The sequence below is a fragment of the Scardinius erythrophthalmus genome, assembly GCF_964197995.2.
Source record: "Scardinius erythrophthalmus genome assembly, chromosome: 20".
Taxonomy (NCBI): Eukaryota; Metazoa; Chordata; class Actinopteri; order Cypriniformes; family Leuciscidae; genus Scardinius; species Scardinius erythrophthalmus.
In genome coordinates, this window is record NC_138240.1 from 35,513,562 (window position 1) to 35,585,650 (window position 72,089).

The following is a 72,089-nucleotide window of genomic DNA, read 5'->3' on the forward strand; positions in this document are numbered from 1 at the left end:
CTCCCATAAATATTATGGGTGCAACATCACCCCATGACACATGACGGCATACAGCGGAAGTTAGGAGACCCGGAACACAACTGATTAGCTGAAGTTGCTCACAGGCATGCAGAAGATATGGTTAGGCAATGCAGCCTCTCGTTCCCTTCTCAGGGAACCAGGGTTACAGTTGTTACCGAGATTATTCCCTTTTAAGGGGATTCCTTTTCTAAATCCTAATGTGAATCCCTCGGAGCACAGTTTAAGACATAAACACTTGAGACCCTGGTGTAGAGTCTAAATCCAGGCTATAGAATCAGATGAATGTGTGCGGAGAGGACCAGCCCGCCGCAGCGAACACCTCTTGGAGAAAAACTCCTGACAGTCAAACCTTAGATGTTGCCATATTTCTAGAGTGGATCTTTACAACCAGAGGCTAAGAAAGGTCAGACACCTCTTATGCCACAGAGATAGCCTCAACATTTGCTTATTCTTTGCTTGGAAGCCAAGGAACACCACTTGGGTAAACCAAAGCATACCAGCAATTGCTCAGGCTTCTGCCAATGAGAAAACCGGTGGATGTGACACTCAAGAGCCCTCACTGGACAAAACGAGTTTAGTGTCTAGTGTTAACAGGAGAGAAGGATAAAAGTCCTGCAAGATTTCTGATGCAATGTTGTGCAATGTTAGTTGGAACTTTCAGCACATAGCCCATCTAGGGTGAAGAATTGCTTTAACCCTACCAGGAGCAAACTCTAGGCAGGAGGAGGCAAATGAAAGGGCCTGCAGATATCCCACCCCCTTGAGGAAAATAATAGCTAGCAAGAAAGCCATCTTGAGAGTGAGAAACTTCTCCGTAAACAGACTCAATGGGCTTGAAGGGTGCCAGGGACCATCTCTCCAGAACCACGGCCAAATTCCAGGCTGGAACTTTAGCATGTATAGCAGGCCTCGACCTCAAAGTGCAAGGAAACAAAGGAAAGGAAATGAGAGAGCCGTTTTCGTTTAGAAACGGAGAATTAAAACGAATACGATCTCCGTCCACACCAGCGTTTTAGCTGCGTAATAGAATTGATCTCCGTCCACATTAAAACGACTGAAAACGCGGATCACGTGACTATTCACCAACACTGGGCATGCGCGTGCTGGTGTAAACATAGAGACTTTCAGACATAGACTGTAAAAAAATGCTTTCAAACACCAAAATGTCATTTATTAATATGTATTTGTGTCAAAATTACATATTTTCCTATTCTATTTTGCCTGGAAACGCTTCCAACACGTATTGCATGAAAAATAGGCGTCGGTTCTATTTATAACATATGCACGCGTTTACCGCGCGAGCCGCGCCTAAGACGCGGCAGTTTATTACTGTAAGAAACTGTTCCAGCGGGTGAAGTTTACTGAATATTACCTGTGTACTCCATGACTGATGACACCCAATCATAGAGCCGAGCGTGAGCCTCTGCGTCATCGTTTCTAAAGTCCTCCGTTTTGACCCGTCCACACTAAAACGCCCTCCGGAGATTCAAAACGAAAAACGGGTCGGCAGCGTTTCTAAACTTCTCCGTTTTGGGTCTCCGTTTTTGCCGTTTTAGTGTGGACGGGAGGTGCAAACGTAGCAAAAGGTCTCCGTTTCTAAACTAAAACGCAGTAGTGTGGACGGGGCCTTAGAGTAGATAAACCCTGTCCAGGTGAATTCTCTCTAGAACTGGCGCAGAGCAATCGGGGGAAATGTATATAGACATGGCCTTGGCCACATCTGCAACATGGCATTCAATCCCAGTGGAGCTGGATGCGTGAGGGAAAACCAAAGTGGACATTGCGTCATCTTCTCTGATGCGAACAAGTCCACTTCCGCCTTGTCGAACTTCTTCCATATCAACTCCACAGTCTCTAGCCTCTCAATGCTGCAACGAACCCAAGTACACACTTAAGCAATGCGCTCGCTGGAAACTGCACCCAAAAACACACGGGGATAGCAGACTGATTTCCTGAAGGCACTGCAGAGAAGCAGACTTTGGACTGGTGTGGACCACTTCCCCACAGAGGGGTCTGCCCTTAGAGGCCTGAGCCTTCTGGCAGCAGGATCTCTTACCCGAAGCCTTCCTAGAGAGAATGATGGTCCTCAGATCCTTCTTCTCCTGATAAGGGTTTGGGTGAGAGTGCTGCTCGACCCTCAGTCTGTTACATAAACAGAGCATATACAATTTATAGTTTCAGTCTGTCTCTTTTCACTCTGCAAATATCTTCCCAGATAGCAAGCCAGGCAATCACTGAAACAATGTTGATGCGTCAACGCTAATTGCATTGAATTAACATTACAAAGTGATGTTGGTTCAATATCACTTTGGTACCCGCAATTAATGTTGAAACAATGCTGAGATTTCAACAAAAAATATAAATAATAATATAATATAATTTAATCAACATTATGGAGTGACAAAGGTTCAATATCACTTTTGCACCCACAATTAATGTTAAAACAATGCGTTAGCCTCATAGCATAATTCCCTAAGTCCTTTTTTTTTAAATAGGACGTAGGCAATTATGCTATGAGGCTAACGAATGGTGAGAAAAAAAAAAAATGGTGCGGCCATTGAATCTACATTGTACTATGATTGATTCAACATCACTGCTGTTGAATCAACATTGAAACGATCAAAAATAATCAGTGGTAATATTTTTGAGTCAACTTTACATTATGATTGATTCCACATCACCGATGTTGAATCAATATTGAAATTAACAAAAATAATCAATGGTAATATCATTTGATCAATGTGATGTTGATTCTAAATTACCTTTGTCGAAACATTGAAAATACAACTGAAATGTAGTCACCATAAAACAATGTTGCCATCTGATTTACCAAATAAATGTGGAAACTAATCCTCAACAAACCGTCTCCATACCGGCGTGACTCCGATCTTAAACCAGATGGAACTGGATAATATTCTGATTGTTCCAATCCAATCTGACTTCTGACCTATAATGCTGCCTGAATCATAATCATACACTGTTCGCTCATTGGCCAGAGGAGAACTGAGCGACTCAGTTTGGTTTCTCTCAAAGGTTTTTTTTCTCCATTCTGTGGAGTTTTGGTTCCTGTCACTGTCGCCTTTTTCGAGCTTGGCTTGCTTAGTTGGGGACATTTAATATTCAACAATACTATTGATCTGCCTTCACTGACACCATTAAATGAGAACTGAACTGAGCTGGACGATGACATCACGGTTTTCTCCAGAGGGGCTATATATATAAATGAACTAAATTAATAATGTTTTTACAACAAAAATGAAACATCACTGAATTTACTTAAGATGGACTATAACGCTGTTTTCTTCTAGAAACAAACTATGTTGCCCTATTTTCTTGTTATCAAAGCTGCTTTGAAACAATCTGTATTGTAAAAAGCGCTATAAATAAAGGTGACTTGACTTGATTCTCTCTACCCGTTGCTCTGGTCTTCAAAAGCCGCTTGCACCCCCCTGCTGGTGAGCTTGACTAACAGCTGATGGAGATTATGAATTGGTAATCTACTGCTATTCCTCCAGTTCCAAGATGTGACTTGACGAATTTGAACCACTGAATTTGTAAAGCGCAATAAAGTTTGCCTGTCTAATATTATAGGTTGTATTTTTAAACAGAATTCATATTTTGGAAGTGAAATCTTGAATATGGATTATTGAATTTTTAATAATGTGTGTGAAATGTTTTGAATTGAAATATTCACATCTTAAATATTCAACCATGTTGAATTTCAGCCCAAAAAAATGCAAGCCCTAAAATACAATGCAAGCACGGTTAATGCAATGCATATATTTTTTTTATAGTGCAATTCAACAAGCTTTTTTGTTTAAAAGATTTTGGCATAATTTTACTCAATGTTTTTTATTATATCCTTATTGAAACAAATGCTATGGTTAGACAATAACAAGAACTATGTTTTTCAGAAGGCCAAGTACAACTTAGTGCTTGGTTTGGACCTTCTTGAATCATTGACTAAACAATTGTTTAGATTTCCCCATGTGTAAAATGTGTTCTGCTAATAATGATAGATAGATAGATAGATAGATAGATAGATAGATAGATAGATAGATAGATAGATAGATAGATAGATAGATAGATAGATAGATAGATAGATAGATAGATAGAAAAACAAACCTGGCTTTCAGATATTCCAAGAGATGACAGTAAATTAACATTTTCAGTATAAGAAAAAGTAGTTAGTTTGACTTCCCATGGCACTTTGATTTAGAAAATTCTGTCTGATAAGGTTTTAGGTGCATAAAATATAATGGCCTACATCATATCAATGTTACAAGTGACTATTCACTAGGCTATTACTTTATTGCAGTTATGTCATCAATGCTGGTGTGGATGATACCACAAAATAATATTTTGTAAAATAATAATAATAATAATAAATAAACAAATAAACACATAAATAAACCTCATGAGGGTGTGTGCACAAATAGTCGAATATTGGCTTTGTAATTATTATTCGAAAAAGAAAAATACTATTCGAATTTTACCACGTTGCTTTGCTGGCCGTAAATGCAGTGAATCCATGATAAATCCCAAACACTAACTCGCAGTTATAATTAAATGCACTGGGTGGCGCTGTAAGTGTATTGTATTTGATCACATAATGTCGTTGTCTGCCTTGCGAAGTTTGGAATTAATTCGATGAAAACGATCTTACTAAATTATCATACAAAATTGAATTACTTTTGATCAAATGAAGTAACGAAACCGAGTTATAATATCACCACCACAATGAGAAATCACATGAAATCCAAACACCATTGACCAGAGATGATATCTTATCAGATAGCAAAATTATTTTGAGACATACGTTTCCTTTAAGTTTCGTTGAGGGAGACGGGTTCAAGAAAAGAAGACACAAAGTGCTGTTAGAAACTTAACTTAGCACACTTGTGTCCAGTGTCCCTGCAGTGTCTCTTTCAGCGCATCGCGTTTTATCACCCGAGCAATTGAAATCATCTAGCTAGTCACGACTGTTTCCCGAAACCATAGTGTCGCTAATTGGTCGTTTAACCATGTTGGTTAATGATGTCATGCAGTGGTGGAGAAATAACTACTTTTAATTAGTCTGATTGAGATCTAATTAATGAAAAATGTTTTGCTACAAATTACAGACATGACATCTGAGGACTATTTCTCATTTTTATTTTGCTCTATTTCCAGATTCAATCAGGCTCGTTCTTACTTAGCCTACTAGAGCACGTTCACACATGCGCACTCTTCAAAATCGGTGCTTTAAATCTCTTGACAAACTAAAAGACGTAAATGACAGTATGTATTCTAAATAAAAGATATAGATTGTACTGAATGTCAGTTTGCTTATTTTGCTCAAGATAAGGATTTATTGAGTCCCCATGTCATGTAAACAAGAAACTCTTTTAACCACAGGTCGAGAGCTGTCGTTCCAAACACACGTTCAAACACAACTTTGAGATGTTGTTTGCAAATGTTCGTTGGAACGATCGTTTCAGGAAACGACTCGTTGAACTGCAGATAACGATGGAACTTGCGACCATAGTTGGCTAACGATGCTTTCTGGAAACATACCCCTGTTTGGGACTCGAGTGTGCACCTGGAGAAGAACAGGGGTTGATTGAGGTGATGTCTGTAGGGAGAGCAGTAGGGGAGGTGTGTCAATGTGATAGTTACCCACCAACATTATCATGTTCACGAGGTGAGAAAACATCTCGGTTACTAATGTAACCCTCGTTCCCTGAAGGAGGGAACGGGAGATGTAACATCGATGTGACGACGTAATTGGGATCACTTCAGGGAGCCCCATCATCTTCGAGTGTCTACAGAACAAGCCAATGAACATTGGCGTGCATTTATTTATTTATTTATTTATTTGCAAGGACAGTGCATATTACAGTAACATAACAGCTCAACTGTAAAATATGCCAGAGTTAGCCAAAAGGCTAGTTTTCATCTGTTGTCCCTGGCCAGATGTGCAGTAGACACCCTGGAAATAAGTAATAGGTAAAACAAGTTGATTATCACATGGCAAAATACAATAAACATTACATTTGCTGCAATAAGACACCAAAACAAACATGCAACAAAGAGTTCATGTGCTACAGAGCTTAAGTGGGAATGCAGCTGGAGGCGACAGGACATAAGAGCACAAGCAGCAGTTCATGAAACAACTAGAATCAGTATTAAAGGACACAGTCAATAACATTAGTCAGTTATAATACAAAGCTTAAAAGAGAGAGTAAACATTAAAATGCAACAGTATCGAAATTAGATAAGAAGAACATGCAAGATGACTCAAGAAAGCGGCGATGGAAGTTCAATGCTGGCATGTTTGATTGCTAAGGAGCCAATGTTTTAATGATGAGCGGAATACATTATAACTATTGATTTCTCTGATTGGTGTTGGAATGTTGTTCCATTCTTTTGAAGCTTTAATAGAGAAGGCTGACTGACTAAACGCAGTTTTCCTGAAAGGAATGACACAGTCTCCTCTGGATGTTCCTCTAGTGAGGCGACTGGTGTTGGACCTTAAACTCAGAAACTCACTAAGAGGTGGAGGAGCCAGGCCATGAATGATTTTATATTCTAAACAGATATTTGTGAACTTAATAAGATTTTCCCAACTTAATAAATTGTATTTTGACTGAATATTGCAGTGATGAAAATGACGTGGTTTCTTATCCAGAACTTTAAGTGTTTGTTTGTATAGGGACTGTATTGGTTTCAAAGTGGTGTGGTTGGCCTGGGACCAGCTGGTGAGGCAGTAAGTAAGTCATATGCGAAAAGATCAGTGAATGCATAAACATTTTGGCTGCTCGTGTGGACATTGAGTTTCTGATAAATCGAAAATTGGATAGATTACATTTGACTTTCTTGACAGTTTTGGTGATATGAGAATTAAAGTTGAGTTTGGAATCTATGAGAATACCGAGATACTTAAATTCTGTAACTATTTGAAGTTTTTCACCAGATATTACAACCTCCGGATTTACTGTTGAGTTGGTAGTTTTAGCAAAAAACATACCGACTGTCTTGGAGACATTTAACTGAAGGCTACACTGGTTTAGCCATTCACTGATCTTTACCATAGCGTTTGTAAGTTTAGTTGCCACTGCTGTTTTTGATGGCCCATGTATGTATAGAACTGTGTCGTCTGCATACAGTACATTTGAATATTTACTTCTGGGCACACACGTGGTAGGTCATTAATATATATGCAGAACAGAAGAGGGCCCAGGATTGACCCTTGGGGCACTCCAGTGGACAAGTAAAGGGGTTCAGACTGATAGCTGCCAATATGGACGGTTTGTGATCGGTGGTAAAGATAAGATGCTACCCACTTAAGAGCATTATCTGAAAAGTTGAGATGAGAAAGTTTGGAGAGTACAATTTTATGATTAACAGTGTCAAAAGCTTTCCTGAAATCTAAAAAGATGGCTCCAACAATGCTGTTCTTGTCAAGCAATGATTTAATGTTTTCAATGAAAAAGCAGTTAGCTGTCTCGGTAGAATGGTTTGGCCTAAATCCAAATTGAGGTGGATGGTGGGAAAAAACAGTGTTGTTCAGGTGATCTCTAATCTGTTGAGATACCCACTTTTCCAGAACCTTTGACATTACTGGCAAAATACTAATGGGTCTGTAATTGGAAATGATTTGTCTGTCTCCAGATTTAAATATTGGGGAAACAATGGCTGACTTCCATGCATTTGGAAATTCCCCCTCGGAGATAGACTGATTTATAATTTTTGTGATGGGGATAATTAATGATGAACCTAGATCTTTCAGCATTGTGGTATCCATTCCAAACACATCTTTAGCTTTTGATGTGTTAAGTGACCTGATTAAGGCTTCTATATTTCTTTCAGAGGCACTGGAAAACACAAGGCTGGGCTCTGACGACAAAACTGAACAATTACTTGTGTCTATCTGTGAAAAACAATAGTGCAATAGATGCAACAGAGTCAACAAAATAATTGTTAAATGCCGTAGCAACAACAGCTGGATCAGCGATACGTTTTCCATCTAATAAAAGTTCAACAGGTTTTCTTTCTCTGTGTTCCTGCCCCATCAATTTTTTTAATTGATCCCAAATCAACTTTGAATTGCCCCCTGCTTTGCTTATTATGCTCAGAAAAAAGTCAGCCCTTGACTTTCTCAACATAGATGTTACTTTGTTCCTCAGCATTGTAAAATGGTGTTTATCATGACATAGTTTTGATTTATTTGCCTTTTTTTTTGCAAGGTCACGTTCTTTCATCACTTTCAGGATTTCAGCATTAATCCATGGAAGACTATTCTTGGAGTTTCTATTTCTAAATTTCTGAGTAAACTCCTTAATGAAATATTGCAGTTTACTTGAGAGCATAGTACTTCCCTCATGTAAGTCTTTCCCTGCAAGCAAATTACTCCAATTAAACCTGTTTATTGTGTTGTTAGGTATTCTGGTTGATTCTTGCACCTTAGCAGTGGAAACACAAAATCTTTTGCTGGTTAATTTTCTTGCCACCAGAACTAGATTGTGGTCCGATAGGCCTGTGATCATGTTAAAGTATTTTGTGATTCTTTCTGGTTTGTTGCTGAATATTAAATCAATCTGAGTTCCAGTATTATGGGTTATTCTTGTTGGACCCTTAACTACCTGCGTTAGATCAAAGTTATCGCTTATTTGTTTGAGATTTTTCCTGGCTGATCTATCTTCCCAGTTAACATAAAAATCTCCCATTATTATTACTTCTTTTTCAAAGTTGCAATTTAAAAGCATGCTGCGGAAATTTTCATAAAAATCAATGAATTGCGTCATGCGCCCTGCCCCGCAGCGCGGGTATGAACAGGAAGTGGGCGCAGGCACACATTGTTTTTTGCTGAGGAGGCGAGATCATGACGGCCGTACAGCGATGACCAGCAACGGTGGCGACGGGACATTACGTCTCCCGTTCCCTCCTTCAGGGAACCAGGTTTACATTAGTAACCGAGACGTTCCATATCAGTCGACGTAACGTCAACCTGACGACGTAATTGGGATTCCAATGGAAAACGCCACAGTTGCTGCTACATCCAGCGCCCTACGCAAGACTCTCCCGGCTCAACTTGTAGACTATAAAACCTAGCGAATGTTTTAGGTGTCACCCAGCCCGCAGCTCTACAGATATCTGTCAGTGAGGCGCCGTTTGCCAGCGCCCAGATCCAGGCCGGGGTCTCAGGATCACGTGAGAGTTAGCGGGGCTGAATTCCAGGCACGATTCGTCGACCGAAAATGCATGCAGGTCCCCTATCCTCTTGATGGAGGCCAATGCAACCAGGAGGCTCAAAGAGTGGTCTCTGAAGTGCCGAAAGGACCAGAGACAAGTCCCAAGAGGGTATAGAGAGTGGTCGAGTCTCCTCGCCCCCCTCAGGAACCTGACGATCAGGTTGTGCTTTCCCAGCGACTTACCTTCAACTGCGTCGTGATGTGCGGCGATAGCGGCAACATACACTTTAAGGGGGGAGGGAGACAGCCTTCGCTCCAACGCATCTTGCAGAAAGGAAAGCACAGCTCTGATCGAGCAAGTTCGGGGGTTCTCCTGGTGAGAAGAACACCATTCATGGTGTCAACTACCGCCTGGGGTAGGTCACCTAGAACCCTTGCGTCCCATCCAGGGACCAGACATGGAGTTTGCAGAGGTCTGTACGCGGGTGCCATAGGGTGCCATAGGACCTGCTCTCTTAGAGGAATGGGCCAGGGAGGGGCTGTCGCAAGGAGCACTAGTTCCGGGAACCAGGTCCGGTTGGGCAAATACAGCGCAACAAACAAGACCTGCTCCTCGTCCTCCCTTACTTGGCACAGGCTCTGTGCGAGAAGGCTCACTGGGGGAAACGCATACCTGCGTAGGCCCTGGGGCCAGATGTGTGCCAGTGCGTCTGAGCCGAGGGTCCCCTCGGTCAGGTAGTAAAACAGCTGGCAGTGCGACGTGTCCAGGGCGGTAAACAGATCTACCTGTGCAGTCCCGAAGCGCCTCCAAATCAGCTGGACCACCTGGGGGTGGAGTCGGCATTCTCCTGGTAGCACCTGCTGCCGTGAGAGCTCGTTGTCAGCACGGTTGAGCAGGCCCAGATTATAAACGGCACGAAGTGACCTCAGGTTGCTTCTGACTCCAAAGGAGGGGATGGCGGGCGAGTTGTGACTTGCGGCGGGAGTGTATACCACCCTGACAGTTGATGTACGCAACGGTCGCAGTGCTGTCCATATGGACCAGTACATGCTTGCCTAGTAGTGACATTTTGAAGCAGCCCAGCACAAGATGTACTGCTAACAACTCAAGACAGTTGATGTTCCAATACAGTTGAGGCCCTGTCCACAGACCTGAAGCTGCATGCCCGTTGTACGTGGCCCCCCAGCCTGTGGCAGAGGCATCCGTGGTGACCACAGAATGCCTGGACACTTGTTTTAGGGGAACACCTGCCCACAGGAACGAACGGCCAACCACAAGCTGAGAGTTTGGTGACAGTGTGGGGTAACTTGGACCCGGCACGAGCCGCTCTGCCACGCCCATCTCGGGACTCAATCATGGAGCCAGTGTTGGAGCGGCCTCATAAGAAGCAATCCGAGCGGCGTTACTGCAGCTGCAGATGCCACATGGCCCAGGAGCCTCTAAAAAAGTGTCAGTGGTGCCGCTGTTCTGCGTCTGAGCGAGCTCACATTTCAACACTGCGTGCACACGGGCCTCTGTGAGGCGTGCTGTCATGTTGATCGGGTTCAACTTCATACCGAGAAAAGAGATCCTCTGCCCGGGGGTGAGTTTGCTCTTTTCCCAGTTGACCTGAAAGCCCTAGGTGGCTGAGGTGACTGAGCACTATGTCCCTGTGTTCGCACAACTGCTCTCTTGACTGGGACAGAATAAGCCAGTTGTGAAGGTAGTTGAGGATACAAACACCACGCTCGCACATGGGAGCAATGGCAGCCTCCGCGACTTTTGTGAAGACACGGGGCGACAGGGCCAGCCCGAAGGGTAAGACTTTGTACTGATATGCCTGCCCCTCGAACACAAATCGAATTAACGTTCTGTGACGAGGGAGTATTGAGACATGAAAGTACGCATCCTTCAGGTCGATCTCTGCAAACCAATCTTGGGGACGGATGCACTTGAAAATCTATTTCTGCGTAAGCATCTTGAATGGCAGCCTGTGAAGGGTTCAGGACACGCAGGTCCAAGATTGGTCGTAACCTGGGAAAGAGGGGCATCCAGGAACCGATATTTATCGGTGTCCCTCATATCTGCCAGGTTGAGCCACAGGTGGTGTTCCTGGACCACCAAGGTGGACATCGCCTGACTGACGGTTTCTTTCGTCGCCTGGAGGGCGAGGTCAGTTGCCGCACGGAGCTCCCGGAGGAGCTCTGGGTCAGAACCACCCTTGTGTATGTCCATGAGCGCCTGGGCCTGGTGGACCTGCAGGAGCACCATGGCATAAAGGGCGGAAGCAGCCTGTCCACAGGCTCTGTAAGCCTTCGCGTAAGACCGGACGAAAACTTACATGCCTTGGACAGGAGGCGTGGATTGCCCCACAAGGAGGAAGCGGAAGCTGGACACAGTTGCATCACAAGGGCATGCTCCACCAGCAGGACATCCACATACCCCTTAGCAGCTCCGCCATCGAGGACGGCTTCTGGCACTATATGGTGCCGCCCACGTCCTAGTGAGCTCCTCATGCACTTCCGGGAAGAATGGCACTGGGGCGGTGAGCTGAGAACCAGCACGGCCTGCCCCGAGAAACCAATCATCCAACCGAAAGGTTTCGGGACGTGGTGGAGGGTTCCACACAAGCCCGACCTTCTCGGCGGCCAGGGAAAGCATAGCCGCCCATTCTGGATCAGACTCGGGCTTACCCCGAAGGGGGTAATGCAGCCGAATCCTCATCTCCAGAGGACTGAAGCTACCATGGAGCTTGCCTCGGCGGGGAAGCCCTCACGGTAATCCTCAGATCACTCTGGCTAAGCACCGGAGTAGGCCTATTCTGAGGTCCAGAATAAGCACTAGATCGGGGCATAGGCGAGGGGACTGTACCTCCCTTAAGGTAAGCAAGTCTCGATCTCAGCGCTGCCATAGTCATTTTCCCGCAATGGGAACATGAACTATTCACAGTGCTGAGGCACCCAGGAAATGGCTGCTGTGTACAGCAGTGCTGTAAACACTTCTCAGGGAACGCCCACCGAAAACCATCACAGAAATTTCAATGCTGTGAAAACAACTGTTGTTGAGCTTGAGCTCGCGGCCACTCGCTGTTCGCGCCGTCACACCAACACTCAAGGGCGTAACTTTGGGTCTACCATTGGGGGGGTTAAACTCGCTGCATATTTATTAATTTATTTATTGAATAATTTTCTTGTGTAAAAGGTAATTTGCCGTTCCTGTTTTAGAAATACATTGTGATACTTTTACTGATTTAGGCTACTTAACGTAAATGCAGTTGTTCACTTGACTATTTATGCCATAATGACACAGTGTTTAAGCACTAGCCAGCAGTGGCAGCTTCCAATTAATTGATTTTTTGTGTGTTCAATATCTTATAAAAAAAAAACTAAAAAAAAAAAAAAACTTAAAGATTAATCAATTGCATCACTGTATTGGCACCTACATGCAGCAAATGTATTATGCACAATTCAACTCTCAATATTACAATATAGGGTGGCACACTGGAGTGCAGCTTGCACCTTTATTCTGAACAGATTTCACATATTGGTGGGCATCACCAAAACTCACCATCCACTAACAAAATCTTTAAGTTTATCTGTTAAAATGTATTTTATTAACATCACATTTTAAAAACTTAACATCAAATAACAGCATTAAAAACTTTCAAAGAGAGAAAATGAAAGTGCAATTATATTATCACTTTGCATGAAATAAGACTCAAAAGTAGATAAAAAAAAATTGTGTTTGCATTTAGCCTCTGATAACATCAAATTCAGAAACTGGGAAAGTGTGGACTAGTTGTGCTTTGATTCATTTTGTCACTTTGCAAACTGCAAAAAGAACAAAAAAATTATAAAAAAATAAAAATAATGATAATAATCTCAAATTGAGCCGGAGGTGGTAAATTCCTAATAATTTACGTATTTTTGTTTTTAGGTATTTTAAGATAACTTACCTAAAATACGTTGCGCATACAACTAACGCGATCGTTATAAAGGTGTTTAAACAACAAAACACATCCACTTGCACATATTTGACAATCAGAATATCAGATATATCCTGCTATAGCTAACAAATTTGTGAAATTTTGAATAAAAAGAAATAAAAGCAGATCATCAGTCATTCATTCAGCGCTATTGTGGCTGCGGTGTGACAAGCAATGAATGACGCGTCTCCATGGGAACCATAAAGTGATAGCCTAGCTACTACTTTTAAACTTACGTGTAAAAAGGTTCAGCAAGGCTTACATTTAAATGTGTCTTTGTTTTGTTTTGAGTGTATGGTCAATAAATAAAGGAATTAAAAAGATGGGCACAAAACCTGTTTGTCGCGCCCCATTTGTCATGTCTCTATTCCCCCCCAGCAGTGGGCCGCGCACGCGCCCGCGCCTCACACTTTGAGAAACGCACCTCCGTTTGGTCAGGATTTTTCCTCTTTTTGGCTGGTGTCGACCATAGACTGTAAAAAATGGTGTCGACCAACAATGAAAAATCGTTGTCTGGCTGCCTTTCAGTGTCCTTTTTCATCTTTCCATCCGTTAGCATGCACCGTCAGCTTTCTCCAACCATTCATCCCAGCGACTGCGCAATATAGTGAACAAACTTGGTAGAGAAAGCGGGTTGGGTAATACCAAGTAGTCGGCGGTGCGGTGGGCGGGAAGTACATTACAGATTATTTAAAATATGATACTATCTTTCTTGCTGGCAAATGAAATAAAGAAAACGAACAAAAGTATTCATTCGGAATATTTCATATTTATTTTAATATGGGGGGGGGGGGTTATATTAGCTGGATCAGATTTTTGGGGGGGTCATAACCCCCGTAACCCCCGTGCAAATTACGCGCATGCCAACACTAGATACAGGGAAGGAGAGAGGATTCTTCAATGCAGTAGCTTGAGTCTGTATTCAAAAGACCAACAGAAACACGGCTCCGAAGTGAAAGACAATGTGTGTGTGCGCCTCCTTCCTGTTTATACCCGCGCTGCGGGGCGGGGCACGTGGCGCGATTCACTCAGGCCAACATTCATTGACTCGTTCTGTCGACACTCGAAGATGATAGGGCTCCCTGAAGTGATCCCAATTACGTCGTCACGTTGACGTTACGTCGAACGTGAGCGACTGATAGGGAACTTGATATTGAATATAATCTTAAAAAACAGGACATCTTCAAAAACTAAGGGATAATATTAAATTGCAAGAGGTATTAGGAAAGGAAAAACAAACTGAAAACGTATCTGAAAACGTATCTGTAAAACTTCCATATGGATATATCCTAAACAGAGTTTTGTAACAAGTCTTTTTAACCTTTGGGGCAGCAGGGTATGTCAGATATAATTTTAAAGGAAACTCAACATTGCCAAAGGCTACAGCACAGAAAAATCACCAACGATTCTTAAAAAAAACATTTGTAAGTCAAATTATTACATTTATTTTTGAATCAACTTAAGGAATCATTGCGGAATGAAAGTATCAGTTTCTTTAATATGAAAATAAAAAGAATTGCGCTGACCCTAAATATTTGAATGATAGTGTAAATATAATAATAAGCCTAATTATAATAAACGCAGAATAATAATCAACATTAAGATTCAGGGAAGAGAATTAAACTACATTTTATTTGAAGGGTGATGGGAGGGGAGGGGGTGCTGGCCCAAGAAAGGTTGAGAACCCCTGCTCTATGTGAAAACAGAAGAGCAGCAATTAATCTGATTCTGGTGCAAGATCTAGAACTGAAATATTAAATCTCTGTGCGGAATCTGACAGTGGTTTTCTTCATCTTCTGTTTGTAGATCTCGTCAAACTGTTCATTTTGTGCCACTGTGAAGTGACATTTCCAGTCTCCGACTTTACCTTTTGGAACACAAATAACAAGAAGAGAAAAGTAAGTCAAAGGACAGAAGTCAGAAGGAGATAATTAGAGGATTAAGCAGTTTATTAACCTTTCCGCATGAAGGGTGAGATCTTGAAGTCCATGAAAGGGATTGTGACATGGTTGATCATGTTGTTCTGTTTCATGGCATCAAACTGAACCCCTTTTGTTATTTTCTCTCTTTCTTCAACTGAAGTGGACAAACCCAAGAAGGAGCTCAAACGTTCCACCTCACGTCCAGTGTCCTGGAAAAGACCAGGAAAATACACACGTTAGACACATTTAACACTGATTTTACACTGGATAAAATTGTCACTTCGTGATTTTAACTTACTTCAGCCAGATCCTCATAGAACAAGTACAGTAGGTTAGAATATGTTTGTTTTTTCTCCCACCATCCGCTGACATGATCATACCAAGGACCAAACACATCTGGCGGGAAATTACTGATGTTAAAACAAAACTTCCAAGACAAAGTTCTTGATTGATAATGTAGGGGTTGTAATTAAGAAATGAAATATATTTACATTATCAATGTTATATTTATAACATCCTTTTTAATCAAGACATTAAAATTATAGATTGAACCCAAGCTGTGATTGATCAATCTACTTACTTTTCCCTTTCATGAATTTCTGTATAAAGCTGTTCCAGTCTCCCGGTTCAGGCTGTACCATGTTCATTCGATCAAAATGAAAATAGGAAACTGCATTGTCTTTTGCATTACGTGCTACATACACAATCTGAATAAGTGAAAGAAAAAAATATCTATTATGACATAACACAGGACTTGCTATGATATAGGCCTATGTTGCATTATGCAAAACTATCCAGAGAGTTACAATTTCATTACATTCATTTCAGAACTATTTCACTTTTATTAAAGCTGCAGTGAGTGATTTCTGTTCCACCAGCGGGACCAAATGTAATTCCTTACATAGTGACTATTTCCAAACAGATTTCACAAACAGCTGCCATTTTTCAATTTGTCTATAGAGTAGATAATATTGAAAGTGGCCCACTGGTTTTGGATTTGTTGACACGCAATATTTTGGTAGCTCTACAGAGCAACATTTACACTTTTCAGAGAACTCAAGTTTCAAATTAGTTGCATGGAAATGATTAGAAACCTCAAGACATAAGCAAGCCTCTCATTGGTCACATTTATTGAAAAGGTAGTTTCAAAAGCTATTCTTGTAAATCTAAATGAAGACAATATCCAAATAGAATGTCAGATTTTGGCAGATATGATTACAAAGAACCGCAGTACTTTACCCTTGAGTTCTGCTCCCAGAAGGACTTGGGTACAAACTGAACAGGTAAGTGAGTTTTGATGAGACGAGGAGAGGTGGGAAGATTATCAGCCATTTCTGTCCCTGTAACTGATAATTAGAAGTGTCATTATCATTGTGGTTATGCCAAAACCCATTTGAGGCCTTTTATAAACAATGTATAATTTACATTCCAACATTTTACATTCCAGCAATCTTGGAACAGATGAAAAGGTGCAAAGTTTAAAGAATCTGGGTTACTTTTATTCTGATGGTCCACTTTAGACATTCTACTAACTATATTTAACTTTGCAACTACATGTCAACTAACTACCAGTAGTGTATGGACTGTAGTAGACTGTTAGACAGGCTTAGACAGTCTACTAATACTCTAATGATTGCTAGTTGACATGTAGGTGCAAAGTTACTTATATAATAATAATATTAATGTTACATTTATATAGTGCTTTTCTCGGCACTCAAAGCGCTTTATATGGAAGGGGGGAAAATCCTCAACCACCACCAATGTGCAGCACCACCTGGATGATGCGACGGCAGCCATATTGCACCAGAACACATACACACACACACACACACACACACACACACACACACACACACACACACACACACACACACACCAGCTTACTGGTGAAGAGGAAACCGAGTTATGGGGCCAATATAAGAGGCCAGTGGGCAAATTCGGCCAGGATGACGGAGTTAAACCCCTACTCCTTTTTTCGAGGACATCCTGGGATTTTTTTTAATGACCATAGAGAGTCAGGACCTCGGGTTAACGTCTTATCCAAAGGACGGTGCTTGTTACAGTATATGGGGCTTTTGCACCGAAGGAACCTTTTCATAGTTCCTAGAACTATTGGTGGAAGTTCCTGGATTTTGGCGCATTTGGATCGCAGGAACTAGGAACGATTTTAGTTCTAGGAACTACTTTTGAAGGAACTAATTTACACATACTTCAGAGTCGTGTCTAAACCAGCACTATAGGAACAATCAGTGACATTAGTGTACGCTGATTGGCTGAACGCACACGAAGGCAACCAGCACCCGCCATTTAAAAAAAAAGCTATGTAAACACACAGATTATAACCTATATATTGTTTACTCCACAAAATAACTCTACGAACATGGAAAACAGTGATGGATGAACCTCTTAACCTTCACGCTGAGGAGAAAATCCAACACAACTTTTGAGGAGACCAAGAGAAATATGATTATGTATTTCTGCTCAGCTAGCATCTCTGAACATCAACCACATGGCATACGCTAAAACCTTTTCATTACTACTACTTTCTATGTATGACAGTTCTATCTAATATTGTATTAGACAGGACTGTTAGACAGATCGTAAACTAATGAACACGGAGAATGCAAGCAGTGTTTGCTCAGGCTCTGGCGCTCTCAGCACAAATAAAAGTCACAACAAGATCTGCGATAACGTCTCCGAGATGCTTGAAGAAATCTTCCTGCAAAGCTACCTGAAAAACTATGCGCAAGTGTACCTGGACAAAAGCCGTTTTAAACGCAAAGGGTCTTTACACCATACTGTATATTGATTTGAATTAGTTAATAGAAGTTAAATCATAAATAAATTCAATTTGTGATTTTATTTTTGAAAGCACTGACTTTACAGCATTTTAACACAAGTGCCAGTACTTTCACAGTACTGTAGCTTTACAGGAAGGTTTCTTCAAGCATCTCTGAGACGTTCCCGCAGTTCTTCTGGATTTAGTCTGTCTCAGTTTCTTCTGTTTCTTCATGTAATCACAGACGGACTCGATGATGGTGAGATCAGATCATACCGGCTGTTGTCAGACTCCTTCTGCATACAGAAATCTCACTGGATTATTACAATTAATGGCAAAAAGAATGTTTGGAAATGTAAACTGATATTTCCTACTGACACACTACAGCAAGTAGTGTGTAGGCACAGTAGGCTACTGTATATATATGTATGCAGTAAATGGGGATAGTGTAAACCGGGGTGGGGGCAGTGGTGGACAGTAACGAAGTAAATGTAATTCGTTACTGTACTTAAAGGGGCAGTAAGTAAGAATTACTCCCATCTAGTGGTGAATTTGTATTTTGCAATCAAACTAATTTTGCTCTCCAGCGCCTCGCGTTTTCAAATGCGCGTTGCATCTACGGTAAGCGATATGTACCAAAAAGCTTTGACAGGATGTCTTCTAATAGCACCTCGTCGAGTTTTCCTTCTGGTGAACTGGTTTGTTATTTCAAACAAACTACAACTTGACACAACGAACAAACGAATGTTACAGTTTTGAACAAACAAAACTTACAACCTTGTTTATAGGACCTTCTCTACTTTACTCAATAGCTGCTATTCATCAAAGAGCCTGTTTAACTTTTAACTATGTTCTACTGTCTATATCAGTGTTTCCCAACCTTTTTTCAGTCAAGGCACCCTTTGAAATTTAAAAAAAATGTGTGGCACCCTACACTAGTGTTGTCACGATACTACTTTGATACTATACTTTGAAATGTGCTGGTTTTGTTTTTTATTATTATTTTTGATGTGCACAAATAAATGACAGGTAGGCTACCAGTACCATAAGATTTTCTTCTTCCTGTTCCTTTTTTTTCTTCGTTCATGCATGTTACAAATGAATGAATGAATTAAACATTTTTAATTTTATATAATATATAATTTTGTTATAATTGCACAAGATAGCTTGTTTTTACTATATTTTATGTAGCCTAATAATTTCACAGTAAATCTCCAAATTAATGTAGAAACATCATAAAGACAGTATATTTCAAATAATTGTTTAATGGCATCTTTTTATGAATGAAGTGTTATTTGATTCTGATGTCACTGCTGCACTGTCACGTGGATCCCACACGCGTCCCATTTTCTCACAACTCTTAACGTTCATTTAAGACTTTATTTAACTAATTTAAGACTGCTCTCATGAGGATACTCAAAGCGAAAGCTCGAAAGAGAAGTCGAGTCTGGCGCGCGTCGTGTCAGCATCACAGGACAGCGCATTCTCTTTTGTATTTTCTCGCTTGCATGGCATGAAGAACGTGATTATATAATGTAACGCTAGCCAAAGGATGACAGAAAAAAATGCTGCTTTAATTGCGTTAAATATTTTTAACGTGTTAAACTGAAAAATATTAATCGCACGCGTTGCGTTGACAGCAGCACAACCGATGTGTTTATGTGAATACGCGGCAAGACGGACGTTGTGACAATTCGTGTGTATTTGACTGTAAGCGCATCAATGAAAAATAGGCAGCTTTATGTGGACGCACTGGGAATGAGGCACGGGAATAAAATCACATGCAAGCGCAACCTCCGCAATTCAACGCCAAAAACTTATGATTTGCATTTGTATTATAAATTTGTGCGCATTATTTGTTGTTATTAGAGACTTCCGACGATCCGAGATTGATGGTAAAGATTTGTTTTTTTTTACACAGTTTCCCGCTGGGAAACGCTGGTCTATATAGGCTAATAAAGAAACAAAAAGCCTGTAATTAAGACCTTAACATTGACTTACCTGTCGAGAAGAAAGCAGGCAACTTCAGCGTCTCTTTTGAAAGCTTTCTCCTGCATTAGCTATCCCGACATTATAGCTAATAACCCTTGTTTTTGTAATCTCCGATCACGTTTCCCTTTACGGTCTTATTGTGGAGTTTTTCGACTAAGAGGACTCGTTATCCTTTGACTTAACCGTGCAGTGCAGCCTTTTAAACTTGCCGGGGCAGTGACAAAAGCGCCTCTCACTGCTCTGCTCCGTTTCTGCTTCAGTCACTTGACGGGGGCTCTGAACGAAAACGCGTTGTGGAAACGCGTTGGCCTAGTACTTTTTGTCCCTCTCTGCTATTATAGTTTTTCAAGATGGCGGAACTACATGGAAGCCTCCGTGGACCTACCCGTCCCATGTATATAAAGATAATAAATTCTTCGTTTACGAGGATAAGTCAGATCATTGGCAGAGGTATTTGGACACCATTGAGGACATATTTATGAATAAAAATATTGATTTTAGATAATAAAATACCTAAAAAGTTACTTATTGTCCCTTTAAGTAGTTTTTTTGCGTATCTGTACTTTACTTGTGTATTTAAATTTTGGAAGACTTTTACTTTAACTCCACTACATTTCAAAGTCAAATATCTTACTTTTTACTCTACTACATTTTCAAAATCAGTCGTTCCTTTTTATTTATGAGTGGATAAAAACTTAACTGGTCAAACGAGCCACCAATCACTAGCCTACAACGTGCGTGCTTTGTTTTGAACTTGCCTTGGCGGTTGGCGCTATCTGCGTGAACCAGAGCTGTTAAATATGAGAGTTGCGACCATAGACAGTATAAGGTTGCGACACACTAGGCTTGTTCGACTTGAACCGGAGCTGCACAGACCGATCAGTTTATGACATCGCGAGAGTGATTGAAAAGCATACAGAGCCGTCTACACTAGTACACTCTAATCGATCTCGCAGTATTTTAATATCATTCGAATGGCCTGTGCAGTGTGCAGCCGCTGTGATCTCGCCGCCGCGCGGTCACGTGATTCGTGTAGCTCTCAATAGTTCCAAACAAATCGCGTTGCCAATGATTTTAAGCGGGGCAGAGCAATTATTTTAATTATTTTATTATAATTACTATTATTGCAGCAATTATCGGTAAATATTGACACATAATGAGCATTGCTTATTACGTTGACACTAAAATTACTTGCATATAATAGCATTTTTTTTCTGGGGAGTAGCAGAAACACTGCATTAATACGTTTTGGTGTTTAATTTTGGAAGGAAATAGGCTGCTCCCATAACGTAGAAAAAAATAAAATAAAAAAATAAATAAATTATATATATATATATATATATATATATATATATATATATATATATATATATATATATATATACATACATATATATGTATAAATGTGTGTGTGTGTGTGTGTGTGTGTGTGTGTATTTAATGGCATTGTGCAGGTTTATGTGAATGTATCATAACATTAGGATGTTTATAATAGGCCTATTATAACCATAGATGCTCGTGAAAAATATGTACAGTAAATACTGTAAATGTATTATACCTTATGGGAACAGTCCCCTTCCGTCCAAAATTAAACACACAAAAAATGTATTCAATTCAAAAATATATATAATATAAATTTATATAGAGACTAATTAATGTCATTTTATTAATAGATTGATGTGCCAAGAGTGACATTGGAGTCTTCACGTAGACTGAGTTAAGCAAGAGTCTTGTGACAAAAATTATAATAGGACATTATAGCCATAAAAAAATCATAGTACTTGGATACTTAAGTACATTTGAAGGCAAATACTTTTGTACTTTTTCTCAAGTGAATGCTTAAAGGCAGCACTTCTACTTTTACTTGAGTAAAATTTTACCTTGAGTATCTTTACTTTTACTCAAGTACATGGTATGTGTACTTCGTCCACCACTGGGTGGGGGTTGCGCTGGGGCTATATCTGCTATATTTTCATTTGTTTAAAATGTAGTTAAATAAAAGGACTTTGCTCTGACCTGTTGAAAACCCTGGAAAGCATGACTCCAGGAATGGGATTCTCATATAGATAGGCTGGGAAGTCTGACGCTCTTGATCATCATTACCAAAATACAGAAGGTCCAGTATATAAGAAACCCATGTGGTACCTGGCAATACAATGGAAAAGGAGTTTTAAAATATGTGTTTTAAAGGTCAGTTTGGAAAGACAATACATGGTCCTGTTTCATAGTGTTATCTAATGGTTAAGTTAACAGTAAGCTATAAAGAGTCAAGTCAGCATGCTAGGTAAATTAAATTAAAGAAAAGCTTCATGCATTAGTCTCACCTGCTTTGGGATAAGTGGCGATGAGAATGTCATCAGGTCTTGCTTGAAAGTTTTGCAACTTTTCCCAGTTGTCAGTGAAAAAGTGAGTCATAGAAATACCCTCAAAATCAAACATCTCTGGTCGACTCTGTAGTTTCAGCTGCAGAATAGAAAAAGTTTCAGTTGAATGCTGAAGTTTCACTGAACTGAGCAATCATTAGTTATTCATCACTGGCAATAAACAAACAATGTTAAATCATGTTAACAGCAAGATTTCAGATACATTTGCATTACCAGTAGAGTATGTTTTTATTTTCATCTACTGTATTCACTTTTAGGAATAAAAAAATGTTATTTAATGCAATACATATTATGTTGGATATTGGTATGTCAAGAAATGTGGATACATTTGCAAATACTTGTGTGTGGTCTACTGTACTCTACTGTTACAGTGCACCTGCAATTGTGTATCAAACCCTCAAAATTGTTCTTTAAAAACTACAATATGCTAATGTTTATGAATTCTAACATAAAACTGTTCACATCTGTAATACCTAACTGGTATTAAACAGACATATTCATTTCTTATACTATCGCAAAACACTTGAAAGAGAATTATTTACTCACTGAAGCCATATCAGGGATTTCCATTATGGAGAAAAAGTGTTTTAATTTTCTTAAGTCCTGTCTTTCCTGTCTTGTCTTCCACTCTCCTAGAATGTTTCTGACAGCTTTCTTGTGTTCCTCAGAATGCAAACAGGACTTCTACTCAATGCTATTCAGTGCTGTATTTGATATTCTGTTCACCCTTTTCCCTGTGCTTTGCACTCAGCCATAAAACAACATGTTACATAAGTTTAAACAGCCCTCCCCACAGGAATCTATTAACTAATCTTTTCTGATGTCATAAATGTGGGATTTCTAGCCTAGTCTATAGCATTTCACAAATAAGCAATTTATAATGGAAAAAGTACTGTGAAATTCTAGTCAATATGTTCTACTATGCAGGTTAAATAACACACCATAGGTAAGATTAACTTAGCATGCATTCTGTTGTACATTTACTCAGCAGTCTGGTTAAAATTTAGACTAGACAGAGTGCAGTTGGGACACTTTTTTTTTTTTTTTTTTTTTTTTTTTGCTTTAAACATTACCACACAAAACATGTACTTTTTTCATGTGATATTTCAATAATACCTAGAAATAGTTAATATTTACCACAGACAAGAACTACTTTTGTCCCAGTTGTACCCATGTCAGATACAGTAGAACCATGGTACAGTTGAAACACTCATCTTTAATGCTCTAAAGTGGCCTAACCAAATAATTTTATTCAATAATTAATTCAATGTCTTAATTCTGAATGTCAAAATATTTTGCTATTCATTAGCAGAACATTTGAGTGTTAAATAGCCCACAGTTCATCAGTAAATCACTAAACTATTAAGATTAGGAATTCATATTAGGAATTGTTAATGGTAACACTTTATTTTGATGGTCCACTTTAGACATTCTACTAACCATAATTGCATGTCACACTACATGTCAACTAACTCTCATTAGAGTATTAGTAGACTGTATGCTTAATATCTGCTTACACTTTATTTTGATGCTCCTCAACAGACATTCTGACTATAAGCAACTTTGCAACTGCATGTCAACCCATACACAAAAGAAATATATTTGAAATATATTTTAAGAATATATTTTGAAACATATTTTTGGAATATATGCAAATATTTGAAATTGGCCAATAAATATATTTTAGTTAAATATATATATATATATATATATATATATATATATATATATATATATATATTTTTTTTTTTTTTATATATATATATTTTAGTTAAATGTAAATATATTTATATGTCAATATATTTACTAACAACATATATGTTCATATATGTTTTAACTTTTGCAAATTGTTTCATTTGAAATATATTTTAAAATTTAAGTTCATAATGTCATAAAGTTAACATTTTCACAAACAAACAACACATTTTCATTTTCCTAATCCTTCCTACTTTATACCTGTGATGAGATGTCTTGGGCATCTCATAGCTATTCCTGCATCATCAATTAAAGGTAAATGTGTTTTCCTTTCTACACCCCATTTGCCAGTGAATTACATATTAAGATTTGTGAATAGTGTGGAGATGATGTTTTAATGGATTTTGTGTGAGATTACAGCTGTGTTTTACTGTCAGAATATTTTTTTGAACATGGTGTATTGGATGTATATGTGTATATAATGTATATATTGTAAATGTATATATTGTATATAAATGTACAATAAATATATATTGTATATGAAATACTATTATTTGAATTATTTTTACAGAATTGAATAGTTATTTAATAGTGTGTGTGCAGTGTTAGACACTGAGTTCTATCTATTGTTTAAGTGTACTTCACTGTTGGAGTGTCAATGTTATACTTGCATCATAAATATTGTGCATATTTTCAATATTTAAATGACTTCAGGAAAGATGTCAATAAAACACAACAATAAATCTAATAATTGCACTTAGTGTTAGGTACGTGCCACCTAATATGGCCTAATAGTCCTAGGAAAGCAACTATCTGTCATTTTACATTGCAGTCATTTAAATGTAAGTACAGTATTTATTATAGCTGTGTGTCATAATACAGTAGTGAAATATGGCAGCTTACTGTTGTGTATAGGGGAAAAGGTAGAGGAATAACTATGATCAAAATACATTTTCGACCCTTCTTTAGCAAGCTAAACATTTTATGACCATATATTTTGTCATATATTTTACATTACATGTTATACATGTAAATATATTTCACACTTAACATCATGGGCCCTATTTTAACGATCTGAAACGCAAGTGGCAAAGCGCAAAGCGCAAGTAACTTTGTGGGCGGGTCTCGGCGCTGTTGCTATTTTCCCGGCGGGATAAATGACTCTTGCGCCCGATGCAAATCTAAAATGTGTTGGTCTGAAGTAGCTTCATTATTCATAGGTGTGGTTTGGGCGTAACGTGAAATAAACCAATCAGAGTGTCATCTCACATTCCCTTTAAGAGCAGACGCGCTTGTTCTAAAGCGGATTCCTATTGTAACGGCGGATTTGCCAGGAGCGTTTCACAGCCGAGGAGACTGACGTTCTCGTCAGGGACGTTGGGGATGGAGAAACACACCCAAATTAACTTCGGTTAAACATTAAACAGGCGTATGATAATTTGGGTAAATGTGTAAGCTAGATGTATGCTTTTATAAAAAACTATCTATCTATCTATCTATCTATCTATCTATCTATCTATCTATCTATCTATCTATCTATCTATCTATCTATCTATCTATCTATCTATCTATCTATCTATCTATCTATCTATCTATCTATCTATCTATCTATCTATCTATCGTAATAATGTATGATTTGCAAAAATGAAAACTGCTGCTTCTGTGTAGATGTTATGGCCAAGCATGCACCCTTAAAATAGCATATGAATAACATGCGCAACGCGCCACTGACTTGAAACTGTTTTGTTTTTTTCGGTCAGTGGCGCAATTGTTTTCTAAACCTGTAAAATAGCATGAGGGAACGTTTGCACTGGAACACGCCTCCTCTTTGCGCTGAACCGCCCCGGGAGCGCAAGTGTAGGCTATTTCTTAGTTAACCGGCGTGCCTCTGAGGAGGGAAAAGCGCGCTTTGCGCGGGTGCAAAATAGGAATGAAACATGCGTCGGTGTACAAAGTCAATTGCGCTGCGTGCAAGATAGGGCCCCATATATTTTGTTATATTTCAGAATATATTTCAAAATAATAAATATAAGTGAACAACAATGCAAAAATATTTCAGTGTATTTGGAATATATGCCACGTATATTTTTATATTATATTTCAGTATTTTTTTTTTCTGTATGGGAACTTATTGTACTAACCCTAACAGTATATTAATGCTCTAATGAGAGTTAGGCTATTTGACATGTAGTTGCAAAGTTACTTATAGTTAGTAGAATGTCTAAAGTGGACCATTGAAATAAAGTGTAACTAAAATGCTAAAAAAAAAAAAAAAACTTTTAAATTACAACAGTATTGACCAATTAAAAAGCAGCTGACAAAACATCCTCAATTGGTACATGTTCAACAGCAATTGCCCCTACATACACCTTAAGATTAGCGGGGTGTAAGGATGTCTACTGATGGCAAACTTGTAGATCCCAAGTGCAGTTTATTTCCCAAACATAAAACAAAGACTTGACTAAGCGTAACTTGACTTGACAATCTCTCATCAAACAGTGGTTACAGGTAACAATTCTTGACAAAGTTACAAGACAAACATGAGGGCTTAAATACACACAAGACTAATGACAAGGCAAGGGACATCTCTGAACAATGAAACAATGAACCAATGACAACATGACAACACAGAACACATGGCAGGATCACATGACTAGAACAGGGGATCACATGACAGACATGAAACTCCAGTACTGAACCAACAGGGCAGAGAACTGGACTCAAGTTGCATGTCCTGCACCAGGACGCAAACAGCTGCTACTTAAAAAGCACACAGTCTCTTCATAGAGCGAGCTCTCACATTCAGAATGGTCTCTGTAACCTCTGATGAGATACCAGAATCCAGCCCTGCTCAAAGGCCATGCCTAAAGTGTCTATTGATAGTACTGCCGGGAGAGGCTTATCAGTGTTCCCTGTGCAGTATCAAGGTACATTTACACGACAATGATATACTTAAAACTGAGAAGTTTTTCCTTTGAGTTTTCTGCGAATTGACAACACCATTGTCAAAACGATCCCCATTCACTCCATAGACAGTATAAGAAATGGACACAGCGACCCCATTGGATTCAACGGAGAAAAGTGATGTAAATTAGAAGCTCTCTCTTCCTGATGGCTGAGCGACTGCGCAGACTCACACTGAGCTTGATGACGTAGATGTGACGTGAGCAACCCGTCTGTCTTCTAGTAGCTGTGCCGAGAGAAATCTGAACCATTCCCTTCCGAAACTTGCAGAGACGGAGAGTGTGAGTAGGAGCTGTCCATGAGCTGGAGCAGGAGACACTTTTGCTAAGTATTCTGATTAATTATTTTGTCATTTTCTGTATTTTGTCATATACTGTGCGACAGAGAGTCGTGTGGTTATGACGCAATCGTTAGCCTACTTTTACAAAAACTGCTTCTACGGGGCCATAACGTAAGATACAAGGTAATGGAGCCTTTTATACATTTTCGTGTTTTTTTTTAGAAATAAATAATGGACAAAAGGAGTCTTTAAACGCCTCAGATGTGAAGTTATTTCGCTGTCAAAGTGACGCCAAAATGAATGGGAGTCAATGGGATGCTAACAGCAGGTTAGGTCTGCTAATCAATGGCGGCGCGCGGGGAAGCTTCATTTTGTTCTGAAACATTACCCCCTTGATTCACACGGATCCACGAAAACGACTAAAAATGCTGTATTCTGCTGCCAGGCCATTAGATGGCGATGTGCATGACGTCATCGTCTTCAGAGATTCACGTTTTTGTTGTTTACACGGAGACCGTTTTCAAAAACTTGCACTTTGAAACCCGTTTTCAAAACTTTGTGTTTTCAGGCACCCAAAATGCCGTTGACGTATAAACAAACAGCCAAAACGCATAAAAAGTTTGACGTTTTTAGTTGCAAATGGTGTCGTGTGAACTGCCCCTTCGATATAAGTTATCTTTGTTTGTCACCTTGATTACTGATTTCGTTCACCTGCGTTCCCTTGTTAAGCCTGTACTCCCTTGTTTCGTTCATTCCTTTGTCAGTTCTCATTCATGAGGCCCATCTAGGCTTCACCCTGCTCCTCCCTCCTTCAGCTCCTCCATGTTGACTCCTCCTGTGTCCTGTCCATCACCAGCCCCTTGACCTCCTCAAAAGCAAGTTGGACATTGTGTGTTCATTGTGTTTTTGTTCACGTTTCTGTGTTTCCTGTCACAGATCCTCTTCTTAATATTATTCATTCATCATTGTCATTAGGATATGTACCAAAAATATTTAAGCTGGCTGATATTAAACCTTTCATTAAAAGATCTCAACTTGATCTTCTCCCTTTTCTGTCAAAAGGACTAGAAAAGGCAGTAAATATAAGAAATGATATCTGCAAGGATTTCCCATCAGGATTTAGGCCATACCATAGTACTGAAACTGCTCTTATTAGTTACACATGATTTGCTCTTATTATTCAATCAAGGTTGTATCTCTCTGTTAGTGTTACTTGATCTTAATGCTGCATTTGATACTGTTGACCACAACATTCTTTTGAATAGACTTGAAAATTATGTTGGCATTTGTGGAATTGCATTAGCATGGTTTAAATCATCCTTATCTGACCGTTATCAGTTTGTACCACAAGGCTCAGTACTAGGACCGTTGCTGTTCACTCTGTACATGCTACCTTTGGGAGATATCATTAGGAAGCATGGCATTAGTTTTCACTGTTAAGCTGATGATACTCAGCTCTATATTACTCTGCGGCCTGACAAAATATACCAATTCATAAAATTAATGCAATGCATAGCTGATATAAAAAAATTAGATGACTAAATGAAGTATAAATAAAGCCTTCCCTTACCTCCTGTCTCATGACAAATTTCTCAGCATCCCGCCACCACCCCATCACCTCACATTCGGCTGGGTCTGCTCATAGATAGCCTACCTATGATCTATACATTCATAGGGGGGAGTACTCTGGGGTCGGGCCGAATTCCACAGCAAGCCAAATACGCATTATAATATTACATCAGATTTCATTAACTTGTGAACTCGTGAATAATTTGATGAGAACTTAGCTGGATGATGACATCACTGTTTTCTACAGAGCTTAATTGAACTCCTTTCATATTGAATGTACTTTACACAGTTATTGAACTGCAAATGAATCAGTACTAAACTGATTTCAATTAACTAATGACTGTTTAAGATTGTCTTTTTTAGAGCTGCTTTACAGCAAAGTTGAATTCGGTTTGCATCGTTGAATCGTTATTTTTTTGTTTATCACTGTAAAGCTGCTTTGAAACAATTTTGGTATACTAAGTACTAGTGTAGTAAGACATTGATATTAAAAGACCAAATTCAATGTGCAACATTTATTGATGAGGCAAGCAGATAAACCCAAAATATAAACGCAATGCAGTTTCTCATTTAGTAAAGAAAACCATTAAAAAGAAAACGCTTAACCGTTTAAACTGCAAAGTGCAATGTGACGTAATAAGTCATGCCAACTGTAAGCGTTTTAGATAAAAAATGTTATTGGTTGAAACACTGCAGCAATAACTATTCATGGCTTGAAACAGATGTAAAATTGGCAGGCGTGCTGCAGATGTTTTCCCCTACAGGTCTCTGAGCCAGTCATGTGTGCTCATTAAAATATTGTAGAATTTTCCAGTAAAATATGTGCATTTCTTAATACAATCTCAAGACATTTGGTGGCAAGAACAGTTTTATTTATCAACTTTGTCCCAAAGGACATTAATCATGTCATTTCCCTACGGTACGGAGGCCTTGGTAATACCATAGTAGTGGCATTAATGCATTTACAAAGAAATTAAAATGTCAGGAAACAAAAAAAATCTCATGCTTTATAGTTGTGTTTGTTTTCATGCACAAAAACAATGTGTGCTGATTGTCATGACAATGGCGTCATTTCAGAAGAAAAGCAGCTTTAGAAGCTGCCTCTGACAAAAAAAAAAGGCAAAATGAAGAGAAAAGTTTCAAAAGAGGGATATAAATTGCCAGAATAACATCACTACCTTCGTCAGCGATACAAACTCTCATGCATAATAACAACATTACTTGTGGGTTTCCATGAATCAGGTAATATTTTTTCAACAACACAAAGTAGTATTTGCTCATATTTAATCCCTTATGCTGGGAGAATGATAAACACAATGTAAGAGAATGCATACTGAATAATAACTGTTCATTTAGGATGCTCAGTTTTATTTGAGCACAACATCAGTCATTTTTAATAATGTCTTCCACTGCAACAACAACAACAACAACATAAAAAAATAAATAAATAAAAAGTTTCAGTCTGGAAAGATTTAAAGATGGAGAAGGTAAGATTGAGTCCTTCAGTAAAGTTGTGCTTTAGTTCCTTCATGCTAGAAGGCTATTCTGGTGCAAATATTATGATAGAGCAAATAATGCAATGAGGAAATGTCATTGTAAAGCATCAAAGAGAGGTATGTATCAGTGTTTTTAAAATGCATTAAATCTCCTTCTATAGAATTTCATTCAACATAATGCATTTAGCATATTCTAAAAGCTATCGTTATATTGATAAGCATTGATTCAAATGATTCTTATCCAGATATTCTAATAATCTTATAGTTATGTTGATTGGTTTATTGATTTAAATACATGCAGAACTCAAACTTTTGAGGATGATTACATTGTGTATGCCACCCAGTAGATGACATTGACCACAGCGAAGGTGAAAGGGAAGACAGCGCGAGCGTAGATGTCGATGGTGTCGGCGTCGATGGGTTTGCACTTGCAGCATTTCTTCTCTTCTCTGCTTTCCTTCTGAGCCCGACGGGATTGAGATCCACGAACCTCGGTCTCTTCGTGCGGTTCTCCAGGAGGGTCAGTGGTCCGCTGGGTCCTGCTTTGCCTGTTCGAGATCAGGAGGCCCTGGTTCATGCCAGCCACAGACAGCGAAAAGAGAACCATGGCCTGCTTTCCATTTTTCACCATGGACTACAAAAGAGGATGAGGGGAAAAGTCATTATATACGTTCATAAAAAGTCATAGATCAGAATTAAAGGAATAGTTCACTTAAAGGGGTCATATAATGGTACATGCACTTTTACAAGTTGATTGCACTGAAATGTCTGTTGGCAGTGCCTGTACACAACCATCCTATCATGATAAAAATCCATCCAGTGGTTTTGTTTTAATCTCCTTATATGTTTGACCATCTCTGAAATTGTGACGTCATAAGATCGTACGCCCCTCCCGCTATTGTGATTGACAGCCGTGTTTCAACACAAGACCCGCCCTGAGCAAGCTGTGACAGCCGTCGTCATAGTAGTCCGCCATTGTTGTTATGCTGGAGTAGAATGGCGTCTAAGCGATTGTGGTGTTCTGTTCTTAGATGTAATAAGGAACACAGCAGTCATTTGGATGTTCCTAAATCCGAGCCGTTGAAGAAGCAGTGGCGGAGTTTTGTTTTTGAAGCGATATGCCCAAAGGATTGACGCGGGGATTCCCTCACGGGGATTCCCCACGATCGTCTGTGCTTTCATGTTTGCGCGAATCATTTCACACCAGACAGCTTCACAAACGAGAAAAAACGGATCGGTACCAACGTGTTCCTGCTGAACCTCCAGAAGATGTGAGTGTAATGTTTTATTAACCTTTATATTAGTATTTATATTAATCTTTGCGAAATTTGCAAACCTTGCTGCACGCTTCACGATGAATGCGTCTAAGGTTTACACTCAGGGTACATTACGGCATGTTTTCTATGTACGACGTTCTCAATATAATTCATAATCCCACGTTTATAACGAATAACACGTGGTTATTGTGTTAGATACGGTCAGAGAATGTCTAATACGGTGTACCCACAGAACAGAGGGGCGGGGTGAGCAAAGCTCATTATCATTTAAAGACACATGCACTGAAACGGCGTGCTGAAAACAGAGCTGTTTTTGACCAGGTAAAATTAGTGTTTTCTTACAATACTAATGAGAATTTTTAATTAAAGTATATTACAAACTTTTAATTTAGACCCTAAAGAATCATATTAGCTTGTACAAAAATGGCATTATATGACCCCTTTAAAAAGTGTCAATTCTGTCATCATTTAGTCACCCTCAAATTGTTTCAAACCTGTATGAACTTCTCTCTTCTGCTGAACACAACGGAAGATATTTTGAAGAATGATGGAAACCAAAGTTGATGGACCCCATTGACTTCCATAGCATTTTTTTTTTCTTACCATGGAAGTCAATGGGGTTCATGAACTGTCAGGTTACCGACATTCTTCAAAATATCTTCTGTTGTGTTCAGCAGAAGAAAGAAGTTCATACAGGTTTGAAACAACTTGAGGGTGACTAAATGATGACATAATTTACATTTTTTAAGTGAACTATTCCTTCAATGTTGAAGTCTATTCCACTCTAAACTTGTAAACTTGAATATGGCTTTAGTCAATATTGTGGCCTAAAATTAGGGCTGTCGATTTAACATGTTAGTTTAATTAATGAGTTATGAAAAATAACAAAAATAAATCGATTTAACACATTTATGACCCTGTATGAGGTTTTGTCTCATATTTATATAATTTGATATAATTAAGCAATATCACACAAGTACCGTATTTTGGCACGAGTGGAAATGAGATATTGATTATAAACAACAGGTCAATAAATAAGAAGTTAATATCGTGTTTCTGCTCAATTTTGCCAATTAAAACGTTTAAGCAGAACTGTTGTGTGTCTCAGAGCAACACAAAGCTTTCTGAATGAATCCTTGTTTTGAGCGAATCAATCAGGTGAACCATTGATTCAATGACTCATTCATAAAGAGAGCCATTTACTTCATTCCTGAATGAATCAGCCGTTTGAACAAATCAATGAATGACTCAATGACTCACTCATTTAGACATTTACTGCCACCTACTGGCAGTTTTAATTTCTTATATAGAGTATAATTTCATTAAAAAAAATCAGATTTCCATATTAATAAAAAAACAAAACATTAAAGGGATAGTTCACTCAAAAATGAAAATGATGTAATTTACATGTCCTCATGGCTGTTGAAGCCTACAAATGAATGTGTAATAAAATGTTGAATCAAACATATATATATATTTTTCTAAAGCTACTTTTTGTAATGTCTATAAGATGCTTTTCTCATTTAACACAATAATGACTTCAATCATTATCTTCTGGGGTAATTTCTCAGCCAAATTTGATTTGGCAATTAATTAAATGAATTAATCGGCACATCATGTAATTAATTAGGGTTAGGGTTAGGATTAGGGTAACATTTTAATCGCTTGACAGGCCTAAATAAGATACTTTAGAATTTAGAATATACAAGATGCTCGCTCTCCCAGTTTAAAACTAGATAAAAGACGCATCTCTTCAGCCAGGCATTCATATAATACTTTTAATCTTACAGTTAAATCCGACCTCTAGCTTATAAACGCCAGAGGAGAACTGGCCCCCGACTGAGCCCGGGTTCTCCCAAGGTTTTTTTTTTTTTCTCCATTAGGTCACCTGATGGAGTTTTTCGGTTCCTTGCCACTGTTGCCTTTGGCTTGCTCAGTTGGGGATATTTAATTTAATTAATCAATCAACAATACTATTGATCAGCATTACCAAACGTAGACGTTCCACTAGAAACAAACATTGATGTATTGTTCTAATTTATTGCTGTGAAGCTGCTTTGATACAGCCTGTGTTGTGAAAAGCGCTATATAAATAAACTTGACTTGACTTGACTTGACTTGGGGCCAGATTCACTAAACAAGTCATTAGAGTGAGACCGCAATCCCATATGGAACCAATGGAAGTGGAAAGTTTTGCGGGTTAAAACATGCATACAGTTAGAAAAGAGTTTCACACTTTTAATTTATCTGATTGTACCTCTGAGCTCTTATTCGTCTTGACTTTGGCTTTCTCCTTCTTGCTGTAGTCTGCATTATAGTGAGCAAAAGCGTATTCGATCAAGGCAGCGAAGACGAAGACGTAGCAGATCCAGAAATACACGTCCAGAGCTTTAATGGCAGAAGCGCGGGGCAGTGACGAACGAGCACTGACCATCAGCGTAGTCATGGTGAGCACCGTCGTGATTCCTAAGACACACGGAACAGCAATATTCATTTAACTCATCAGGTTCATTTGTGTGTGTGATTGTGTTAAATGTTCTCATTTGATTTTTTTTTTTAAATACTTTAGTGAAGTTTACATTTTATAAACTGGAATATTCCCAGCAAACAAAAATGTGTTGTAAGAACGTTTTGCTAAAATTCCCATTAAGTTCTGAAAATGTTATTTCTGCATTTTCTCTAACGTTTAAAACATCCAGTTTTTTAAATGTTTTAAGAAAGTTTTTCCTTGGTTATGCGAACGCTAAGGAAAAAAATCCATTTTGTCATTCTTCTAACATTTTCTTTGAACATTCTAAAAACAAGTGATAACATTTCAAAAATGTTAGATGAACATCCAACTAAACCGATTTAAAAAACGTCTAAATAATGTTTTTGTGCCAATGTTTTAAGAACATTATTATGGAAGCATGTTTCAGCCACATAAATAAAACATTTTAAAAGAATTTTTTTTTAAAATCTTTTTATCTTTTTAAGTTTACATTTAGCAATTCTGACTTTAAAACACAATTCTGACTTTATATCGCGCAGTTCTTTAAAACATGCAATACTGACTTTATTTCTCGCAATCCTGACATCTTTTCTCAGAATTGAGATATAAACTCGCAATTGTGAGTTATAAAGTCCAATTCTAAGGAAAAAGACGGACTTTTTTCATATAAACTCACAATTCTGACTTTTTTTCTCGCGCAATTGCAACTTTATATCATGCAATTCTGACTTTACAACTCCAAATTCCGTGTTGTAAAGTCAGAATTGCGAGATATAAACATGCAATTCTGAGAAGAGAGTTTATTTCTCACAATTGCGAATTTATAACTCGCAATTGCAACTTTATATCTCGCCATTCTGACTTTATAACTCGCAATTGCAACTTTATAATTCTGATGTAAACTCGCAATTATGAGAAAAAAAGTCACAATTACCTTTTTTATTTTTCATTCAGTGGCGGAAACAAGCTTCCATACATTATTAAAGACCCGATATTGTCACTGAATGAACATTCTATTAATGTTACAGGAAAAAATGCCTGTTTAACGTTAAGAGAATCTTGCCAGAATGATAGCTAACGTATTGAGAACGGTCCCTGTTAGCCGAGTTAACACTGAAACACTGACCTAAAGACACTCTTGCCGGCACAGCTGATTGGCTGATCCAGAATGAAACCCATGACATGGCAACCAGTAGGATGGAGGGCATGTAGGACTGGATGATGTAAACTCCTCGGTTTCGTCTTAGTTCGAATCGTAAGCTGAGACGTGGAAATCTTCCCGCTGTTTCAAGAATGACAAAACTTTAAAATGTTGCTTTTGAGTAAACAAAACTGATTAAAACCATTGAAGTGACAACAACTGTTGCCACAGCATTAGCAACCAATGTTTTGGTAGGGTTCAGTTAAATCAGAAATATCAGATCATGTTGATGAAAAGCCTCACCGGATTTAAAGTTCAACAGCTCTGTGACAAAGCGATAATCAGTGATGGTGAACTGGGACAGCTCCAGTTTGTCCAGTCCATGGATGAGTGTTTGACTCTCTGACCAGTGATACACAATGTCTTCTGAAGAGTAGCCGTCTGCAAACCCAACAACAGGAGAACAAACACATCTCAGTTTGCATGCAGCTGCACAAACTTGCTGTTCTTATAAGGTTATGTTCATATGAGAACAGGAAAGAAAGGAATATGCGAGAAATCACTAGAAAACAACATTTTAGTTAGTCAAAAGCATGATTATCATGGGGTTTTTTTTTACACAGGGATATGTTGTGCAGTTTTGGTCAAAGTCAAAAAGTCATAAAGTCAAAATGTAATGTAACGTGTGGGACGAGATAAGGCAGGTGGAGATGAGGATCTAAGTGCAGATAAAGGCACACTATGTAATATTTCGCCACTAGAGGTTGTTTATTCAAAACAAAGGCGTAGCTTGATGACGCCTTGATTTCGCTGAATCATGGGAGTTGTTGTCTTCGGACTCGGGCAGAAATCATCTTCATGGATGACCGGTAATGTATTAAAGATTTCTAAACGTTCCGAAAGCCATTGGAACGAAACGAGGCCGCTGGAGCGATTGCTAACGAGAGATGAGCGCGACACGCGGCTCGACAGCAGTGGAGCTTTTATTATCCCACAGATGCTTCTGCGTCTTCCGTTCGTGTGTGTGTGGGGAAACACAGCACTGTTTTATCATATTAGATACTTTTGAGTGTGATGAAAGTTGTTATAATGCTACTCTGTGCGTTCGCTCGGCGGCGACTATATGAAACACTTGTTGCACACTGCAGTGAGATCGATATTAGGCATGTTAAAATATGGTACACGCGGTAAATCAAGAAACCGAGATTTAAACAAATAGACTAACTGTGTTGAGCTGTATAACAATTAGTTTTCTGTCGATGAATGTTTCCAAACAGTTGCTCATCTGTCTAATAAAACACATAATATATGTGTGCATCTTTGGTGTTTGCATTTTTTCTACAAAATAAAACCTTAAATTGAGGGTAACGTGGGTATGATGTCATTGGTAGGTGATAAAACTGCTTAACATTCTTAGATAATTTTGGAATAATGTAAGTACACAAATCAACTAAATATATAACATCGTTCCAGTGGTTTGGGGATATTTTGATCCAAAAATCTTACATATTGTGCCTTTAATTTTTTTTTTTTTTTATTAAGCAAACAATACAATAAATATAAATACATAAAGAAAGCAACAGCAAAAAATAAGTATAGACAAATATAAATGCGGAGAAAAACAAGTGTCGAACCAATAAGCTTGTTAATGACAAACCAGAGAGAAGTGCATAATGCAAAGGAAAACAAATGATCAGACAAATAAACAAATATACAAACAACATAAAACAGAAGGCAAAGGGCGAACCGGTATCTGCTACATATACCTATATATATATATATATATATATATATATATATACATATGCATGCACATACATATATCTATACACATATATATACACATACATACAGACAAAAAAAAAGGGAGGAAAAAATTAATAAAATGAAAATAATAAGAAGCATATGCAGAGAAAAGGGAATGTAGATTGAGATAGATTGAATAGATGAGGGGAAAGAAAAACAGAAAAGATAATCGAAATTAAAATGGGGATGTTAGAGTGTTAAAATGGCTATTGCATGATTTAATTGATTTCCTGCTATTTATGCACCATTCCAGTGGAATATGGACATGCACCTTCCACTCCAAGAGGTCTTGTAAGGGCTCACCAAAGCACATTGGCCGGACCTTCCGGATCATTTGTACATGTGCCTTTAATTTTTAATAAAAAGAACAAAACAATACCAAAAAAGCACGCGCAAACAAGAAACCATTACATACACTAATCAACTACAAGCACAAGAGGTAATGAGAATAACAAGACACACCTGGGACTAATTAGTAATAAAACTACAAGGGAACTACAAAACAGTGAACACGAAAAGGGAACACAACTTCAACATAAGAGTCCGGGGAACATGTAACATATATTTGTGTGTATAATATTTTTGTATTATTTGTTACAAGTTGTTTTATTAAATTGTGCTTTATAAATAAAGAAAGAAGAAGCAAGAAAGTAGACCAAGGAGCATGTCTCAGTAACCCTGTGCAGAAACTAGTGACGCTGTATAGGATTCTCCTAGAAGTGACATGCTCATGGACCAGGCTCGTGCCAGCCCGTATCGTGGCACAGACGCTGGAGTTTTCTAATGCCATGCCCAAATTCCTGCCATCGTCTCATGACCCACACACAGTAATCGAACACATCAGACCTGTCAGCTTCAGGCTGTACTAAACCCGCAGGATTTCATTGTTGCTTTATACCAGGCTTTATGATTTAGGGACTATGTTGGAAGTGATGAAAAATCCTTTACATTTCCTATATCATTTCTTTTATATTATTTTTAATGTGTGGCGGGTATTTTAATAGTGAATATACATGTCCTTTTGAAAATTGTCCTGGTTCTCTTTCAATAGTCACTTATTTTATAGTATGTTTGTAAGTTGTATTGGCTGGGACTTTAGGGTTTCGATTATGTTCTGAATGAACTTTTTGTTTTTGAATGGTCACATCTGCTTTCAAAACATGTTTATTTAGCATAATTATGTAGCTCAATCTCAAAACTATTTAAGCCTTTAGTAATTGCTTTTATGACTATAAAGAAATGTATTACGTAGGGCTGACTTCTAATAGTCGAGGATTCGACGATTCGATTCGGAGAGGTCTGATTCGACTATGAACCTCATAGTCGAATACATGGGCGTCAGTTTGGTTTGAAATGTGCTGGGGACAGAGACGCATTCGCATTTTCAGAAGGGCTGGGTACCATTTATTTTTTCGCTTTCGCGCAGGTCATGTTTTGAAAGACGATGTCCTGTAGCTTACTAATGTAAATAAATAAAAATGTATTAAAAAATCTGCTTCACATTTTCAGCAGGGCTGCGGAGCGGCTGTGAGTTGACTCCACACGGTTCTCATGTGCGTTAAAAAGCTTTACGTGGTTTTATGTACCTAAACAATGATTACCAAATTCCCCTCTCATGTTGCTCCTCATAACCACTTAAAATGGTAAAAAAAAATCGAACCCAGAGTCCAATTATTGTGGACGTTATCTGATATTAAGCGTTTCTGCTTCACATTTTCAGCAGGGCAGCGGAGCGGCTGTGAGTTGACTCCACACGGTTCTCATGGGCGTGAAAAAGCTTTACGTGGTTTAATGTAGGCTACCTAAACAACCATCACCAAATTTCTCTCTTATATTGCTCCTCATGTTTATGAAATGTTATGATATATGTGTGATATATATGTGTTTTTAGCTCTTTTGTTTGAAATGGAAAAAATCTAGCAGCTATCTAAAAAAAAAAAGAAAAAAAAAAAAGGTTCGACTATCAGTCGACTACGGCAAAATCTAACGAATCAGATTCGACTATGAAAATCCTTAGTCGAAAACAGCCCTAGTATTACGTCGTCAGACGATAAACAAATAGTAAATGAAGACGAGAGATGCCAGATATAACCCCTTACTCACAGCTTTCCAAGTCTAGCATGCATTCCTGTTCATCCATGGGGTATTTGGTGAGGTCCATGTCACACGCAACTGTAGATGTAATTCTGAAAGGAAAAACATCATGATACACATTTCAAATATGGAGCAGGTGAATAAAACACTCAGTGATCATCTGTTAAGAAGCTTGTAGCAATTCAGTGGTGGCCTTTATGTAATTATATATTAAGCAGTTAGGTGGATAGGCAGACTTATTTTGAATAAAATAATGAACAGACCACTTTACTGTTGTAATTAGGATTGGGAATCGAAAGGTCAGGAATCGGATACTTTTCGAATTTCGAATCCTGTTATGGATTCCTTTATTAGCATTTTAAAATGACTTTAAACCATTCAAACGTGAGACGACTAGCAAGCTGTTTTCTGTGCTGTACACACATCCAAAGCACTCACAGAAAGGGATTTTGATGTGATTTTAAATCGCACATGTATAAGTATATTGGATAGGTGCAGCTCTTAAAGTGACAGCAGCCTAATATTCCTGCTGCCGTCTCTATGGCCTCGTTTACACTGCAGGTCTTGATGCTCAATTCTGATTTGTTACCTTTATCCGATTTTTTTTACCGTCCGTTTACACGTTCTTTCCACTTTGACCCATATCCGATTCATGTGTTTACACTTGCCATACTATCTGAAACACCGCGCATGCTTAAAGGGTTAAATTATCTTGCACAGATGGACGAACGCGAAATAAGCTTGATGCTAGCTCTGCGATATATGCGAAGTTCGCCAAACATCATCATGATTTTGAGGCGGAGGAGGACGAAAAGTGCCATCATTGCAGCATGTGCTTCGGTTATTGTGTGTGAGAGAGATCTCAGGACTGGTGGGAGCATATTGGCTTTAAATATTGGCTTTAACAAGGAGCAGTGGGTCAGAAATTTTGTTGTGTTCAACAATATGTTGTGTTAACGTTTGTTCACATTCCTCTCCTACGACGACACAACGTTTCGTCGGGCCATCCGTCCCTTTGCAGATGCACGTCAGGGTTTCTCTCATTAAACCGCGGAGACGTTGCCTAATGCCTCAGAAAATCCGATCTGCCTGTTTACATGACAGTCGCATTGGCACATATCTGATTTATTTCCACATATGAATGAGGCCTGAAACCGATCTGGAAATATCCGAATGCATGCGTTTTTTTCCTGTTTAAACTGTCATAGAACACATCTGATCTGTGTCACGTACGAGCAAAAAATCGGAATTGGGTCACATTTCACTGACAGTGTAAACAAGGCCTATAATAACACTAATCTAACAACAAAATACAAAGACAAAATTGACTCGTTCTTGACTGTATAACTTTTCAAACTATATTTGTAATGTATATTTTATTTATAAAATATATATATTTTACATTTGATTACAGATTCTGAAAATCTTTAAAAAAAGTTTATTTCAATTGTATTTTTGTTCAGTTGTATCTATTTGTTGCGATTGCTAATTGTTTATTTGTTCTTTTTTAATTACTGAGTGTTTACTTGTCTTTAATAATACTTTACATTTATATTAGGCTAGTTGTTTTTCTATGGTGTTTTTAAACCACAGGCAAAAGTGTTCTCTAGCCTGTTGATTTTTGTTAACGATATTCAGATACAATTAAATGTTTTGCAATAAGACTAAGGGCCCTATCTTGCACCCAGCGCAATTGACTTTGTACACCGACGCATGTATCATTCCTATTTTGCACCCGCGCAAAGCGCGCTTTTCCCTCCACAGACGCACGTCGCTAAACTAGGGAATGAACTTGCGCTCCCTGGGCGGCTCAGCGCAAAGAGGAGGCGTGTTCCAGCGCAAACGTTCCTTCATGCTATTTTGCAGGTTTAGAAAACAATTGCGCAACTAACCAGGAAAAAATTGTTTAAAGTCAGTGGCGCGTTGCGCATGTTATTCATATGCTATTTTAAGGGCGCATGCTTGGACATTATCAATGTAGCGTGTGCACAACGCGCATACACACACTTTGATTCTCTCATCTACACAGAAGCAGCAGTTTTCATTTTTGCAAATCATACATTATTATTATTATGATAGATAGATAGATAGATAGATAGATAGATAGATAGATAGATAGATAGATAGATAGATAGATAGATAGATAGATAGATAGATAGATAGATAGATAGATAGATAGATAGATAGATAGATAGATAGATAGATAGATACAGTAGACAGACAGACAGACAGACAGACAGACAGACAGATAGATAGATAGATAGATAGATAGATAGATAGATAGATAGATAGATAGATAGATAGATAGATAGATACAGTAGACAGACAGACAGACAGACAGACAGACAGACAGACAGACAGACAGATAGATAGATAGATAGATAGATAGATAGATAGATAGATAGATAGATAGATAGATAGATAGATAGATAGATAGATAGATAGATAGATAGATAGATAGATAGATAGATAGATAGATAGATAGATAGATAGATAGACAATTTATTATAAAAGCATACATCTAGCTTACACATTTACCCAAATTATCATACGCCTTTTTAACCGAAGTTAATTTGGGTGGGTTTCTCCATCCCCAACGTCCCTGACGAGAGCGTTGCTCTCCTCGGCTGTGAACCGCTCCTGGCGCGCGTCTGGCAAATCCGCCGTTACAATAGGAATCCGCTTTAGAAAAAGCGCGTCTGCTCTTAAAGGGAATGTGAGATGACACTCTGATTGGTTTATTTCACGTTACGCCCAAACCACACCTATGAATAATGAAGCTACTTCAGACCAACCCATTTTAGATTTGTGCCTGGCGCAAGAGTCATTTATCCCGCCGGGAAAATAGCAACAGCGCCAAGACCCGCCCACAAAGTTACTTGCACTTTGCGCTTTGACACTTGCGTTTCAGATCGTTACAATAGGGCCCTAAATCTTAATGATATCTAAGGTTTTTTTTTTTTACCTAATTGGAATCAAAATTAGGAATCGATAAGAATCTGAATCGATAAGCAGAATCGGAATCATTAAAATTCAAGCGATACCCAACCCAGTTGTAAATAGAAACATTAGAGTAATTTGATTTCTTCCCCTTTACTGTAATCTGTCAACATTCTAGCTTTACTGTTTCACCAAAAGTCCTTTTACATAATTGCCAATACAAAAGCATGTATTCATTTGGAAGAGGTTTAAAACACGTACCGACTGCTGTAGAGAATGACTCCATCAGGCTGCAGGCGAATGAGTTTGTTCTCCACAGTAACGTCATGAAACCAGGCTGATTTGGCGTTCACGATGAACGTGTCTGGTACCCAGAGTTTGTCTACGAAGCGGCTGTCCAGGCCCAGAGTTTTGTTTGTGTGGTTGTAGGACAAGCGGTCATCTTTCCAACTCTGCCGCAGAAATATTGTCATGGTGTATTCCTGTAGACACAAATGCACACAAACAAAACATCCACGGTTTTATGATGTTGAGAGTTATCTGGGACTTGTTGTTGTGTATTGTCCTTATTTAAAGACAGGTTTTGTTTAAATCACTATTTACAATGAGTTACAATTTTAACATGAGTATGGTGTGTTCTTGTTATTCATAAAAACCCCTTAAAAGTGGTAAAATTAATAATTGATATAGATTATTATTATTATTATTATTATAACAAATATTAGGGCCAAGCCAACCAACTGCAGAAATAACCAATTAAAGAAATCTGGAGATGATTTGGGGCAAAATGGTTGAAAAATCCATAACTTTTGCTGGCATGGTCTGAAGATGGATTGACTAATCAACTTGATTTCCATATCTTTTTAACAGCATGATTTTAAGTTTGTATTTTGTTTCATAGACTTTTAATTTGGGACAGGTTCACATTTAAATCACGGGTGAACACATTTCTGTTTCAGTGATCACAGTGACTTGTGTGTCAGGGGTAACTGTACTTGTCAGCTAGAAATAATGGGTAACTCTTTAGTTTAGGGTCCAATTCTCACTATTTAGCATGCATAATACTATGATATTGGCTGTTTATTAGTACTTATAAAGCACATATTAATGCCTTATTCTGCATGACCATATTCTACATCCTTTAATCCTAAACTTAAAGTCCCTCTGTCGTCAATAATTGTCTCCCTTAAATCTCATCTTTTATCACCAAAATGACATATTTAAATGCTTTTTCCTTGAAAAAAACTTCTTCATGCCTTAAAATATCTTGAATGTAACTCGACACCCTCGCCTCATTTAGTTTTTGCGGTTCTATGAATATGCAAATGAGCCCCGCCTCCACTCACTCACTCAGCTCAGAGATCCACTGGTTGACGATCACACGTTGATCTGATTGGTTACAAGGTAGTTTGTGACGTCAGAAACACCAGCGATTTCAAAGCGTGTTTTTGAGACTGTCTTTGGTTCACTGCAGTTTTAAGGAGGAAATACTCAGCAATGCTGTCGACTTATGAATTTACACATGGTTTGTCTTAAAGCAGATTAAAAACACCACATAGACACATAAACAACATTAAAAGCTGGATTTTCACCACAGGGGGACTTTAACAACTACCTTATTAACTATTAATAAGCAGTAATTAGGAGTTTATTGATGGAAAAGTCATAGTTAATAGTTAGTTAATAGTGAGAATAGGACCCTAAACTAAAGTGTGACCAAATAATGCAATTAATAAGAGGTGATCAAATTTAGAATAATATAATGCAATGGACTCAATCCTACTGTTTATTATATTTATTATTCTGGAACTGAATCCACTCTATTTGGAAAAGAAAATCCTTCTTAAAAGAAAAATATATAGTCAAAGGATACTTTTAGAAAATGCAAAACTGCAAATTTGTTACATTAATGGCAAATATATATATATATTCCAATGCAATAATCATAAAAATCCAATACATGCGAAATAGTGTGATTTTCAAACATTACCATGTTGGCTTCTGAGATATGGTCAATACTGGCTACTTCAATAGCCATGGCGACATTCACTGGGGGTCCTGTGAAGAGAAGATTGAGAAAATAAAAGAAATGATCAATCTATCTATCTAAATCAGTGATTCTCAAACCTTTTGGTCACGCCCCTTTAAACAAAAAACTTAAAATCTTAAAAAAAAAATCCATCTCTCCCCTTCACCGTGTCTGACGTGAGCGATACGTGTATGACACAGCTAAATACAATAGAGCCCAGTTATAATCAGTGATTCTGCTCATGCAGTGCGATGCAACACAACAAATCCTGACAGTAAACCGATTCCCCATCCACCGTATTTATGGCATACTGTTCGTCTGACACAAAGGACAAATGGATCTGCAACGGTCGCTTTTTTGTCGTGTCCAGTGTAGACCACTTATATATATGTGGGCATTTAATTACATATTAATATTTCAGATTTATTGTTCTGGTTTGACTAATGAGCTCTTGCAATAATAAGCCACTGTTCATGAATGATATTGCATAGAGTTTGAATGATATTGCATAGGTTTTATATTAAGTGCACTGTTAGATGCCAATTCTAATCATTATAATTATATAGTTTCATAAATAGCGAACAAAATCAAGGCTAACAGGCCATGTTGAGCATCATGGGTAACAGTTGAGTATGTTGTGAAGAGTCTGTAGTATACTGCAGTATATTCTGATCGTTGATTCGCTGAAAACCTGATACGTCAGTTGCGTGTGAAAAGTTCAGAGAGAGTTCAGAGAGAGTTCAGAGCATAGGTTCGGAGTCGGAGCCCACTGATCATGATACACATTTGAAATTTTGGATGACAATCAAGGTAAGCAGATAATTAAATGGTGTGCCTTTCACTACAGACGTAGCCTTGCCTAATCAGTCTGTGTGCCGAGAGTACAGACTTCAGCTATAGTTGCGAACGTTGTCTGACGTGCGTTATGTGGGCTAGCTATTTGCTCAATTAAAATAGGCTCATGGTACAAATTACGTTTTGGCAAATCAGGGAAAGTGGCATTTTAAAATTCCCCAAATGATCAAAGGTTGCCCAGATTGTGTTGAGTCGGCCACAGTCAAATGCGGATGCTGAGCGAACCTTTCCAGTTATTGGCCTAAACTGACACCAGGAACAGACTGGCACTTGATGGCACCCTGTGAGTGATGGGAAGTTCGTATCATTTTACTCACTCGCTTGTTCGATCTCGTTCATTAAAATGAACGAATCTTTTTTCGAGTCATTTCGTTCATTTAAGGGGCTTTAAATGTTATACTTTTAACAGCCAAATTCCCCGAACACATACGCAGACTTTATCATATTCTGAATTAAGAAATCATTATAATGCAGTCCAAAATAATTTACAGGGAACATAAATAATTACTTTCCGAGTCTTTCGTTCATTTGTCACGTGACAGACGCAATGAACGTTCATGACCGGATCGAACCCTGCTTCAGATACGAGCTCCTGCAGAGGTGGTGAAGCAGGCCAACTCTGCCACTGTTGCACAGGCTACAACAGGCCTAATGTGGGGAACTTGTGCTGTGGTTTTCTGGGGAGGTGGAGTAACTATTATGTGTCCCTTTTGTTTTGAGATTTTTTATTGTTTTGATGTTGTTGTTTACATGTTTGTTATTTAATCACCTCTATCTTTATTTTTTATAGTGCAATCAATAAATTAATTGTACATTTTGCAATTTTTTTTTTCATAAATCAGGGTTTAGGCTATACTAAGTAAACAAGGACTGACATTTTTAAAATTAGGGTTGGGTTACGCGCGCGCACTGATGTTTTACAGAGTCTCACTCCAGCCTAAGTCCCAAAGTTGGCAACCCTACAGCCTTACAAGTTACAAGCCAGATAGCTTTTGTTTTAACTTAAAAAAGTAAGTGTTTGTGCAGCCTTAAAATTTTAAGTTTAGTCAACACAAAAATCCAAGTTGTCACTTAGTACAACTTCACATTTCAAGTTGACTAAACTTAATATATTAAGGCAGCACAAACTTACTTTTTTAAGTTAAAACATTTTTTTTTACATTGATGCAATACATCATACATACAATCAAATACAAACCTATTGTATGGTAAATATACACTGAACAGAATTATAAGCGCAACACTTTTGTTTTTGCCCCCATTTTTCATGAGCTGAACTCAAAGATCTAAGACTTTTTTTATGTACACAAAAGGCCTTGCCTTTGCCGAGATAATCCATCCACCTCAAAGGTGTGGCATATCAAGATGCTGATTAGACAGCATGACTATTGCACAGGTGTGCCTTAGGCTGGCCACAATAAATGGGGGAGGGGGTTCCAAAAAAGAAAAAGTTGATCTTTGAGTTCAGCTCATGAAAAATGGGGGCAAAAACAAAAGTGTTGCGTTTATAATTTTGTTCAGTGTAGTTACAAAACCTACCCCAACCATAATCCTAACCATTCCCCTTCAATAAAATGACAAATTACGGTATACACTTAAAAAAAATAAAGGTTACAAAGGGGCATTTTCACAGCAATGCAATAAAATTATTTTTGGTTCCCCAAAGCATCTTTCAGAGCACACACATTTGTATCTTAATGTGAAGAATATTTTCATAATCTTTTTTTCCACTATAGAGAACCTTTTCATGGATGTTAAAGATTCTTCATGGAAGATGCCAATAAAGAACCCTTATTTTTACACTTTTTGGATTCAAATTAGACCAATCTATACCTTTTTATATAACTGACTTTAATGACCAGTCTTGAAGACTGTGACTATAGACTAGCTTATAAGACTAGTCTTAGCAGTTTATGCAAACGGCCACAGATGAGTTCTGCCATGTGTGATCTATTGCTCCGGTTCTCGACTAGTCTCTCCCAAAGATCTGGATCAGGTGTGTGAAGAGCGTTGGGTCACAGCTGAGAACCACTGATCTATTTAATGCCACCAGTACGCCTTCTCACTAAAAATAGACTGTAGGAAGTAGGGCGCTGTTTTGGCAGGAACGCTTAGTGTGAGGTTTTGTTCTGCAGAGGAAAAAAAGGCTTAAAGTCTCCCTCTAGTCAGTAATTTTATCTTTGATCACCAAAATGACATATTTAAACGTGGGGTGATCTGGGGTGTGTTTCCCAAAAGCATCATTAACCGACTATGTTCATTCGTTATCATCATAGTTCAACGAGTCGGTGTTTCCCGTAACCAGGGGCGCAGATAGGATTTTTTTAACTGGGGGGGACCAAGCTGTCAGCAAATGATTTAAACTCAATTCGTTATTTGCGTAATTTGGGCTTTAACTAGTGCTCAAGTAGTAACTTTGCATAATTTGGGCTAATGATTTGCATTAAAAAGCCATTGGGGGATTGTTATTTGAAATCATGGATAAACAACAATGAACAAAGGTAAACAAAAGCCTACCTGATCACCACTAGCAATGCATGATCAGACTGTTATTTGACTAGTATGCCAATCACCCACCAAAACTTCATGTCTTCAGCAAAGTATGTATTTTTTGAACATTTGCTTATCTCAGCATACAAAGTCTATCATTATGAACAAAAAAGCAAAGAACCTATGTGCAAATAATAATAATAATACTAATTGTTTGGTTTTTGAAAAAACGAGGTGATTTTTTTTGTCTCTTCATCGCCTTTATATGACATTTATCAGGGTGTCTACAGATATGAACAAGTTAAATTTAAGACTTTTTAAGACCTTTTTAATGCCACTTTGAATGAAATTTAAGACCAAACCTGTGATGGAAATAGACATTATATTACATGCGTATATATTAGGGGTGTAACGGTTCACAAAATTCACGGTTCAGTTCGATACGATACACTTGTGTCATGGTTCGGTTCGGTACGTTTTTGATACAGCAAAAAGAAATAAATGCCAGAGAAATTTCCTTGATTTAAATTTTTTATGCTTTTTTATATTAAAACTAACATCATAAAGTATGACTTTTTTTTTTTTTACTTTGAGCAATTCTAGAGCTACAATTGACTCTTCTTAGGAGCATATAAAATAAAACAGCTCCTTGGAAAAAATGAAATGTCATATTGTAGTAGTTATAAACAAAGGATTATTTTAGTTCAGATTAACATTTGAGGGCAGCAATTGTATTCATAATGTCAAAATAAAACCGACGTGTTACTTGAAGGCATTATAGCCTACTATTAACCAAACGTCCATGGTTGCAGTTAGTGTTACTACAGTAAATCCATGGTGAATGTTACTGATCTGTGGACACTGATAGTTCATTCATGGCACAATGTTTCTTCCTGGTTTCCACGTCAGCGCTGTTGATCCGTTAATAACAGAGAAATATGAATGCGTCTCACTAGATCTCGCAGCGATGTTATTACTTCTGTCAGTTCTGTTCTGTGGCGAATTAAAATGCTTTCTTTACTGCATCTCTTATTAGCGCTGTGTAGTAACAGTGTCGCATGATCACGATCGGCTCGCGCTGCACTGGTCCAAACTGATAAACGGTCCTTCAACCACACAATAACGAGCAGTTTCGTTCCGCTTGCATTACGTTTGCCATTTGATGTTGGGCAATGTTGTGGTCGCGCATTATGAGCTACTCTTCTACATTATGAGCGCGCTTGCCACGCGCAACGCGCCTACATTTGAAATAACAAAACAGTGTTACAAGAAAAAGCCTACATTATCATTATCAATAGCTGTTTATGTAATAAAATCTGAATCATTCTCGCGATTCGATGCTTCACTGGTTATTTGACGGACATTAGGTCCGTCAGACTGGAGAAATTTTAGCGGTAACGTGACCAGAAATATTTAAGACCTATCGAATCTGAATTTAAGACATTTTAATACTTTTTAAGGCCTTTTATTAGGAAAACTTTATTTAAGACATTTTAAGACTTTTTAAGGACCCGCGGCCACCCTGATTTATACAGTAAATTTTTTTTCAGTTCAGAAAATCACCGGCTCAGTTTAGAAATAGGGGCTGTTTACACTTGGCCACTTCATGCGTTTTCTGTGATCGGATAGCTATCCGATCGTGAAAAGACCAGGTGTAAATGCCCTCCGAAACGCATTCGAGACAGATTTGAATCCGAGCGCTCAAACCACTTCAGGAGGAGATCTGAGACGCATTCCAGACGAAACTGGACAAACAAGTGTAAATGCATCTGGTTGTTGAAACCATATATGTAAATTTCACTACTCACAAAAATGCTAAAAAATAAACGTGTGAGAGCGTGTTATAGGCTATATGTAATGTTATAGCCAGATATGGCGACGCTACTGGAACAGCATCCCCGCAAACGTGCAAACTATCGCAAATCACAGTGAAAGTAAGTCACAGACGCTTAACACACAATCATCATCATTATAAGTAAAGAAACGAAATGATCTTACCAGGGCTGTTACTGCTCTCTCTTATTGCGGTCTTTAATTTAGAAATTTTAGCTGATGATCAATAAAATGCAGCTCATATTGGTTACTTTCGGTGACGTGCACTCCATTAAATATGCATAGGCCTATAGCGCGCCAAGCGCGGGAACTGAAGATCGGATTTAAATCCGTTTTGCAAAAACACGTTTATGTATAGTGTATAGCCTACACATAATGTATAGCGAAAACACTGATTAATCCCCTGTTTTACCGATTTTTGTCGCGTTTGGGATAGTGAGGGCGGGGGACGGATCGGGTCACTATGAATCTGGGGGGGTCATGTCCCCCCCGTCCCCAGTGCCATCTGCGCGCCTGCCCGAAACTATAGTTCCAACGAACATTTGCAAACAGTATCTCAAAGTGTGTGTTTAGAACGACAGCATCGACCTGTGTTTAGAAGCAGAGTTTCTAAATAATAAATCCTTATCTTGAGCCAAATAAGCAAACTGACATTCAGTACAACCTGTGTCTTTTATTTAGAATATATATGTAATTTACATCCTTTAGTTTTTCAAGAGATTTAAAGCACCGTTTTTGAAGAGTGTGCATGTGCGAACGTAAGAACTATCCCATGATTGAATCTGGAAATAAAGCAAAATAACTGAGAAAAATGAGAACTGTCTGTAATGTGTGACATTTCTGAAACATGTCTGTAATTTATAACAAAACATCTATAGCGTTAATTCGATCTCAAACAGATTCATTAAAAGAAGTTATTACTCCCCGACCTGCGTGACATCATCAGCCTTACTAACGTGGTTGAACGACCAATTTGCGACAAAACGGTTTCGGGTCGTGACTAGCTAGATGATTTCTTCAACAATGCATCGTACAATGATGGTTAAAGGGTAACTCTCACCAAAATGCAACCTAGGGTCTTTTTGTTAATCTACTCGAGGCAAACTTTCGTTTAAAAGCATAATTAGAATGGAAACGCCACTTTTAAGTTTGGCCGTGTTTTCGGTCAAATTGCCTTGTGAATGGGAGTGCTTGGGGCACGACTATGATAGCATCAAAAAGCACTATTTTTAAAACACTAAGAAGGCTCGACACAACATGAAACTGTGCTGGAAGTATCACCAGGGGCTCTACACATGAACTCCGGCATTGAGAACATTGTTTGTGTTCACAGAGTTTACTAAAAAGAAAGGTTTTGGACAACTCACTGTAGCTGTTGTTGTTTCCGTCTGCCCGCATTTTGTCAGTCAAAAATAGTCGATCTCCGAATGCGAATGAGCTGACTCAATATTCAATATTCAATATTGAGGTCAATATTGATTTTCACTAACGACAAAACAACAAGTTATCCGTGAGTTTATATGGAACTAAGCTTTAGGAGCTTTCCATCTTTACTCTCCTCCCTGTTACACTTCATTCGGAGATCGACTATTTTTGACTGACAAAATGCGGGCAGACGGAAACAACAACAGCTACAGTGAGTTGTTCAAAACCTTTCTTTTTAGTAAACTCTGTGTACACAAACAATGTTCTCAATGCCGGAGTTCATGTGTAGAGCACCTGGTGACACTTCCAGCACAGTTACATGTTGTGTCGAGCCTTCTTAGTGTTTTAAAAATAGCCATTTTTGATGGTATCATAGTCGTGCCCCAAGCACTCCCATTCACAAGGCAATTTGACCGAAAACGAAAATACGGTTAATCTTAAAAGTGGCGTTTCCATTCTAATTATGCTTTTAAACGAACGTTTGCCTCGGGTAGATTAACAAAAAGACCCTAGGTTGCATTTTGTCGAGAGTTACGCTATAAGCAGCGAGTTTCGTCATTGTTTTACGGGAAACACAACCCTGATTGGTTACAAGGTAGTTTGTGACGTCAGAAACACCAGTGATTTCAAAGCGTGTTTTTGAGACTGTCTTTGGTTCACTGCAGTTTTAAGGAGGAAATACTCAGCAATGGTGTCGACTTATGAATTTACACATGCTTTGTCTTAAAGCATATTAAAAACACCACATAGACACATAAACAACATTACAAGCTGGATTTTCACCACTGGGGGACTTTAATGTTGATGCTAAGAATGGGTTGAGCTAGTGTAGTGCAATCCAACATGATGATCTGCAGACGTCAAACTCACCTCCGATCCCTGGGCGAAAGTTTCGAGCGTAACCCTTCATTAAATCATCCAGATTAGGCAACCAGGATATTTCAATGTCTGTGCCGACATATTCACCAATATCACTCAGCATGGCCCTACAGGTCAAAACAAACAAATGTTCCTCACTTACCCTTGAAAACAGTCGTGTACATTTTTTATTTTTCAGGATTCTTTGATGAACAGAAAGTTCAAAAGAACAGCATTTATCTGAAATAGAAAGCTTTTGCAACATTAAAAATGTCTTTACTGCCACTTTTGACCAATTTAATGCATCCTTGTTGAATAAAATATTAAATTCTTTTTATTTCTATAATTCTATAATTCTAAATGAAAAAAGAAAGATTATATAATTAAACACAGAACATCATATGTAGCTTGCCCAACACTATGTAAAGAATGCATTACTCTAAATATATAGATAGCTGAGCTACAAACTACTCAATATTGAAGATTTAATACCAGTCAAAAGTTTGGAAACATTTCTATTGTGAATGTTTTTTAAAGAAATCTCTTCTGCTCATCAAGCCTGCGTTATTTGATCAGAAATACAGGTGAAAAAACAGTAATATTGTAAATATTATTACAATTTAAAATAATGTTTTCTATGTGAATATAGTAAAGTGTAATTTATTCCTGTGATCAAAGCTGAATGTTCAGCATCATTACTCCAGTCTTCAGTGTCACATGATCCTTCACAAATCACTCTAATATGATGATTTGATGATCAAGAAACATTTCTCATTATTATCAGTGTTGAAATCACATATAGAAAGTATTCATAATACTTTTATTCAGCAAGGATGTGTTAAATTGATCAAAAGTGATAAGAAAGATTTATATTGTCAGAAAAAGTAGCAAAAAATACAGCATGTAATACTCCAAGCTGCATGGAAAAGGTATTTTTATTTTTATTGTGCAAAACATGAAAATATGCTGTAATTTGTTAATATATCCTAAAAATAGCTACAAATTCAATTATATTTTTATTAGTGTGTAAGTCTTATTGTGTGTTTTTATTATTATTTCTTGGATGAAACAGCAATGTAGGCTATATGTAAGAGATAATAATAATAACCAGCACTGACAACAATTGCAGCAATATTTGCACTTATTAGCATATTCATTTTATTAACCGTTAACTTAAAAAAAAGATATAAAAATATATGTGAAACCCTGTGAAGTGAAACAAAGAGGCTCTCTAAGCCTTTAGTTATTCATAGAAAAGCATTAACTTCATTTATTCCCATTATTTAATGAACATTTTATGTTCCCTTTTTTGTGTATTTTATGGTATTTTTTTGAGTCACGGCATATATAAAAAGCCTTTTGTGTCTCACTGCAAATTAAATTAAAAGGGAAAAAAGTGTATTGCCATTTTTACGTTTTAAGTGTAAAGATTCATGCAAATCCCACGGACACAACAGACTCCATCAGGGTGAACATCAATGTTTTGATGACAGCATATTGTGATTTTATATTAAAAATACAAATATATAGGCTTACGTGAAAAAAAAAATATATATATATATGTCTTATATACATACACGGATTTAAAACTTAAACATAATCTTAAAAAATAGCCTAACATGTTGGGAAGGTCCTAATAACATTATGTCAGTGTATTATTTTTTAATTTAAGATGTGAACTACAGTCATGTTGTGACTAGACACATGTGTTGACATGATGTTTCCACGTGAAATGAACATTATAATAACATTATGTCAGTGAAATGAACTGTGAACTGCACAACAACCAAGCTGAGACGGTGTATGTGCATATACAAATAAATGCATGCACATTTTAATCTGTGAGAAAAAGAGCAATGTTTATGATAGCATATTATTTATATCTAACTATACATAGCTACCATACATAACCATGACGATCTATATAAAGTAAAAGACGCGCACGTGAAAAAATGCCCAATTTCCAAACAACAACGAGAATATTGAGGTATAATTAAGTAGGCTACTATATTGTGAATAGGCTATATATAATGATAAGTAAGCGCTCTACAGATACACTATCTATAGCCTATTACTCCATATTTTTATGATAGCCTATCCACGAGAATGATGACTTTCATCTTAAATTGTTTTAGCCATGTTTAACATTAAGCTTGTCATTTAACAATATTTGTTCATTTCTGTTTCATGTTGGAGGCGTAGGCTACAAGATGCAGCTTAAAGCCTCACTGGAAATATCAACTTAATCCATTACTGTGAAGATGGATGTTCAGATGCGTTTATTCACTGTAAAGCCATTTGAAAAAGATGAGCAATATTTTGATAATCAATCAAACTGCGCTCTGTACTCAGATATGTATAGGCTATGTCTGAATATGTGTGCATCCTCATCATCCTCATCTTCATCCTGAGGTGAATGACACGCGTATTCTCACCTGCTCATTCTGTTCTCACCGATGAGCACAAACCAGAAGATCGTCACGGAGAAACTCAGCGCATCCATTCTGCGCAAACACGGTTCGGACTGATTCAAATATCCCGGTTTTCACAGCCTCTGTGAGGAATCGCAGGAAAATTGCTAAAATGATCCATATTTTTGCCTGTGCCTTATCCCGACTGCGGAGGAACCATCGCGAGGTCCGTTAAACCGTTTCTCGAATGAATCGTTCTTATGAGTCGGTTCGTTCGAACAATTCTGTCGAGTTGACCAACCGATTCGGCAAGCGTTCGTGAATTCCTCGACTTTCCAATAACAAACTTTTTATTGAACAAATCTCATAGTCTTCAATCAAAATAACTTCCCTTACACTTTATATTGACATCTCATCTCTTATCTTGTCTTATTACACTTATGGCAAGCTGTTTTAACTTTTATTAATTTCCAGGATATGAATTCTTGCCAGGAATTAGATTTCTACTAGTAGGCTAACAATGCTAATTCTTTATGTAAACAATTACATTTTCACTAGTTAAAATGCTAATTCCTGATATAAAAATTGGCATTGTTAGAAATCTAATTCCTGATATCAAGAATTAGCATTTTAACTAGTAAAAATCTAAATGTAATTGTTGATATCAAGAATTCATATCTGGATGAAAGTCAAAACGGCTTGCCATATGACATTAACCTCTCCACTCAAGCAATACCTGTCACACGAGATCGAAGCAATAGCAAACCCTATCAAACTGTGTTCGTTTATTTCAAATACAATCGATATACAATAGTTAGGCTATATAAAAAATATTGCACATAAAATACACGACAAAGGCAAACGTCAGTGTACCACCACCAGCAAAAGATTGGACATAAAATACAAAGTGAGAACAGCTTTGATTGTTGACTTGAAAGAATCGGTTCAGCAAAACTAACTGTTTGAACGAACCGATTCATTTGAATGAACGGATCCCTCCTCTTCGTTCACATCAGATTAAAATCCTCCGCTCATGACGTGGAGGATACAAGCACTCGCACGATAAAACAATGTTCTTATGTAACATCAACCCTGCTTTACTGTCATCTCTATCACCCTGTCTACTGAACGCTTGAGGTTTATAAGGCATCAACACATCCAAGTTCTTTGTTCAATCATTTGCACTATTCTTAGTGTCAGACTATTGTTTGCTGTGGTTGTATCCTGTCTGATGTTTTTTGTGTTGTTGTCTGGCATATATAAAGGCCATGAGCTTAAATGATGTAATAGTGCGTTCAGTGACATTGATTGCATAAGCTCTTGTTGACTTACTGTATATTGAACATTGAAAGGGTTTTCAGAAACCCTTCATGCTATTGACAATGTTATAGCAAGTGTTTAAGCCAGGGCTATTCAATTAGATTCATTCGAGGGCCGCATTATCAAATCGAAAAGTTGAGGTGGGCCGGTGGCTTGGTTTGGGGGTTTATCTTATTTATTGAAACATAACAGTTTCAATAAATAAGTTAAAGTAACCCTAAAGACGTGTGGTATTTACTTGGAAATGTGGTACCCAACAGTATGCAAATATATAAAACCATAATAAATAAAAACTTGATAATTTACAGCGGTGTACAACTATTTTCCTTGGAACAAATAAATTATTTATACAAACTTATAGCTGTTGGTGAGAAATAATAATTATTTTATTTATAATTGTTATGCTTAAATGAAAATATTCTGACAGTGAGACTTAACCACAGGCTCCCACTGTATAAAAAATGCCTAAACACAAGTTAAAAACTAAGCACCTTTACAAAGAAACTGACATAATTTCATAACAAGCATTAAATATATATTCCTCTACCCACCTAATAAAACTAATACAATATAAATCACTATATTTACTATTATACTATATAATATTATAGTATATATTTACTATATTTATTTATTACTAGTATTCAATATAAATATTGCACATTTCTGCCCAACCATGGTAAATTACTACAGTAAATGTTTGTAAGGGTGATTAGGGGATTTAAAGTCTTCTAATTTCGTTCATGCCACAGTGTTTCTCCTGCTTTCCTCATCAGTCTTGTTGGGAATGTTGAGGCTGTTTCATCCGATTTAATAGGGCCTACTAATTAAATCATCGAGTGATTTGTGGTTTGTAACAGAAATGTTTCTGTCGAACTGAAACGCTTCCACTGGTTGTCGCAACGCTGTTTAATATTAGTGTGTCCGGGACCGGGAGTAAACGCAACTCCGCGCTGGGCCGTGTTTAAACAACTAGTGAAACAACTGAAAACATCGCTATTTGTTGTAACTGTACTGACCGAGAAACCGCTTCAGATGATTCAGTGACGGAGCGGTCCGAGTGAATCCGAATAGTTTTAGACCGTTATGCAAGCGCGTTTAGAAAGAATCGAACCAAAAGAATGATTCATTCACGAATGATTGGTAGCCTATCGCTGGTTCAGTCGACATAAATTCGGGACAAATATAATAACTGCTGAAATATTCACACGTAAAACGTTTCTCAGGTCAATCGGAGCGAAAAGAGAAGGAGGGAGGTTGGTGCCGTCGGGCCGCATGGAGATGATTGGCGGGCCGCCAATTGAATAGCCCTGGTTTAAGCTGTTGTTCTGGGAGTTTGTAGAGAGAAAAGAGAAAGAGTAGACAATAGAATATAGAGATGGATAGAGATGTGTTGAGGTGGAGGATGTACCGGACAGAGATGCTGAGCTGTGGGATTATTTAGTTTTCATAATTTATACAAAACAGCCCTAGTGTGACACACACACACACACACACAGAGAGAGAGAGAGAGAGAGAGAGAGAGAGAGAGAGAGAGAGAGAGAGAGAGAGAGAAGGTAAAGGCATAGGCATATCCTATTTAAAAAAAAAACTTTGGAAACATATTTTCAAAAATATAAAAATATGATTAGCATAAGGCCCCGTCCACACTACTGCGTTTTCGTTTAAAAACGGAGACCTTTTGCTATGTTTGCACCTCCCGTCCACACTAAAACGGCAAAAACGGAGACCCAAAACGGAGAAGTTTAGAAACGCTGCCGTGGTTTTGAATCTCCGGAGGGCGTTTTAGTGTGGACGGGATGACGTAGTAGAGGCTCACGCTCGGCTCCATGATTGGGTGTCATCAGTCATGGCGTATATCTTTGCTAGCAGCTTTGTCCAAGTAAATTCTGCATTTTACAATGCTATAACTGCCTACATGCGCCGGAGGCAAGCTATTATTCGAGCGATCTGTGACAGTTCCCGTGTGCAGCGGTGGTATCGACCGTACATGGAGCATCGGTTTTGGGTTAACCCGGGAAGAATTTTATCAGTGAAGTTGTGTTTACACCGGCACGCGCATGCCCAGTGTTGGTGAATGGTCACGTGATCCGCGTTTTCAGTCGTTTTAATGTGGACGGAGATCGTATTCGTTTTAATTCTCCGTTTCTAAACGAAAACGCAGTAGTGTGGACGGGGCCTAAGTCATCATGAAATCAAAATGACACTTTCTTAATTCTTATGGAATATTGCAGTATTTATTAGAAATTTATTTTCAAATTGGTTGCCGCTCCCTCGCACCGGTAAACACGTCATCAGAGAAGAGAAGATTACAAATTATGATTTTGAATAAATACTGCAATATTCTTTAAAAAAAAAACAAGAATTGTCCATTTTGATTTCCTGGTGACTTTAAGGAAACAGCTCTTTGACTCATTACAGTTTTTTCCAATTGCTAACACACAATTTTGCAAACTAGGCTGGTTTTATCAAAATACTGAACACAATTCACAAAACCACACACCCAAACTGCAAAATACCAAATATATCCTGCAAAATGAAGCACTGCAACCAAAATATAGCATTATCAAAATCAAACTTTTGCACGAAATGGCACTTCATTCATATTAGCAGATTTTTGTCTAACCAACTAGGCCTACACACTGTTGGGCATAATGAACAGCACTCTCATCTTTAGTATGCTTTGCCATAATACTAAAATAGTTCAAATTGTAGAAAATTCTTCATTGTTCACATGCACAGGAATATTTGCAGAAACACACACATGCTGTTAAAACATTTTTTTTTCCTCACCGAACAAGTCAGTGCAACATATGCACAGCAGAAATATTAACATTGGACTGAGCAAAAATATAAACAGTAAACTGAAAAAGATTGAGTAACAATTAACCATTGAGGTGTTGTGTCATGTATCGGCCAATCAGCTCATGGAGTGTCATTTTGAATGGCAGTGTTTTGTAATGGCAATTGGCAAACATGTGACTTTATGTCAGATTGTTGTGTCTTACACAGAGAACCGTGTTCAGTGCGTTTAAAAAGTGTCATTTTGAATTGCAAAATGTGTGTAAGGCAGAAAATGTGTTTAGACTTTTGGAGACTTGAGAAGAGGTTGGAAAAAACTGTAAAGGTATTTAATGTGTGAATCGGACAACACAACACAACACAACGCAAGCATGCATTACAGCCACTACATTTCCCAAGGTACCGCGCGAATCTGTTGCCATGGAAGCACAACAACAGAAGCTGCTGCGACTCCAGAAGTTGACAGGAAAAAGTAGGTAATAAATGTGTAAATGCTGTCATACGAATAGCTTTTTAGGCAGTGCATAGGTTCCCTTTTGATCGAATACTTTATTATAAGGCAGCGACTATTGCCAGACAAACAATCGAGATCGTTAGTCTGCTTTTAAACAATACTTATTTGCTTTAAAACAATACTGTTTTGATATTTCTGATCTGCATATGGCGATTGATCATTATTGAATATTAGTAACGTTAGCCTATTTTCCCGGTTAACAGAGAACATTCTGGCAAGGTTCTCTCAAAGTTATGAACAAACGTTTTTTTCAGTAATGTCAAGGAAGAGTTAAATTGATCAAAATTGATAAATTACACTTACATTTTAAAATATATTATTAAAATAGAAAACAGTCATTTTAAATATAGGCTAGCCTAACTGTTTCTTTCTCTTCTTTTTTTTTTTTTTTATCAAATATATGCAGCCTTGGTGAGCAGAAGAGACTTCTTTTAAAAACATTAAAATCTTACCGATCTAAAACTTTTGACCAGTAAACGTTCCCATGAACTTAAGGGACAGTTCACCCAAAACTGAAATTTCTGAAATTCTTCCATTGTATTTTTATTTTAGTTTGGTTTGGTTACCAGCATTCTTTAAAATATCTTCTTTTGTGTTCACCACAAGAAATATATATAGGTTTTGTGTTATGTGGGAGTGTTCTAATCTGTGTTTCATTGCAGTTTCCCTGGTAGCTCACCTGCAATCAACGGGTTAATTGGTGTCACCCGAAAACTCTTTTTTTCTTCTCTCTCTCTCTCTCTCTCTCTCTCTCTCTCTCTCTCTCTCTCTCTCTCTCTCTCTCTCTCTCTCTCTCTTCTCTCTTATGTTGCATCCCTAGAGCCAGGGTTGTAACAGTTTGGAACAACATTAAAGGCCCTTTCACACCGGATGCGTAACGAAAAAGCGAAACGAAAAAGCGAATAGTTCGTGTGCGAATAGTTCGCATCAAAACCATTCACATCAGCCGCGACGCGAATTTGCGACGTCTGTGACGTTCAGAGAGCTTCAACATTCCAAAACTTTCGCGCGAATCGCGCCGACAGCTGAGAAAACATGGACACTTCATCATCATCATCATCATCCAGTCATAGTCATAGCATCCAGTGAAGACGAGCTTTTCATTTTATTTAAAAGACAGAAAAGAAGGTTTTGGGTGCACCCAATCTTACAGAACAGAAAGTCTGAAGGGGAGTATGCTTATGTGCAGTTTTTTTTTTTTTGCGTCTTCAACAGTGCGTTTTGTAATGTAACTACACATTACATGTAACACACGAAGTAAGTTAAAAATCATTCGACTAGAAATATCACACAAATATTCGACTAGAAATATCACACAAAGAATGTATAGTATAGCCTACTAAAAGCAGCCCTAAATAGTCTCACTGCATTTTGTTACGTGTTCAAAGTAAACACGGTCTCTGTCTCTATCTTTGACGATAATAGTGTTAGCTTTCTATCCCAAATGTAGTTTGGCCTGCTAGCCTACACAGCACAGGACTATCACACAACACACTCACAGTCGTGATAACCGGTTGGTTGGCAATGCTACGCCACACATTGTCTTTCAAATCGTTGTCCTTGTAGTATGTGAATTAGCTGAAGCCTATTCTGTCGCCGCAAAGTAAAAAAAAAAATCGACATCGAAGCGAAAAAAATAAAAGTCGTTTTTTCGCCTCAGCACATTCGCGTTCGGTGTGGAAGCGCTCATTACACAAACAGCTGATCAAAAAATAAACCCATCGCGCGAATTATTCGTGCGTCAAAATCGCGTCCAGTGTGAAAGGGCCTTAAGAGTGACTAAATGATGACAGAACTTTCATTTTTGGGTGAACTATCTCTTTACAGTTTTTCTCGATTGCTAAGACACATTTCTTGAAAGCTGCTCTCCTTTTCTCTAAACTGTGAACACAAAACCCAATTTTCAAGCTACATTCACAAAACCTCTGACTCTTCTTGCAAAACCAAACTTTCACCTCAAAACAGTTCAATCTGTGCTCAAAACTGAACTGTTGTCAAATCGTGCCCCGAAATGTAAAAACATTACGTAGAAAAATAGAAAACACAATGCTCAGGACATGAAGCTGGAGAAATAAATGTTTATTGTTCACTGTAGGCTAAATGCATGTTGCAAAACAAAAAAACCTGTGCATTGAGCACTTGTAAAAACAAACAGAAATCTTATGCGTTTGCCACTTGTGTACAGTAAGCCCATGTAAAAATAAAGTACAAAAATATACAAATAAGTGCATTACTCAGCCACAGCATCATGTCTCCGTACTGGGTCAGGCCACAGGACTTCATCCACATCACAGGCCACATTTTGTCTGGCCAGGCAACGGGGGAAAAAAACCCTGGCATGCCGTATCCAGGCTTGGCATGCCTCCACACCTATGTCACCACAGGCAAGTCCCATGGCTTGCAGGAGATTTACCCTGGTGTAAGGTTGGCGTTCATATACCTTCCACCGCCATGAGGAGAAGAATTCCTCAATGGGGTTTAGGAAAGGGGAGTACGGTGGAAGGCAAAGATTGATAAAACCTTGGTTCATATTGAACCACTCTCTAACCTGGAGGGCTCTGTGAAAACTCACATTGTCCCAAACAACAACATAGATGGGATGCTCATCCTTCTGCCCTAGCAGAGCATCTCGCATGTGATTGAGGAAAATGAGGAGCTGGTGAGTGTTGTTGTTGTAGTTGTAGGGCCCCAGGTTGGCATGATGGTGGACAACCCCATGATTGCTGATGGCAGCACATAATGTGACATTGCCACCACGCTGCCCAGGACCACCAACAATGGCCCGATGGCCAATCACATTACGGCCTCTCCTTCTCCTTTTGGTGAGATTAAACCCAGCTTCATCCATGTAGATGTATTCATGGGGTCTTTCCATTGCATCCAGAAATAGATATAGTTTTGATACGGAAAAAGTGATTTAGGCCACTACAGTAAATCACTACTTAGAGTAATCAACATTGAATGTGTCTGGATATATGCCAACCTGTACATACTGGAATCTTTGCTCTTTGACTCTGTCTGAGTTGTGATCAAAGGGCACTCTGTATAGCCGTTACATGCGCAGTCTGTTCGCTTGAGGACACGATCAACAGTAGAGAGGCTGACACTGTTGATACCCTCAAAATTTTCATGGTCCTCAATGATCTTCTGCTGAATTTCACTCAGTTTAATGGCATTGTTGTCACGGACCATATCAACAATTAGGGTCTCTTGAACTGGCTTACTGTATATGTTCCCTCACATCATTAGCCACAAGTGTGATCAATTTTGAGTTGTTGTGTTCAAGAGGTGACACCTGTGCTTTAATTGTGTTTGACTTTTGTCACCTCTGCTCACCATTATGCAGCACGGGTGCATCACAATGAAAATGTGTTGGCAAGTTGTGTCTAAACAGGTGAAAAGTGCTTATGGTTTTGCCAAAAGAGTGATTGATTCAGTCAGTGGGTTCAGGCAACTATGCATTTGGTACAGACAATAGGGTTTAGTGTTTTAGCAATTGAGAAAAACTGTAATGGAAGGTTAGCAAAACATTCTTAGAAGATGTTCTTGTTAGCTGGTTTACTCCTGCAGGTCACGAGGAGACGAGGATATGGCAAACAGTGCTGATCTCTCAACACCTGCAACTGAACATGAGCCTCGTAGTATTGGCACACACACAGAAGGTAAAGACATGTAACGTACACACACACATACACATTAAGACCACCACAAGTTATTACTAGCAGGGCCATCATTTGCAGGGATATTTGATATTCTTGATGCTGCTCTTCTCCACCCCGTTACGCTCCTCTCTGTCTTATGTTAGGATGACCACAAGTTTTAAAAGTTATATTCATATGCTCTGCCTCAGCGGTCTAACAGCGCTCGTCAATGTCAAAATGATTGAGATAGCCAATTAAATCAAAGGAGGCGGAGCTTACTGTTCACAGAAGATGAACGCTTTAGTTTAAATGGTGAAAGAGTAGCTAAATGTACAATATTTGTTCACGGCCTTGATTATTACTAGTATTATCATAACTCAGATGTTTAATGTATTTGATGCCTCATGTTATATTTCCTTTAGAGGAAGGCACTCTGGATGACATCTTCAGGTTTGAGGAGGACTTCCCTGATTGGTCCACAGGGTTTGACAGCTCTGAGTGGTAGGTGTTAAAATGCATGTTCATTATTTTCTTTTTCATCATGGAAGCTACAGCTGAGACTTGTTTTTCATAGATGTGGAGACATACATGAATGGTTAAAAGAATTAGTTATAGATATATATACACTAGACTTCGCCTTGGCTACGGCAGTTCATTGGAACGAATGTCTTTAAGGCGACATCTAGTGTATATATCTATGCACCAGTCTGTGTACACGTCACACACCAGGATGCGTGCGTGCCCTCAGATCACTTGGACGTGGCTGTGTTACAAGAGGTATAAACGATATAAATACTGTTCGTTTTCTCACACAAACCGCTCGTTTCGTGTCTTAGGCCATCAATGTGTACTTACGATGGGGAATTGTTTAATTTGGACGATGGGGAATTGTTTTAATTTGGACTCTGTGCATGCTCTTTGAGACCGTGACCATAGACCTGCATTATACGACTGACAGACAAGAACGGTTTGACCTAAAAATATCAAAATTGAAACTACTGCGGAAACAAAGACACCTACATCTTGGATGCCCTTGAGGTAAGCTAAAATATACCAAAATTTAATTTCAAAGTGAACTATCCCTTTAACCATCAATGTATTTGATTTTTATTTTTTTACTTTAATATTAATACGATTAATATTGATTCTTAAAAACATTTAATCACATGTTACTTTTCACCACAAAGATGACAATAATTGAATAATTGCAATATCAGGTTATGTTGGTATATTACTAATGTTTCAGTGAAAATATATTTAAGCAGAGTTACAGTGTTGTGTGAAACCCTTCACTCTAAATGGCTGGGTTAAAAAGAGCCCACAGGTAACCTAGTGCTGGGTACATACTGGACTGAACACATGTGTCACGGGTGGCTGCTAACCGCTATAGTCTGAACATGTACAGTACGCGTGAATACGCATGTGCATGACGCCATCGTCTTCAGAGATTCACGTTTTTGTTGTTTACACTTGCACTTTGAAACCCGTTTTCAAAAGTTTAACGTTTTTAGTTGAAAGCGGTGTCGTGTAAACAGCCCCTAAGTAGGAGAACTAATAAGATAATTAACTGAACAGGCGAAAGGAACCATGGTGGAGACTTAAGAGGTGCCACCCGGGGGACGGCCTTGTTGGAAACTTTATTCCTTCATCGAAGCAAGACCAGGAGACGTTGCCGCGTTCAAACAGAAGTTATTCTTTATTGAGGACTTCGCTGAGCGTTGCTGCAGTCATCCAACAATCTAACTAACGTAACTTTACATGGTATCTATACAGTTCTATACAGTATAGTTTTTTATACATTTACAAGGAGGAGGGACTGAAAAAGGTGGAGACAAATCCAAACAAAGCATGCAAATGTAGGGATGATTTGATTCTATCAAGTGAAAACTGGTTAGGCAGGTTATCTGGCTTGCTCAAGAGAAATAGACCCAATCAGCATAACTATTCAAACGCATATATGCTAATCCAATCAGCCTAACTATTTAATGTCTGGAGCTGGGGCTCCAAGAGCCATTAAAGACAAAAGGTGAGAAACAGGAATTGCAACTTTGCTTAGCAGAATCATTCATGTTATGAACGGAAGCATATTTGAAATAGATTCTTAAAATTTGTTATTCTTCAGTCCCCCGTTTGAGAGTCCTTAAAAAAAACTCTCACATAATATACAAATTTAGACCTTCATAAGTCCATTCTGTAGCTTATGTTTGTTAGCATAAGCCCATCTTCCAGTCATGTTACTTGAAAAAGTTACAGGCACATATAACTTATTCTGTGTTGTGTCCTTGATTTACATGAGTGTCATAGTTCTTCTCAAAACCATAACTGTTCACACATACGACGCAGGGTATAAAATGTCGTATAAACTACATGATTACACAGAAAACCATGTAGCATAAGAGTGGAAGTCTGGAAAGTCCATGGCGCCTGAATAGCTGTGAAGTCTGTTTCCTGTAGAGTCCATTTCCCACGTAGAGTCGCTCTGATGACTCGTCCCTCGTGAGGCTTGTTCATGGAAATCTTAGGTGATGCTTTACACCAGGATGCCGCTTGTGAAGACATCATGGCATACACACATACCTGTAACACAATAAAACAAATAAACGGCAGACCAGCAGAATTCATGCATAGACTTCATTCTTCCATAAGTCTGTTGATTGTATAGTGGTTTTACGTCTAACTCTTATCAAAGTAAACTTCTGGTGACCATATAGTTTTTACATATAACTATATTACAGCAACCATTGTGATCATATAGTGTTTTTTCTTAACCTAGTCTTAATTGATTCGACACATATGGACCAGTGAGGTGGGGATAAACTACTGGGAGGGGGAAACCTATGAGGAGATCTTCACCACATGGTTGACCCCCGAGGCCTGTTGCACTTCGGTTCTTCCATGGGCTCCGCACTGGTCTGTGTGTCCTATTCTGTCCCTGAAGGTGGCGTACAGTGTGAGAAATTAGTTCCTTTTGTTCTGAAGCTTGTGAATAAGAAACTTATTGTAGGAAGCAACAGCATATCCTGCCTGATTGTTGCCTTCAATAACCTTATGCAGTATGCAATTATCATTATGCAATAACATTTATATCAATTTACGAAAATTCCTAAAATAATGCAATTATGAATTGGCATATTTCCATTCTCCAGTGAAACATCAGTCATAGTAGACATCATAATAGAGGATGGGTGTCTGACTAAAATATTCTGTGGTATAACATTTAAGGCTGTGAGTCTACTTAACCAGGGTCCCCCAAAGGACCCTTTCATCTTTGTTGTTGTTTCTGGGGAAATGAAGCACTCACAGCCCAAATGGTTAACACCTTATCAAGTTGCCCCACGAGTTTAATGAGGAGGGGAGGGGCTGCTTCAGAGTATCAAGCAGGCTGAGTAACCTTGTTAACTTCTTTAAAGTTATTTTTGTTTTTCCTACACTCTTTCATCCAATTCCCAGATTTACCACAGTAATTACAGCTGCCCTCTCTCTTAGGACATTTGCGTTTCTGTTGATTCTCTGTGTTGACCTTAAAGGATGCTGCTGCAATTTTTACTCTTGCCTTGACATCAGAGTCTCTTTCCCAAGTAGCTAAACTGACCATGTCAATTCTAAGAACGACAATGCATTTCTATGTTCTGACAAAAGACCATCAAACCATGCGTGAACTAGGGGACCATTATCATCTAGCACCTTCTCTGAAATGTCAGCAATCCTGCTGTAAGCTGCAGCGGTCTGGCAAAATCTTTCTGTGTACTCACAAACAGTTTCATCCTTCTTCTGTACACAACTAGTGATATTTGACCAGTCCACTTTTGGTCCAACAATGTTCTTAAACACTCTCAGAACTCCCTCTCTCAATTCATCTTTTCTGGCATTTTGAAACTCAGAATTGTTTACAGCATTTTCAAAATCATTGAATTCTGACTCAGTCAATATCTGTGATATTAGCTGGGTGACTTCAGCTAGAGACATATCATAAAGCCACATTTTTTTGGACAACTCTCTCCTTAACTCAGAAAAATTTATTTGCACTGATGGCAAACTTTCAGCAAGTCTCTCTATATCTTTAGGACCTAAAGATGTTTTGACTGCTTGTAGCTGCAGTATGGGGGTTGCAGATGGAACTGGATCAACACCTTTTCCCTGAAGCTTTTGTTTTGCTCCACACACTTCAACTGCATTTACATCTGCATTGACATTGTTCTCTATACTATAGAAAAACTGTAAGTCAGAATAAGTTTCATCTGACTGTTGGTTTTCTGAGTCACATTTGGTTGAGGCCTTGTTATGGCCCACCTTTTTCTTGAGACAGGACACTTGAGTGTGCAATTGTTTGTTCTGTTCTTTTAACTTAGCAATACACTGAGCTTGTTCTTGTGCAATGGATAAGCTAAATTCTCTGTGACAACAGATAATGGCTTTCACATTGTTCTTGCGAATACTTGCTCCAAGCACCTTTTTACAATCTTTAATAGACCATACTTTTTCTGGGTGAATGCCAAATTTCTTTCAAATTCACAGTCACTATGGAGTCCATGCGTTCTCCTAACAAAGACTTGAATTCACTGTCTGTCCATCAATGTCCAGCTTTCTCAGTGGTTGGAATCAGCTTAGCATTCCTTTTAACCATTTTGTGAGTTTCTTTAATACCACACAAACAAACCCTAAAAACGTATCTGTTCAACAGAGGGTACACTTGTAAACTTTCCAATTTGCCAGCACTTCACACTTAACTTCCCTGCCGACAAGAACAGAGGATAAACAGAAAATAACTAGCACGTAAAGCTAATCCTTCTCTGCCTAAAGCAAAGGATACAAAATATTAGCACATGCTGCTAACCGTCCCTGATAAAGCAGAGGATAAATCTTCACTAACTTTACAGAGGATAAACCTTCTCTAGCAAGAGGATAAAACAATATTAACAATGTTAATCTTCCCTGCCTGGCAGAGGATATCTTTCATCTCTAAAAGCAAACTTTTAGAGGATAACTTAGTTATCTACTTAATTATTAACCAAACTTTACAGCTGTTTGTTAAAGGTCCCATGACATTCTACTTTTTGTAGGCTTTAATATAGGCCTTAGTGGTCCCTAGTACTGTATCTGAAATCTCTTTTCAAAAATCCAGCCTCGGTGCAGAATTATAGCCACTATAAGCCAGTCCCAGAATGAGCTTCCTTCCAACAGGCCGTTTCAGTGTCTGTAGCTTTAAATACTAATGAGTAGGACAAAGGCGGCGCAAGGTGGAGGGTGGGTGTGGCCTTGACCATCTTGCGCAACGGTACCGTGGCGTGCATGTTTACGTTGGATATAGCAATGGCACGAAGACACGCAGTCGTTCAAGCATTTCAGTTTGACCCAGAATCTGATCCGGATGGAGAAGCAACAACTCAGCGGTTCCAGCAGGACGTTTCCGAATGGTTAGTTTAAACTATTATGTCTGGATACGGTACTTTATTCGGATGGTTTACAGTTATTATCATGTAGCTAACGCTAACCTACTGTTGCCTTTTCATGAGAGATCTGTAACATCTGTAATTTATCTTATTACAATTACATCATCAAGCTCTGCGATCTTGAAATGCGGATATCGCGCGCGCCGTATAACCAACAGGAAAACGGTTATCCAAATAACAAAAAAGTGTACAACACTCGTGTTACAGTGTGTGTATTCACACACATAAACTGCATAGCTGCATAGCTAATGTGACAGCCACATTCTACGTGTAACAGTCTAGGCAACCATAAACAGTAAAGCAACACACTTATATATCATTAGTTGACTTACTTGTCCGAGGTGTGTAGCTGAGCCAAAGAGAGTGATCCAGACTTAAGTTTCAGACGTTCAGCAAGCCCAGCTCTGTATTAACCCTTCGGTGTTCATTTGTAACGTTACATCCAAAATCGCACGCGCGTTCCTACTTCCTAGCGCATTTTCTCATGGGCGGAAAATATTCTCTGGGCGGGCAAAGCAGAGACAGGGGAGGTAACATTCCTCCTTGTAACGTCACAAGGAGGAGATTCAAGATCAGTGCGATTGAGCTTCCATTTTCTCAAAGGCAGAGAAAGATAGCAAAAGCTCGATTTACACCGATTGAAATTTCTAGAAACTTGGGGGCCATATACAGGCTAGGGGAACTCATATTAATGTTAAAAAACCTCAGAAAGTGAAAATCTCATGTCATGGGACCTTTAACTTCTTTGTACTTGTACTAAATTTGTACTGGTTTGCAACGGTCTTTGAATGGAGTGAAACTCACCAAATCTTTTGTTTGTAGAGAAAGATTCCGTCTGGAAAAGTTCAGTCTTTGAGATTCTTTGTGCTTGAAGTTTCAAGATTCAGATCTTTGAGCTTGAAGTTCTTTGTTGAGTTTCCTTTTTCTCCATCCGGCTCACGGCACCAAATTGTTGGAAACTTTATTCCTTCATTGAAGCAAGACCAGGAGATGTTGGGATATCGTTCAAGCAGAAGTTATTCTTTATTGAGGACTTCGCTGAGCGTTGCTGCAGTCATCCAACAATCTAACTAATGTAACTTTACATGGTATCTTATAGGCATTCAGTGGGCAGTCCTTAAAGGTGCTGACAGTCCTTAAAAGTCTTGACCTTACACACTGCCTTAGAGATGACCACTAAATCTAATCAGCTAAAGACAATAGAGGCAATTACCCCCAACTGGAGATAATGGTACCCCCCAAATTGTATAAACAACACATGGTCACAGGAACTAAGACTATGTAAACATTCACACATAGTTCAACTCTCAGTAGGAAGATCAAAGACTAACAAAACCCCTTCAATGGAAACTATATTGAATCTAATCAGTAAATGGATGCCATCATGTTCACCTTGAATGCCCAATACAGTGTAGTTCACCTTAGTTTTTCATGTGATGTTATGTAAGGAAGTAGGATCAGCAGATCTTAAACATATTCTTAAATTTGTAATCCTACAGCCTCCTCGAGAGGCCTATTAGAGAATTGAGATGTCCTTCAAGATGGCTGAGCTCGATCAGTTCCCGGGTCACAGGAAGGAGGACGGAGGAGTGAGGAGACGAGGAGGGATATTGGGAAGCCCCTCCTTCTGAAAAGCACACTGTGGTCTGATTGGTCAGCTGGATCAGTGTGTTGTGATTGGTCAAGCGCTTCCGCTTCCTTGGCTAAAAAGTCTTTGATCGCTAGTTTGACGTGTTCACTGACAGCCAATTAATGAGCGTTGCGATCAGATTTGACCTCTGATGAGTGTCAGAAGATTTGACTCTCAGTCCTGCAGTGATTCTCCTACGACCGCCGTAAAATTTTCTTCGTTTTTCGAGACAAGCCATGACCAAAATTAACGTTAGATATTTCTTTGTAGCCGCCATTTCAATCCTGCATGTAATGAAGCTCACTGTGAACATACGTGTCATTGATTGATGATGTAAAACTTACAGCGATGATCATGTTCATACAGTCTGACAAGAAGCAGTCGTAAAGGACTAACTGTTACGCTCCTTTATTTTGTGTATGCTTTGGGCGGGAAATATTTAAATGAGGAATATTGTGACTCAAACAGCAACATTACACACTAAAGAAAGATGAACATGGAAAAAAGCATAATAGGACCCATTTAATGCTAATTCCAATCAATTTAAAGCATCTTTGCTGAATACAATAATTAATTTTGTTCAGGAAAAAGCTCACTTTTAATAGATACTCTACTGTTCAGATGTTTGTATATCTATTTTTGGCTCTTGTCTACCTTGTCTAAGGGAAATGAGTGATGGTGAAGATGACACAGGCGCGGAGAAGCAATACATTGACAAGAAACGCATGTTCAAGCTTAAAAAGTTTCTGGCCGAACTGGACACCTTTTACCAGCAGAAGAAACTGAACTTACTTCAAGCCAGGTCTGTATCCTCGTTCACTGTTATAACGTGGCCCTTCCCATTACAGTTCACAGATAAATCTGCCTCAGCCTCTCAGGGTGGGAAGGTTTTTAGACTCTGTGAATCTCTGCCTCCCACTGTGTTTTCTGCTGTACATCATGGTGTGAGCACATGCCATAGAAAAGCTGTCAGGAGCTGTAGGTGGACTGAGCAGTAATTCTATTTTGTATAAAGAATGAAATTGTTAATCCTTCACCAAATTCTTATTACTGTAATGAAAAAAGATCTCATTCTCATTACCTTAAAAAAACAATACAATTGTAAGTGCAATTCATGGTAGTGTTTGCTTATTTTAGTGATGTATTACAGTAATGAGAAGGAGATTTATTTTCAAAAACAGGGATGCAACACAGCTCACACATCAAAAGTGCTGACTGCATGTGATTGGTCCAGATCTGATATGGTGTGCAAAAATACAACACGTTAATCGCATCTGATCTTAACAGTTTGCCAGTCATGTGACTGACAACATTATGGAAGGTTTTCATGGATATAACTACGTAATACAACAGACACAGCAATATAAAGCTGAATGTTAACTACAGTTGTTTTGACTGGTACTGGTACTACTGATTCTCTAAGCAGTGCTATAAGGAAGGAAGCATAATTTAAATATGGACAGTATTTTGAAGTCAAGATCTATCTAAACATCTGAAAAAAGAAGATACATTCACTATGTATAGCAACATTTTCAAGATAATAGGTTTTAAGATTTACTCCACTGGGAAATACTTTTTTGTTTATTTGTTTTAAGCACAGAATTCACTGAAAAGAAAAAAATATTCACAAATGGGGTGAGAAAATTAGATTCTAAGTATTGTTTTAAGGATGTTTAGAAATTGTCCTTGAAAAACAAGACAATAAAAGAACAAGAAATGTGTATTATAATTTTTTTTTTGTTGCAAGTATGTGGATTTTTTCAACCCAGTTTTGTAATAAGTCTTAAGAATTCATATGAGATTTTGAAATCATAAGTTGGCCTGTGCAAAAACCTATGAGCCAAATATCAAATTAAGCATAAAGTCGAACCCCTAACCTAATCTCAATTATAAAAGACTATAAACGTGGATTTTCATTCAGTCAGGAATGATGCGACATGATTTTGCCCTCTTGTGAGTGTGTTGACTGGTTTAAATGGTGACCTAAATTCAATCTACGCCGACAGTCACCAGATTACGTCACTCAGACAATCTAATTCTGATTCAGCGTGTTCAATCTGCGAAAACAAGCTCCGTCAGACTCCGACAGGAGACACACTGATCCGACAAACCCCGATGAAGTGTGTGTTGCCGTCTGTCGGCGCGGTGTGAACTGGCCCCTATAAGGGATCTTCACAGTTTAATCATTAATCTCAGCATTCCCTATAATGGGAAATCTGTTATTTTCTTGTTACAAAATACAACATTTTCAGTGACTTGTTAAATGAAGATTTTTTGCTTCTGAATAACACAAAAATGTATTTGTAAATCTGAGTTTGTACAAAATGTACTTTCTTCAAGGGAGGAACTAAAAGCATTTCACCTCCATGTGACTGAGCTGGAGGAGAACAGAGAGCAGATTGAGCTGGATATTGAAAGAGAGAAACAAGCTGAGAACAAGTAAAACACTTTTTTTGCGAACGAAGTCCCCTGAAGAAGAGAAGGAAGTGTCTAACTGTGCTTTATTCTGTGCAGCGTGGCGGTGCTCCGGCTCCGAGCTCAACACAAGCGTGTGTGTGCCGAGCTGCAGGTGGAGGAGGATCTGGGGGATCATTTAGCCATGATCCTCAAAGAGCATGAGTGAGTTTCAGATCTACAATAATCTCACACTTAATACCTGTGGATTTTAGTGGATTTATTCTCCCTATCTTGATACTGGAACTTGCATTCCTGTTCTAACGAGGCGGTTGAAACATAGGAGGAAGCAGGATCCACGTGCAACAGTAGTGTTTTATTAAATAAACTCAAAACTTGACAAATTCAGACTAGGGAAAAGGACTCAGGAACAGGACAACCAATATAC

General features: G+C 38.3%; 2 protein-coding genes across 3 annotated transcripts; both read right to left on the reverse strand.

The window, feature by feature from the left end:
• Positions 1-14,913: 14,913 nt before the first annotated feature.
• Positions 14,914-22,806, reverse strand: LOC308680610 (cytosolic sulfotransferase 3-like; the record flags this gene model as incomplete). Its single annotated transcript, XM_081348820.1, has 8 exons — positions 14,914-15,026; positions 15,116-15,290; positions 15,380-15,477; positions 15,662-15,788; positions 16,321-16,421; positions 21,869-21,997; positions 22,177-22,315; positions 22,783-22,806. 8 exons carry the CDS (start codon positions 22,804-22,806, stop codon positions 14,914-14,916), a joined length of 906 nt encoding a protein of 301 aa, XP_081204946.1.
• A 6,791-nt stretch (positions 22,807-29,597) lies between these two features.
• On the reverse strand, positions 29,598-54,139 carry gabrd (gamma-aminobutyric acid type A receptor subunit delta). 2 transcript variants are annotated; one of them, XM_081348778.1, is made up of 9 exons: positions 53,915-54,139; positions 51,492-51,607; positions 43,980-44,047; positions 42,251-42,471; positions 39,059-39,141; positions 35,453-35,590; positions 35,135-35,290; positions 33,775-33,983; positions 29,598-30,874 (listed from the first exon to the last, which is right to left on the reverse strand). In XM_081348778.1, the coding sequence occupies exons 1-9, from the start codon at positions 53,980-53,982 to the stop codon at positions 30,563-30,565; spliced, it is 1,371 nt and encodes a 456-aa protein (XP_081204904.1). In that variant the 5' UTR covers positions 53,983-54,139; the 3' UTR covers positions 29,598-30,562. The 2 variants fall into 2 exon arrangements, with proteins under 2 accessions (XP_081204904.1, XP_081204905.1); XM_081348779.1 differs by lacking the exons at positions 51,492-51,607; positions 53,915-54,139 and adding an exon at positions 48,317-48,458.
• Positions 54,140-72,089: the final 17,950 nt, after the last annotated feature.

What these genes read in the sequence shown, in the direction of transcription:
- gabrd (XM_081348778.1), bottom strand. Translation starts at nt 53,982, where the DNA reads ATGGATGCGCTGAGTTTCTCCGTGACGATCTTCTGGTTTGTGCTCATC. An exon ending in ATATCTCAGAAGCCAACATG is followed by an intron (nt 42,472 to 43,979) that starts GTAATGTTTGAA and finishes TTGTGTCTACAG; the next exon opens with GAATACACCATGACAATATT. An exon ending in CATGCTAGACTTGGAAAGCT is followed by an intron (nt 35,591 to 39,058) that starts GTGAGTAAGGGG and finishes TTGGGTTTGCAG; the next exon opens with ACGGCTACTCTTCAGAAGAC.